This window comes from Acartia tonsa, chromosome 5, assembly GCF_053477335.1.
Source record: "Acartia tonsa isolate MP-2025a chromosome 5, ASM5347733v1, whole genome shotgun sequence".
Lineage (NCBI taxonomy): Eukaryota > Metazoa > Arthropoda > Copepoda > Calanoida > Acartiidae > Acartia > Acartia tonsa.
Window position 1 is genome coordinate 24,900,278 of NC_137264.1, and position 72,089 is coordinate 24,972,366.

Here is a 72,089-nt window from a genome sequence, read left to right on the forward strand (position 1 = left end):
TAAATAAAGAAAAATCAATGTATTGGATGACGATTTGTTTAAAGTCCATTCTACTTTTCTTGAACCAATAGCGTTTTTTTCTTTTTAAACCCCTTTTTATATTTTTTAAGAGTGGTTAAATTAAAGGAATATTGAGGGAGAAAAATAAAGGAGTGAGGGAGATTCATTTAACATTTTCAATTTAGATTTTTAAAAAAAAAAGGGTGGGGTGTTTTTTAGTCCCTTCTTACTACCACTATCCATTTAAAGGGTAACTTCATTTTTATAATTTATTTGTATTTATTAAATTGATGATCATTTTACACTTTACTGATTACGTTAAATCTTAAAATAAAAGATCGTAATTTTTAAAAAATATGCTGATTTCAATTAAAAATAGTTTGTAATTCAAAGTAAAACGTCTCTTGTATACTTAGCTTAAGATCTCAGTAACTGCTAAATTAGCTACAGCTACAGAAATCTGCTTTTCTGTAGTTTCCTTTTATACCCACAGGGATCTTAGGGGATAAGAAAATAGACGATTTGTTGATATAGCTCCCATATAATTAAACACAAAATTTTAGATAAAAATGTTGGCTGCAAAGTTTGAAACCAACCAAAATTCAATAAAAGAACTGAAATTTTTTAAGCTAGCGAATAAAACTTTGGGTACAAGTGTAATTTTGAGTCCAATGTCCCCTCCTTCCCTGTATACCCCCCACTCATTTCTTAACACATATACATTCATATCTTATTTGATACACCTTGTTAAAAACAACTGGAATTTAGGTAGCGCAGCTGCTCTATAACTAGGGTATGTAGGTCCGTCTGTTCATCCTAGAATGACCCTTAGCAAGAAAGACAATAACTAATTGGCTGGTATTTAAAAAAAGTTTGTGTTGCCCTCGGAAAATGTCTTATTTAATATTTATTCATAAAAAGATGTGGATCTTGGAAAGAAAACAAAGTAGAGGGTTTTGTCATATTTTCACAGTAGCTTTTCTCCTGATTCTAGTTACTGCAGGGGGGCTCTAACCATGCAGGGCGATCATTAACATTTACTTACCCTAACCTAAAATAACATATAAAAAGCTACTGTGAAGATGCGACAAAACCCGCTACTTTATTTTCTTCCATGATCCAAGAATGTTGCTAGCTTCATAAAACGTCTTTTTCTTCGCTACCTATGTAATTTATTGAACTTTTTAACCTTTTTAATTTGCTTGTTTTTTAGGTCTTTACAATTTGCGGATTAGGTCAAAATTGCGAGAAAGTTTTCTTCAGTAAATAAAATGACAAATGGCCTAATAATCTATTTATATAATAACAAAAAAGCTATTTTTCTATAGACATGCAGGTTCCTGTATATTAACGGTTCTTGGCTATTTAAGATTATTTTTTAGGCAAACGGGTTGCTGTCAAACATATATTATTGGATTAGCCATTAGCAACTAGGGGCATAGTTTTCGAGGGAGAAAAAGTATTGGTCATAAGAAAAATTAAATTAGTTTTAAAATAAGACAAAAGCATTACTACTTTATAGAATTCAAGTTCCTCTAGAGGCCTCTAGGGGCGTGCGTATCTGCTAGTTGGACACTTTTCATATTTTTGACTTGGTCCAAATTTGCATTTGTATTCTATTATTGACAAGTTTAATTAACACTAAAATCAAACTGAAAAATGGTTTTAATTATTTTCTTAACTGCAGTCATACTAAATTATAGCCTTTTAATTACTGAATTTAGCCTCGAGGGTTGATTTCAGTGGCGTGCATAGAATTTCACAATTTTTTTTGACTTTTTGATTTAACACCATTGTCTAGGGGGGGTACCTTAAAGAGTATTTGTTTGTTAAGATCGCGCTAACTGCTTGAACGATATGGCTGCTAGTAGGTAACGGGAAGTTTAAGGCTTTTTTATTCTTAAATGCAAGTTTTTGGATACTATGGCCTATTTTTCACCCTCCATCGTCTCTATGCTATATAGGGGCGTAATAACGAATATTCTAATTTGGTTTAGAAATGCCCAAATAATATTTCATTTACCTTACTGTTATGCTTTATTTTACTTCTTATTCATTTTGTCATAAATGTTTAAATGTCCATTTTATCATTAAATTCCATAATAGTTCATCCATCCCCTTTACCCCATCCCTCCACTTCTATCGGAAGTTTTCCCTTGAACTTACAGACCAATAAATTAACACTTTAATAGCAACCAAAATTGACAAAAAATCCCCTGTCACAATATGTACGTATTATATATCCATTATTATACCTTTACATGTATTTTTTATCAACAAACATTCATAGGTAAATTAAAGAGTAAATTTACTAACCAAAATAATAAATACAACAATAATTTAATTTTAAATTTTTATTATCAATAGAATTTGACATATTTATAATATATAGTAATGATAATAACACATTAGAGTTTTATTTAAACTAATTAATATATAATGATTAGTGTCTTTATCAACAAAATTAAACTAGAGAAGCATGGACAGTCTTATTTGGAACTGCAGGTGGAATTTTCTTCGGTTTATCCTGTCTTTGGTGTGTGTACTGAGTGTCATATGACCGATGACCGCCAGCCATGACCACATGGGCCTGGTGCGGCGTAACCACCTGCAGAGTGGACGCATGGTGGTCATCGTGGTCACTGCCCGATACGGACACTGAACAGTCTGTGGAGCTTTGACCGCCCGCCGTCAAGGTACTGTTGACCGGGCTAATGCTGGGCGACTCGTTGCCCGCCAGATGGTGCTTCTGTGGGCTGGTCACGGTCACGGGTGATGGGGGCTTGTTGTAGTAGCTGTTGTAGCTGCGCTGTACATGGTTAGCATAATCCTTGTTAGTCTGAATCAAACTGGATGGCTGGATCAAACTGCTGTGGTGAACCAAACTGCTAGGCTGAACAAGGCTGTTGACGTTATGGCCCAAACTGCTGTACTGCTGCTCTGTCAGGCTGCTGCCGTACAATTTTGCATGCTGAGCGGAGTTATTATTGTTATTTTCCTGGGCCCTTGCTTTTTGCGGAGATCTGAGGGTGTATTCCAACATTTCTGGCAGGTCATAGCCGCTCATGTAGCTGATGCTGTTCCTCATGAAGCTCTGTTCATGGCAGAGGTCAGGCAGGCTGGGAGTGTCGCCGCCACCAGAATGACTTTGTCCTTCAGCCGCAAGCACTCCAGGCTCTTTCTTGGTACACACGCCCAGTCTTCTCACAATTACGGTCAGAATTATGACAACAATGATCAAAATAAATGATATGATGCCAGCAATAATGTACATCAAAGATTCACTGTGCAAAAATGACTTCAGGTGCAATGACTTGCTGACATCAGTCATTTCAAGAGAGATTGTGGTAGCATCCTCAGTTGATGTGGTAATAGGCTCCTTCACATAAACAGAAATAATATTGGACACTTTGCCACGGTTTCCAGCCTCGTCATAGGCAACAATGGCATAGTAGAAGATTTCCTCGGGCCAAGGCACGCCAACAGTACATCTCTGCTCTTTGCCTGGATTCTCTGGGGTTGGGACAAGGGACTGGTGCACCAAAATTCCTTGTTCATTGAAATTTGCCTCTTGTAGGGAGGTTCTTGCGGTGAAACATCTGATTTCATATCTGAATGCCTTGCCGTTGGTGTTGAAATCATTTCCAGGTGCACTCCAGGCTAGGGTCACAAACAGAGAGTTGTTAAAATAATTAGCCAGGCGGAAATCAGTTATCCTGTTGGGTGCCAGGGTATCCTTCTTCTGTACCTTACCAGATGATATGTAGAACTGGGCAACGCTGTTCAGGTAGAAGGATGGAGAGGTGGAGAATCTTGTAAACGGCTCCAAAGGGACACTTGGCTCTAGGGGAAGGCTGGAACCGCCAGCGGTTACGGTAGCATTTTCCAACTTTCTTGTGTTAATAACACTAGCACTTGAATTGTTGATAGCCTCAATGGTGACAGAATAAAATCCGGGTTTATCAGAAAAATCCGCAAAGTATGCAGAGTAGACCCCATCTCCCTGGGTGATGTCAGGATAACCAGAGCCATTGTCAACCAGCTCAACTCTGACAGGTTCAACATTATCATTGGCAGTCTGGCCAGGTACACGCACCAGGGCAACAAGTCTGGCATTCAGGACAGGCAGACCATCTTGCTCAAGTCGGGCATAAATATTGGCAGGTTGATTGACTCCAGGCGTCACATGGCTCCAAGAGGTAAGCTGGATAGAGCTGCTCCCAGTGGTGCCTTGGCTGCCCCAGCATTCAAGAATCATCTTGTGTTCAGCCGCTGCACTTGCATAGAATTTAATTCTGTAGGTCCAAACGCCTGTTTCACGGGGGCCGCGCAGGCTAAAGTAAACAAGACCAGCATCATACTTGGGGAAGGAGAATACCTGGCCAGAAGGACTTCTGATCTCAAACACATTGATATCCGAAGTTTCATCCAGTAAAATTTGAATCCATAGATTGGAAGAGAGGCTGGGTTCAACAGAAAAGCTGCCTTCAATATCAACTGTAGCCAAAGTTTCTTGATGAAATTTGTTGCTTGGATAATTGTTGGTAAGACTAGCCAAGGCCTGGTTCATTTCACTTGTAATATTCAATTGATTTTGCTTCTCATTTATTAAATACATATCATCATTGACTAATGAATCAGTATGAACTGAAGCCTGGTGCACTATGCTGTTTTCTTGCTTCTGATCTTTGTAGGTGCCAACAACAATTTGCCTGATGATTATGTTGGCTAGCGGCCCCAATTTCATTAACTCCTCACTCTTTTTATCCAGAGCACTTGATGAAATTAGAACAAGAGTGGTTGTGTTGGTAGCTATATCTATGGCATGCTCTAGAGCACATTCTATGCAGTTGGCGTCGCCTTTAGCCTCAGGGATGGACACCCTGCGGGGGATACGGTAGTGTAGACCCTCCCTGTTGCCTCCAACTACTCTGGTAGGCTCCAGATGGACTGTTGTGTTGGAGGTGTAGCTCAGGATGGCCAGCTCAACGCCTTCAGCAAGAGAATTAATGTATTGAAATGTACTGCTAAGAACTGAATTCCACTGTTTCCACATGGATGGAGACTGCTCTATAACCAGGACAATCCTGGCTGTCTCAGACGGCAGGATGTACTCAAACTCCGGGCTGGTAAAGTGAACAGGGTCCTTGTCAGCAGACAAATCATGGATCACCTTTTTTGCGGGCTTTTCTTCACACAACAGATTTTGTTTGGTACTAGCTGCGCTATTATAATTGTTGATAGGGCAAAAGCCGTTGTTGAGCAGCTGTGTTTCGGCGGTACAGTCCTCGTTAGCGACAGTTTGTAGGCCCAGAGTGGCGTTGGCGGGATACATGGCATCCCCGTTGATTCCGGCCTCAGTAAAAACTCCATACCTCCATCTGAGCACCTCAAGGACAGTTTTATTCAGAGCGGCGGCAGACATTTCAGCGCTGTCGGTCAAAATTGAGAAGGGGACTTGAACGCGCTGCCCGCGGATGCCGCATCCAGCAAATTGTTCGGCAAACGGTTGGGCGCCGAGCAGCGGATTCTGGCTGCCGACTAACAAATCCTCTTGGCGGCTGATCTGGCCCTCGGCAACGTTAAGGTTCATGGTGCACTCGGTGTTGCGCCATCCGGCCGGCAGCTCGATTCTGTAGCGGCTGACAAGGTCTGTGTTGCGGCTCACTTCATACACGCGGCGGCTTGACTCATACAGCATGATCTGAAAAAAAAGAAATTGTTAAAACTTGAAGAAAAAAAATAATTCATTTATAGAGTAGCTGCATCAAAGCTACATATTTAGAATAGCTAAATAGCAACTTAATTTCAAATAATGCATATATACAGTATACACACACACAAACAAACAGAAAAAATGGTAAGTTCAAAGGGAAGTGGGAGAAAAAATAAAGCTTTGGCTAATCTAGTAAGTCAAAATTGCAATGCGTGAGTTATTTGCAATAAGCTTTACCAATGCTATGCAAAAAACAAGGACAATTATGTCCAAAAATAAATTCGCAAAAAAAGATTTTTTTTAGTTAATTCCAATGGCCAATATAGTACTTTTTTTGTTTTTACTCTACTTTATTACAAAAGGACCTACATGTAATTTCTGTTAAAATAAAATATAGATTAGCTACGCTACTAAGATATTGCACAAAAGCAATTCGTTTAAACCATTCTAATTGGTTTAAAAGCTACTGCCACCAAAAAAGTTTTACGCATACAAATACACATACACACAAATAATTTTACGCAGAATAAGTAGTCTGTCAGTTCGTCTGTCCGTCCGTCCGTCCGTCTTTCAAAAGTTGGTACAGGAAATTTTATGGTTTGCTAAAAGGAAATTGAGAAGGAAAGAATTATTTTCTGAGAACATCCCAAAATTTTGCGGTAATTTATTTGAGTAAACAACATTTTTTGCAGGGCTTAAAGACAAACATAAAGATTGATAATAGATAGATAGATAAATGAATGGACAGATAGACATATAGAAAGATATATTAACAAATTCATATCTGAATAGAGAGAGAAAATGTAATATAATTTTATTTAACACCTTATTTGATTACATATTGTCTAAAAACGCCCCTAAACAATACATAAAAAGTAAAAATAATAACTATTGCAAAAAAGAAAAATTTCACTTTCGTTCTTTTAAACTTTTTTTTCAAGCAAAATCGCCGGGGGCACTTTTTTCAACAATGAAATGGATTACTTAGACACACTTAAACACACATACACACACACAATTACACAGAAAAATACACACACACACAAATTGTGCCACCTGCTGACATATGTTTATCTATTTGTCCCCACTGCCCCCCCCCCCTCTGCCCCACACCCCCAGCCCCATGTGCCCCCACACCCCCCATACCTTTTATGTTTGTAGAAACTAAACATACAATATTACAAAGACAAACATTTTAAGTCATGGTTTGCCTTAATCCTTTTATGTTTGTCTTGCCATTTTTGTCCATCCATCCTTCCATCTATCTATCTATCATTATATATCTATCTATATATGTAATACCTATAATAGATAGAGATATCTAATTTTTAAATGCTATTAAACATTTTCAAATGAATTTGTTAATTTTTAATATTTTCTTTTTAATCCAACCACTTATAGAAATGATATTTAATAATCATGCAGTAAGTACTTTTTATAAAGAAGAACATATATTGAAAAACATGCATGTTCATTTTAATGGTCATAAAATGCATGTTTTTGAAACCTGTCATGCATGTGCAATGAGGGTGTTTTGTGTGTGTGTGTGTGTGTGTGTGTGTGTGTAAGTGTGCGCAGTCAAAGTGTTAAATGCAAGATTTATCAAGATGAAATTTTAAATATTGTTGTCCTCTCCCTGTGAGCTTTTTAAAACATAATATTTTTATCAAAAAAGACAATTTAAAAAATTAATTGTTGATAAAAGTTCTTTTATGCCAAAAGGAAGTTTTTATGCCCAACGAGAGTTGTCTACAGCTCCAAAGATAGAAAAAAAATTGCATAAGCCCCCGGAATGGATTTGAATGACCCCGCCCCTTTCACACCTAACTTTTTTTTGCATGGAGGTGGGGGAGGGGGCTGAGGGTTAGAATTGAGATGTGCGAACGTGTGTGTATGTGTGTGTATGTAGCAGGTTTTGATATATGCAATTTTCAAATTATTAACACTGCTTTTCATTGTTATAACCAACCATCAACCCTCCATCTCTCCCTTATATCTCCCTCCTCCCTCATTTTTTTCATCTCCCTCGTTTTTTTTCTTTGCACGAAACAATAAAGATATCACTTTGAAATCAGACGTGTTTGCAACCTTCACTGGGTAGATAGAAAGATAGATAGTTGGTTAGTAAGATAGATACTTAGATAGCAATACTTTATTTGCTCTTTTATATGAATAAGTATTTTTGAGGCATTCATTAAAAAAATGTTCTGTATGTAAAACTTAAATATGGTTAAAACTACCAAATTTCATAGAAGCTTATTTTGTAAAATATTTAGATACCTAATTTTGCGAAATGAGTCGAACTAATTGCTTATAATTAAACCCTTTTAGGGGGCAAAATATGGTTGCTGGCAGACAGTTAAGCATCCCCTTTTTTACCCAACTTCTCTTCATTTTTTTTCTTCCCTCATTTCCATAGACGTTCAGTTAGGATTTGAAAGACTTTTTAAATAAATTATTATATACTGTTTTCTCGTATTCATTCGAATCCGGTGGATAGGAACCGGTTCTCATCCATACGAAAAAACTATGTCTAGCATCGTATTTATATCCAGCTTTCTACGAATATAGAAATTTACAATCATAAGATTAAAACCAGTTTTTTTAGCCCCGAGGTGCTAAAAAAACTGGTTTTAATCTCATAATTGTACATTCTATATCCGCGGAAAGCCGTTTATAATACGATGCGAGAAATAACTATTATCTAATTTTAATAAATTAAATTATTCATTATAACAGCAAAAATATTTTAAGAAAATTAAAATTAAATTTATCAACAAGTCATTTAAACCCCTAACTATGTTATTACTTAAAGCACACCATAATACATAATAGTTAACTAGGTATTTTACTTACATATTTTTTTGTACATTTTTTTAGAAAAAAAATAATTCATGAAATTCAGAAATTGTAATGCCTAAATAATTTTTATTAGAAATCTTAAAGGAAATTAAAATTTTGCATCATTATAATTTTTACACATATGCTTAAAAGAAAAATGACTAAATATTAAGCCAGCCATGCAAAACAAATTTCTCGCAAAAAATTGACATTTTTTTGTGAAATTTAATGTTATGGTTTTGTGAATATTAAAACCACATGATTCATTATTATAATTTGTAAAATTTACACTCTTTTTAATTTTATTATTGTGTTTGTGGCTTTTTGGTGTAATAAACGTTTTATTATTAATGGATAATTCGAAAAAAATCTGAAAAAATTTTACGAATGGCCTTGGTATAAAATATTCAATTGTTTAAAATATTTGTTAATATGCAAAGTAAATAAATATGCTCTGCAAAAAGTTTATCCCAACTTTTTTGCGATAATTTTCTGCGAATATCCTTGAATTATTGAAATCTGTGCTTTTTTGTCCACTGTAATTATAGACAACCCCCCACAAACATAAAAGGGCCTACCGCCACCCTTTTATGCACCATACACACACACCTACACACACACACACACACAAAATGACCATAAGCAAGCACAAATATGTGTAATCGATACAATTTTAGATGTAAAAACGATAATCGCCCAAATTGCCGTTTTCGCGAAACCGATTTTTGGTGGCTGCCGAATTCCGGGAAAAGATTGTGTTTTAAGGCCTATTCTGCAATTGACGTTTTTGTGTTTAAAATGGGTTTGAGAAACATTTATTTAAATAATTTACATGTAATTTTTGGTCAAAATTCTAATAAACATTCGAAATATAAAAAAGTGTAATTTAAATATTCAAAATTAATGCATAAAAGATATAAGGAAAAGTCCAAATAAAGAGATATGACCATTTTCAAATTCAAATATCCTATTTCAAGAAATAAAGAAAGAAAAAAGGTTTTTAGTTAACAGTTTGGAATAATGCACTTTAGTTTAAATTTTATGGGCTTTTGTTTATTCGAATTTTTAGTCAAAAAAAGTATCTAAAATCTATTCTTTTGTATTCAATTTTACTAAAATAAATATTTTCATTAGGTATCTAAAAATACGTTTTTACTTTATATCTATCTATCCTTGTGGGTATCTAGATATCTAATAATAAAATTAATGAATGTCTAGATTGGTCTTAATTTAGGTAGACATAGGATGGCAAAGTGATACTAATTGCCAAACATTTATCTAGCCCACTTCAAACTTGCCAAAACCACGGAAAAAAGGATAATGCAAAAATGGATAAAATTATAAAAATTATGGATAAAAGGCCATAATTGATAAAAAAATTGTATTTAAAAATTAAATAAAGTTAACCAACTAAATTTGTAATATTTTAATCTTAGATACAAATTCTGTTAATGTTCTTTATTTAACACTAAAAATGATTTTCTAGAGATTTAATAAAGAATATTAAAAAAATTACAAGAGATATTATGTTGAAAATAAAAATTTTAATAATATTTTTGTATATCTATTAAACTCTGTTAAAAATGACACTAAAAAGTAGTCTAAGCCGAAATGTTATAAAAATACAACCAAAAATAAAATGTATCAAAATTTCTCTATTAAATAAAAAATGGTAGTTTTAAGGGGGAAAAGTTTGACGAGATTTTTATATTCATCGTTGAAGTCACTTTGAAAATAATCTTTTTTTTCGATATATAAAATTTTGTTAAATTTCAGCGACATGAAACTTACTCCGCATTTATTTTTGTATTAACTCCATAAAAGGAAATCTTAGGACAGGGAGGTGGAGAGGGGGGGGGGATCAAGCCCCCCTTTTTGATGGCGCCTTATCTTTGTTACTAATTAAGCCATTAATTGTGTTCATGTATTGTCCACGGATATGTGGATAATTCATGACAAAAATTAAATATTTAGACAACTGCCCTTTGATTTTAATAAAAGATTTTTTACTTTTTAAAAAGGTGATACCATTGAACAATGGTTTAATTTGATTGCCATGTCCCTGTCTCCATGATGGTCGTATAAGGCAACTTGCAAAAAGGCAAAAACTAGTCCCTTTAAAAAATTATCTACAGCTTAAAACAGAATAATTTCAGACAAGGATGGTTATATTCAAAATCAAAGCATTTAAAAATTGTGAAGTCTTCATCTCTAAAGGGTTATTAAGATCATTGAGCTTTAGATTCGTCTTTAGTTGTGAACTTGTCATTAGGGCATTTGAAAAAAAAAACTTTAAAATACTGAAAACATGCATAAAATTATGGAGTAGCCGCGCTACAAGCCAAGCAATAAAAGTCGTCGTATAAGGTCCGAAAGAGAAATTTTTGCGACATTTTTTTGTTGTTCTCCATTTCGCAAATGTACTTTAAATTTGTGGCATAAAGGAAAACTTTAAAACTAGACTGATAACTTTTATATGCAGCGCAGCAAGTAAAAATCACGCAACCTTGTTAAATGTAATGTAAAGCTGAAACAAATATCAAATTTTATTACTTTTAATCAGAGATAAAGGGTATCAATACGTTCATGTTAAACCTTCAATCTGATATTATAACAACATAATATTATTATCAGAATAGGATATACAGGTTTCTTCCATTGAAAATTAAATTTGACATAGATAACAGTCATATTAATGCCCTAAAGTCGACATTAACCTTTGAAATTATATGTCATTTAATGATTCTAGGTTTAACAAGGGTTGATAGGTGCAAAATATATTTTTAGAACAAGTTTTAATTATTTTTTCTTCTCTCTCTTACTCTCTCTCTCTCTCTCGCATAATTAATCTTTAAATTGCCTTTCAAAACATAGATAATATGCAAATAAAGAGAGAGAGTGAGATTAAACGAGGGAGAGAGAGAGAAAGAGAGAGAGAGAGAGGAGAGAGATAAAACGAGAGAGGGAGAGTCGGTTGATTTTATAGTATAGATGAAAGTGTCAATTTACATTGCATAAAAAATAAATTAATATGCCTAATCTTTTGAAACTCTATACTTCATCAAAATAATCAAATCATTTTTTAAAAAATTATACTACAAATACTGTTAATTTGACTGGTCGATAAGTTTGATTCTTTTCCATATAAAAATGCCTAAAGCATATAGAATTTTTATTCAAAGGAAACGGAAAGTAAAAGAAAAAAAGTAAAATTATTTCTCAACCTTCAAAATTGACTTCCTATATATTTTTCAGGGCTCGGCAGCCGCGCGTTATCCGCGTGTAAGCCTCAGTGTAATAGTCATATCATAACTAAAATATCCAGCTAGATGTCTAAGTCTGTTCCTTAACAGACAATTCATCTTTTTCCGAATTTTTGTTCTAAAATACAAGCTTGTTTAAATTTGAGGCTTATGCACGGCTGAGGCGCGGGTGCTGAGCCCTGAAATTTTTCTTTACAATAATGACCATTTCAAAAATAATAAAAGAATAATAACAAGGGTAAATAAAATTAAAACTAGAGAAGCTCTCTTTCTGTCAAATCTAAAGTTATAGTGTTTATAAAAGTGATCATCACTGCAGGAATCTAAAGGGATAAGACAATGGCCGATAATCTGATGTACATCCCCAATGTTAATACAAAAAATGACCACTTCTGTAGATTATGATTTGCAGTGGAAACGTTTGGACACCCAACTTAATAGACCAACCAAAATCCATTCTAAGTTCCCAAAGTTGTTGAGCCAAGAAAACATGATTTTAAAACTTTGGGTACTAGTGAAATAAACAGCCTCTCTCTCTGTGTCATTACTGGCATATTATCGCCATAATTTTACATTTTCAAAATCGACAATATTGCTTTAAAAAAAAGTGATCATATTAAGTTAATGTGATAACTGAAATTACAATGTGCTTAAGAAAAGCTGAACTCCTAAAATTCATTGAAAGCGTTGGATATATAGTAAATAGAAATTTCTCTAAACCAAATAAAAATAATTGTTCCCTTTTTTACTTGTTTTTTTTCTTAACCAATTTGTCCCCGGGCTAAAGTTGGCACATTTGAATTACTTCAAATGTGGATTTTTCACAACAAAATTTTTTATTTGAAAAATATCTATTTTAAATTTTATAAAATGAAATAATATGTTGCTTAAAAATAATAGGTAAATTTTTTATGGTTTTAGTTTGTAATTCAAAAAATAACCAAAACGGAAATTGTCTTATTAACATTTATCTTAAAAAGAACAATCAACTGCGAATTTGAGTTTTTTTCTACTTTTTAAAATCTACATGGTATAAATGAACATTACTTTATTTGCAGAAATAAAATCGAGGTCACCTATCTGTCCGTCCGTCTGTCCATCTTCAGTAGCTAAAATTAGACCTAAACCACGGATACTTCCGGCCCCAGAGCTAAAAATGACGGAGTCAAAAATTGAGCCATGCAAAACACCGAAAAATATAAATATTTTTATAGTATCAAAACTTTGGACATTATGGACGAATTTTGTAAAGTGTGGCCATTATTTTACTCCAGTGATTTAATTTGTCTGTCTTTAAGATCTTAAAGTAGTAAGGTTTTCTGTTTGAAACTAGATATCTTAGAAATTGTTGGTCTGATTAGGTTATGCTTTTCTTGGAGCCTTCATAAATATCATAGTGTGGTTTTGGGCTATTATTTCTGACCTCTCTAACACTCCCCTAAAAGCTAGGGGATAAGCAACTAGTTTTAATAGTTTGTTAGCGGGAAGATGGGCACATATATTTTTATTTCCACTTTCCAATGTAATTCCAAAATTTTGCCCTCGGCCTGGAAACTTTTCCCATAGACACACAGAATTACACACACACACACACACAATACACAGAATTCAGTGTATTTGTGTTTAAATCATTGTATATTGTTCTAATTTATGGTAAATAAAGTAATAACTAATTTGTTTTAGTTGTTTAATTAATAATTAATGAAAATTTCAAAAAAGCAAAGTTTTATAGTAAAATTTCAAAATATCATTAATATTATATAGCTTAAGCTTAAAATAATTAGTATAAAGCTTACAAAGTTTTATTTACTAAAAAAATATTTTTTTGATATTCGATTAATGGTCCGACTTCTTAAGCTAAAAATCACTTTGATTATAACTTTTCTTGAAATTTACACCTTATATATTGTTGGGAAAAACTAAAGCAATACTTTGACTGACCAACAAGTTAAATGCTCTATATAGATTTTTTACTTATAGGGGCAAATAAAAATTAGGTTTAATAACAATACCTGAGTATTTCTGATGGCTCTGCGACACAAATGTCTTGGTACAGATTGTCTAATTCTCACATGCATAACTTGCTCCGGAGATAACAAGTTCCGTGACTGTTGCGGCTCCGCTGTCGGAATACGTTGGCCGCCTATAATCACTACAATAAAAGAGCATAAAACTGCGCTTTGTAATGCCATATTGCGGCAAAAGCTCGATATAATCATAGTATTTTATATGTGTTTTTTATCTATAATTTTATAACTATAAGTTTTATCTTTGTGTCTGAGTATTTTTAATGATCACTTCATATCAGAGAGATTTTAACGTGCGTGCTCTCTTTGCGAATGCTTTACCGCGACTGACTGACCAATGCTCCTAAATTGGTCTAGTTCGGACGCACACACACACACACACACACCTCCCACTGAGCGCAATCATAAATGGTTAGAAAAAGGGAAATTGGGTAAAGAAAAGGGGTGTATATTTGATTTAAAGAGTAAAGAGGTAAAAGGGATGGGGGAGGAAGTGTGACCAACCGAAGGGTTTGGGGGAGGGGAAGGGGAGTTCGGGAGAATACAGAAGCTAAATTAACCGTGAAATGCACGCCGATCTACGGACAGGATAATTAAGATACAACGCGCTCTCCGCCCACTTCCTCTCACAATTCTCCCCATCCATCCTACTCCTCCCCCTTGTTCATCCAAGTATTAAAGGGGTAATAAATCCGGGAAAAATTTGCGGAAAGCATCGCGATATCTTCCGATAAATAGATAGATAGATACACATGACCGATGGAACGGAAGGAAGAATAATCGCGAGTTTAAAAGGAGAGAGAAAGAGAGGAAGGACGGAAATGCAGATTTGATACGCGGGGAGCATAAAAAGAGAGGCGGGAGTATAAGCATGAAAAAAAGTAGAGCCGAAAAAAATGGAAGCTTTTACAGAGGTGTGATCTGTCGTTTTATCACAATAGAAATGTTTTCTTTTGAGCTTATGTAGGTGTGTGGCCCTTGCGGGGGGATAAATATATTTTCGGGGGGGGGGGGGGGGGGGGGGTTGATTTTACCTCGCCGCTATATGCAAATTTTTCTAAATGCAAGATGGAAGAAAAATGTACATTTTATGGTTGTTTTGATGCATTTTATATTTTTATAAAGTTTTTTGTAAAAACTTAAGTTTATGAATCCATTTAAAATTTTAAAAGAGAATTCTAAAGATCTTATTTAAAAGAAAGCATTTTGATAAAACTTAATAAGCTAACAGCGTTTAAATTAAACGGAAAGGAATTAGAAGATTAAAGAACTAATTGTCATAAATCACTGAATTTCATGTTCACTGCTACCTTTTAAGGAACGGCTGTACGGACAAACCCCATTTGTAGTGTAGCTTTGTTGTAAGAAATATTCATAAATATAGTAATGCTTTGATTTTTAGTATCTTATTTTGTTCAATCGACATTTTTTATCGAGCCCCTAGAGGAAATAGATCAGTTCAAATTAAAAATGAAAAAGCCTAGATAGAACCATTACTGATACTATGTGAAACTTCCAAAATATTGAGAACTCAATCTATTCAGTTTTTAATGACCTATAAATAGAAAAAAACCTTATTACTTTTTATACTAGGCTTCATATGCTTATATTGTTTAATAAGCTAACCGTTAATGACATAAATAAATATTAACATACCAGTTTTTTAAAACTACGGTTTTGATGGAAAAGACCAAAATCCGCAAATGTTCACGAAACCTCTTAACTATAATTCGTCGGATTTAAAATTCAAGATAACTTTTGTGTCTTAAATATTTTTACTTTAGTCCGTTTATTAATTAAAATAGCTTAAAACTAAAGTAGATGACTAGTAGGTATATTTCTTAAAAAGCAAAGTATATAATCTGTGCAGCAGTTAGCGAGATCTTATGCTCCAATCTTACTGCCATGGTTCTACTTTGAGAATTTTTTAAAAAGTAAGCTTCGTATTAGTCCTAGGATTTCTTTTATTAATAATTTTCAGCACTGGGTCTTCATGTGCTAACCAATGAAACAATTTGGTTCTCCTTTACAGTGAAGCGTCTAATTGTTCATGAGAATGTTGCTATATATTTTAAGGGGGGGGGGGATATCTAACTTAATCTTTCAAAGAAAAATAACTTAGATTTTTAGTGTTGCCCTCCCCATTTCCATTTTAAGATGATCCAAAAGACCTCTAGGGGCGCGGTACATTTTTGTTTGTTCATTAAGATCGTGCTAACCACTTTATCGTTTAAGTTATATTTATACCAGCGGCTACGCCACCTAGAAGCCTTTAGGGGCACTTAAGGTAGGAGTGGGAAAAGTTGACCTCATCCCATTTTGAATTTGTGTTCAAAAGTGTAAAAAAAACACATTTTGGGGGGGGAGGGAAGTGATGACACCCTCCCCAAAAATAGTTTAAAACCTTCCCAGGACCTATAAGAAGCTTCACTGTAAAGGAGAATAATATCGGTTCAGCAATTAGCGAGATCCTTCGGGATAGACAAAAAACGCTTACTACTTTATATAATAGGATTTTTTTAAGCCTCACATAGGTGTCAGATTCTATGCTATTCTAATTTTATATTTATTTATGGGCATGGTTTGATGCTATTTTACTGTTCTCCCTCCCCTAGATGCTATGATCACAGCCACTAAGTAAACAATAAAGAAGTATAGCAGGTGCCTAATTGTCTAAACTTTTGATAATATATCCAATTTGATAACAAATTTCTTTTTAAAAAATTATCAATAACATATAAGATATGGAAATGATAAATTTTGTTGTTGATTATCAGGTATCTGAAGGGATAAGAAAACGGTCGAAAATTTAATGTCCGCACTCCCCATTGATGACAGAAAATTTTACCCCGTCTACATATTAAAAGTTTGGACACTTTTAGTTTGAACAAAGTATCCAAAGTTTGTAAGTTTGTAACTTAAATTACTAGTATTAAGTAGTTCCTTCCTGCTTGTTGATTATCTAGCAATGTTTTTACAGTATCGCAGTTACTCTATAACTATGGCCGTATTAATATTAAATAAATGGACTCTAGGGTGGCTATTATAAACTCTGCTATTATTAAGATTTATTCATTTAAGGATCTATTTTAGGCAATTCCACAGAAGGACCTAAAAACAAACCATTTGAATATTATCTGTTCTTCTCAAGTGAAATTTTTGTTACAGTCTTAAGCAATTAACAAAATCTACTATACTGGCTTATTATATTGCTATTGAAAAATGTCCTTTAAAATATCATTATTAATTTCTATTGATGAACATGCAAATTATAAAGTAACCCTGCTATTAAAAATATGTCCTTAGTACGTCCTTATACATTGGCTTCTGTTAAACGGATTGAGGTATAAACGGACGGACTAATTATATCGTAACTCTGCTATAAAAAAGATGTCCTTAGTACGTCCTTATACATTGGCTTCTGTTAAACAGATGGAGGTAAAGACGGACGGACTTATCATATAGTATAGTACTGCTATTAAAAAGATGTCCTTTGTATGTATTTATTTATTGGTATCAGTTAATTTCTATGAATTTACTTACAGTATACAGTGGTATTGCTATTTATAAAGATGGCTGCATAAATTTGCGTCACTTAAACGGATGGACGTACAGACAGACGAACTAATTATATAGTGGTATTGCTATTAAAAAAGATGTCCTTTGAACGTTCTTATGTATTGGTTTTAGTAATTCGTTAAGCTTAGTATAAGTAAATATACAACTTTCTATAACATATGGGCTGGCTAGGGTGATACATATATTTTTAGTAGCGAAGCTACTCTATAATTCACTTTGTCCGTCCGTCCGTCAGTCAGTCAGTCAGTCAGTCAGTCAGTCAGTCAGTCAGTCAGTCAGTCAGTCAGTCAGTCAGTCAGTCAGTCCGTCAGTCCCTAACGCTATGGGGGAAATGGGATTTACTCAGCTCCTATAAAAGATAGAATGCTGAAATTTTTTGACAACATTTCCATTATTAAGGAGCACAATTGACTATAGAACATCATTTGCGGTCGGACCGATTTTTAGCAGGTTTTAGGCTATTTTTATATTTTTCACATTTTTCTCCATATCTTCAGTGTTTATGGTCCGATTTTCAAAATTTTTTCAGTTACAGATATCAAAATTAAATTTCCTGTCGTTTAAAGAAACAATCATGAAGGCCAGACTGCCTTTTTAGCAGGTTTTAGGCTATTTTTATATTTTTTACATTTTTCTCCATATCTTCAGTGTATGGTCCGATTTTCAAAATTTTTTTAGTTATAGATATCAAAATTAAATTTCCCGTCTTTTAAAGAAGACAACCATGACGGCCAGACTGCCTTATCAGCAGGTTTTAGGCTGTTTTTTTTATATTTTTAACACTTTTTTAACATTTTTCTCCATATCTTCAGTGTTTATAGTCCGATTTTCAAAAATTTTTCAGTTGTAGATATTAAAATTAAATTTTCCGTCTTTAAAGGAAATAACTATGACAGCCAGACTGCCTTTTTGGCAGGTTTTAGGCTATTTATAAATATATTTAACACTTTTTTCCATATCTTCAGTGTATATGGTTCGATTTTCCAAATTTTTAAAGTTTTTAAGGATTAAAAAATTAAATTTTTTGTCGTTTTAAGAAAACAACCATGGCGGCCAGACTGCCTTTTATCAGGTTTTTGGCTATTTTTATATGTTTTACATATTTCCCAAGATCTTTGTTTATTTTGATCCAATTTTCAAACTTTTATGGGATATCAGTTTCAAAATAATTTTTCCCATTGTTATGAGCATCTTTAATATAATTTACTTTGACCATCGTCATCATACAAAATAAAACAAGGTTTCATATTTATTTTATCCAATAAATCTATTCTTGATTTTAGTAAAAACCTTTTAAATCTACCTGTACGTATTCCCATCTACGATTTTTTGTGCTTCGCTACTTATGGATGTTGTCATCCTTGTTATATTATTTTTAGATTAAGTAAGGTACATGAGAGGTCACAAGGGTTTACATCTAAATATGTAACTGGACAAAGTGTCTCAAGATTTTTTAAAGTTTATTTTACCACTTATCCTCTCATATACCTTATTTTTATGACGTCACTTGGCTGATTTTTTGTCACACTTTGTCCTGTTACCCATGTATTATGAACAACAAACTTGTGTGATAAGATATTAACTAATATAGTAATTCCAAATTAAAATAAATAGAAATACCCTTTCTGTAGATTAAAATTATTTATTAAAACGTTTGAACACTGCTAGTTTGAACCAAACAATCAAAATGTATTAAAGTACCCAAAGTTAAAACATTATTCTAAAATTCGGCTTATATATTTACACCAAAGTTGGCAATTCATTACTTTATTTGACTATAAATTATTTATAGAATTTATTTTAAAAACTTGTTTATGATATCTATTGCCATCAAACAAATTCTTACTTTTTTATTCTTATATTTTCATCAACGAAAGTAAAAATCATTTATAAACATCCAAGGAAGACATAGTCAACGTCAACGATCTGTAGGTGATGGAAGGACGTACGTAAAGTAGTAAGTTTTTTTTTGGTTAAAGCTAAATATCTCAGAAAAGCCTAATGGTTTATATTTTCAGAGAACTTTTATATACCTTCTATGTTGGTTTCAGTCAACTTCTTTGTTTCTTTTAACAAGAACAATATATGCTAGTGGTGCAGCAACTAGTCAGATTATATAGTAGCTACGAGAATTTTAAGATTAATATCTGAGTCACCCTAAGATAAGAAATATTAGGATATAAAGCTTAATAGGAGGATATAAATATTTATCTATTGAAAAATATATCTTTTGTTTTTAATTTCAATGAAAAATTAAATACAGTTTTTTATGAATGGACTAAAACCAGGAATTCTAAGGAATAAGACAAGTTTTTTAACTATTCAAAAGCATAAATTCATAAATTAATATGATGCAGAATGGCCCGAAATTTAAACCTATCACCTACTTGGATACAAGTAAATGTTAAATAGTTGTAATCCCATGATTTTTATTTATGATTCCATGGACATTTCTTTCAAACCATCAAAACCGGTTTTCTTTAAGCAAAAATTATGTGAATTCCTAGTATATGCGTAAATAGAAAATATATTCCAATATGTCTTTGAAACTGATTATAATCCAGTGTATTAGAACTGGTTCACAACCATACTGAAAAATCATGTATAGCATTTTCCACAAATATTAAAATATGAATCATAACATCTATACCAGTTTTGTTAGTCCAGAGGCCAACAAATCTAAAAAAAAATTTTGATATCCGCGGAAATCTGTCCATATTACGATGCGATAAATAACTATTTAAAACAAAACTGATAAAGATAATTTTAAGAAAAGCTTAGCTCATAAAAAAAACTATTTTATTTCCTTTCAATTGCATGTTATGTTTTAAAACGCAAAGCTTTTCTATAATTATGTATGGTCGGTCCGTCATTAACGGATAGTTTTTTTTGTTAATATATACATTTAAGAATTGTCCTATCGATTTTGAATTCTGCATGATGATTCTGTAACAGTTAGGTACGATTTAGATAGCACAGCAACTCTATAATTGATACCAGAAAGTTCCTACGTTCATTTAAAACATGCTGTTTTTACTTTTTTGGCAAAAATATTTTCATCAAGATTCTTAAGAGATAAGATAATTGTGGATAAATTCATGAGAATAAAAACTACCTTCTATAGATAAAAGTTATCGGTTAAAAAGTTTGAACACGGCTAGTTTAAAATTTTAAATAAATGTTGAACAAAAGTCCCCAGTTTTAATGCCATGCAATAAGATTTTGAATTTGTTTATTTAGCAGGTAGAACTAATTGTAAGGCCTGAAATAATTTTTTTTTACCATTTTATAAAATTTGTTTAAACGTAAGCACACCCCAAATTGCGTCAATTGTTTAATACAATGCGTAATAAAATAAGAAATAATTATGCGTCATAAATTGTGAAATAAGTTTGTATTCTAACACGATTTAAAATTGAGAATTGTCTATTCATTGTAGTCTTAAATCATTTATTCCAGGGAGGGAGGGGACATTGGACTGTAAATTACACTGATACCCATAATTTTATAAAAGCATGTTGGCTCAATGACTTTAATATTTTATTAAAACTTGTTTAATTGGTTCAAGCTAGCAGTGTCCTAACTTTTCCACCAATGATTTTATGTATATAAGGGATAATTTGCTTTATCTTTCTTGGGGATGTACATCAATATATCGTCCGGCGTTAAATAAGGCAGATAATGCCGATGTACTGACTGATAAAAAAAATAAAAACTATAGAGTAGGTTCGCTCTACAAAAATTGTCTGTTTATATTGCTATTAGGCAATATATTACAACTTAATAAATGAATTCTTTTACATTTTGTTTTTTGTCTATAGTTATGAACAACGATTGCATACAAATGTAATACATTTATTTAAGTCTATGCAGTCTAAAGTATCTACGTATTTCTTTGATTCTATTCTATTTTTACAAAAAAATTTGTTAATATGAAAAAAAAACTTGGGGTAAAATTTTTATGTGGTTCAGAGACCTGCAGAATTAAGGTGGTGGATAACCCCCTCTTCACCCTCATGCAAAGACACTCCCCCCCCCAAAAAAAAAAAAAAAACAGCCGAGGTAAAAAAGGTCAAAACCCCTTTAAAAGGGAAAGGACGACTAGGGGTGTGTATTTACCACCCTGACAAAAAAAAATGCCACCCTCTTCTTGTCTTTATGACACCCCCTTAAAGCTCGTATCCAACTTTTGCGCACCTCCCTGGCAAAACCCTGTGCACGTCACGTCTTATGGATATTATTGTCATTGTGTGTGTGAGTGTGTGTGTTAAAGCGTGTTCCTAATAATATACACGGTACATTTGGTGAAATAGATTAGCTGGTGACCGTTATCCAATAGTCCGAGAATATGGATATACGCAAGGTTTTAAATGGTAAATTACCATTAAAATACTTCTCATAGTTGTATTAAAAGTTTGGTTTTGAAATCTCTTTGATTTGTACATTTAAAACTCCACATTTCTACATTTTTGCAAAACTCGAGAAATAAAACCACATGTACAGAATACATACTGTACAATATCGGACCCTGAATTTGCCTGTCATCCGATTAGCTACTTTACTTTTATAGCAGTTAAAGTTCATTCAAAGCAACAAAAGTAATTTACAGAAAGGGTAATTTTGTTTATCAGCATTGGGGTTTTAGATCCAAAATCTTATCCATTTGCTTAGCCCTTAAGAAACTTGAGAAGTGGTAAGTTGTTTTGTTAATGTCTTTATTATAGAACAGTTTTGGTCAGCTTTACATCAATCACAATTTATCAAATGATATGAATTTTAACCCTGAAAATAGCACAAAACCTAACAAATACCAATTATTGCCGATGTAGAATATACTACTATTTTAGTATTTGTTGTAATATTATATAAACACTGTTGTTTAAAGAGACAATCGATATATAATTACTTGGATGTTGCATGGATATTTTCGCCTACCTTAATAAAATGGTTCATCCAGCTAGCTTATAAATATAACAGTACCTCCCCTCCACTGCTTTAACCCTATTCCTTCCCCTCCTACTGGGGAAAAAGTCTTGACCAATTAATGAAGACTGGGATAACAACCTAAATAATAATTTTCCCTGTGATAATATCCACGTATACTATATCCATTAAAGAGACAATATAAACTGAAGATGTTGCAACTTCCTCTCTGTAATGTCCGGTCATTTTCATTCATAGATAGATACATGGCAGATAGATATATAGATAGATAATCATGGAGATAGAGAGATACACAGTGAGGTAGATAGATACATAGACAGGAAGATAGATAGATACACAGGGAGATAGATAGATAGATACACAGGGAGATAGATAGATAGATACACAGGGAGATAGATAGATAGATACACAGGGAGATAGATACACAGGGAGATAGATAGATAGATACACAGGGAGATAGTTAAATAGATACACAGAGAGATAGATAGATAGATACACAGGGAGATAGATATATAGATACACAGGGAGATAGATAGATAGATACACAGGGAAATAGAAAGATAGATACACAGGGATATAGATAGATAAATACACAGGGAGATAAATTAATTGTAATCGTGGAGATAGACAGAAAGATATAAAGCTAGAAAGTCATAAAAAAAAAGATAGATATATGATGATAAGGTTAGATAGATAGATAGATAATCTTGTAGATAGATGATATTACACGTGTCTTACTGTTCGTAAATTACTTCTAAATGTAGAATTTGGACAATTCTAACATTATTTTTGGTTAGGTTAGCAAAGATATGTATTTTGTTTGAAAATTGAAATTTAGGAAAAGGGTTTCAGAGTGTGAAATTGGTTTGAGTAAAAGCACCAAATAATCATTTAATGTTTTATATGCTCACTTGAGGTCCTTACTTTTTCCTCATATGTGAATTTCAACTGTTTCAACTGCAATTTACTGATAATCTCGCACTGAACCGATTGATTTATCAATGGATTTCATTTTTTTTTTACTTTAGATCAGATTAGGTCATATTGCATTGAGTATTGGGTAAGAGTAAGGACAAACATTTAAAGCATTGTAAGGGTCAAACTCCCACGCATAGACATAAGAAAAAAAAACAAATAGGTAAGTATCGCAATCAAACTTACGTACATTTCCTAGCAAAATCTATACAAAAATTTTAGTAGCTTAACTATCCTTCTTTTAGATATGTTATTGAAATATACTTTTTTACAGATGGATTTTGAAAAGTTTTAATTGACTACTAGTTTGTAAATTTTCAAAAAATAGGCATGAAAATTAGCGTAATTGTTACAACATCTAAATGAGAACCTATACTTAGTGCTTATTTATAACAGTGCAGTGTGGGGTGTCTTTTCACTTCAGCATATTGTCATATCTGAAAAGTGTTCAGATACGCTCAAAGGCAAAATTGCAATAAAATTGAAGGATTATGTCATAAGTGCAGTCACTAGTAATCATATAAAAGCAAACGGAAGCTTAAAGGTCCAGAGATGGTTTTAGGCTATTTTATTTAAATATATTCATTGAGATGGTATTAACTTCATACCCATTTCAATACAGCGCCTCTAGCGGCTAAATACTGAACTGAATGAGTTCTTCTTTTTAGGGAAGATTGATAGATGTCCCGGAATGGGTTTTAGGCTATTTTTCAAAAATATATTCAAGCTTTGAGATGGTAATTTATTTTTTTTTGTCCCTTCCTATCCATTTAAATACAGAGCCTTTAGCTGCTAGCAGTACAGTCACTAGAAATAATATTAAAGCAAAGGGAAGCTGAAAGGTAAGTTTTTAGGATTTTTTATTTAAATATATTGATTGAGATGGTTTTAAGCTTTTTTCTGTTCTTTCATAACCATTTAACCCTTTACAGTTGGGCCCCTTGCCGCACCTTAATCGGCCGGGTGGGGGGGGGGAGGGGTGGCATTCAACGCCCCCCCCCCTATTATCTCAGTTCCTATTAGAGCTAATTAGAGGGCTAATTTTTTTTGTGCAAGTCCCCTGTTTGATAATGAATTTCCGACCTTTTATAAGTCTAAGTCATTTTTCGCTTCCTTCACCCTTTTATTTAACAACCTTTGTTTTTAGGTCTTTTTTTACTTAAAAATTTCAAACGGCTGTAATTTTCTTATTTTTGAAGCTAAAAGAACATTTTTTTCCAGAAAATGTTTATCTTTATGTAAATTTTACATTATAAATATCAAAATATAAATTTCAGCGGCCGCAGCGGTACTTGGCAGCTGTCAGCCGCTGCAGTCGGCGGTCGGCGGGAAAACGGCGGCGGATCTTTATAAAATTTTAATACGTTATGTAGACATGTAAGAAAAGTTAAAGTTTAAAATTTGAAGTCTCTACGTCAATTATTGCAGGATCATACCTAGAACCTGAAAGTGACTTAAACACCTGTATTTCATATAAGGATGTACTACTATTGGATATTTTAGTATTTTGGTATGATAAAATGCTTTGTGTGTGGATGGGAAGCTGATATTTAATCTGTTGTATTAATTTTCTATTCTGATCTATTAATATGTTACTTTTTTTTCGATAGTGATTGAACACCCATAACAATACACACAAATTAAGTGTTATATAAATAAACAAGGATGACAACTTCCGTATAAAAAAAAACAAAGGGTGTTTAATCAAGCGACTTGTAAATAAAAATTAATCATATGTATAATAGTAATCATATAATTATAACATAAGTAAATAGCCTTAAACCATCTCTAGATCGATAATAAACCTTCTAGCTGTGGTATCATCAGTCCAGCCGTTTACAATATCTTACTGGTTATACATTTACACTTACAAACATGCTGCTACTTTAGGATAGCATAATTCAATTTATGATCTAATAACACATAATTCTGATCATTTTTAAAAAAATTCGTTACAATTTTTTAGATCAGCTGGATCTTTAAATCATTTTAGTGGTGATCCAGATCGGGATTAGCCGAATTTCAGCCAATCACAGCGCGGCATTTCATAAAATGCCGTGCTCTCATTGGTGGAAAGTTGGCTCACCCCGATCTGGCTCACCACTAAAATGATTTAAAGATCAAGCTTAGTAATATTATCAATATCAATAATATCACCCAAAGATTTTACTTTTGGATAGATAAAAATAAGTTACAAAAAAAATTTTGAAATATAAAAAGAACAAGTAGAGTATATTCTTGATACATATTGGTACTAGGAATCAAGGTCAAAAATTTCAGCTGTCTATCTGGAATAGCAGCTTTGAAATGTAACTTCACAAATCTCATAAATCAAGCACGTGACGTCATAAAAATAAGGGATTATCCATTTTTAAAAAAATTATTTTCTTTCCCACTTCTCATCTCATCGCTCATTTTTTTGACGTCACATGGCTGATTTTTGAGACACTTTGTGAAGTTACCTGAAGAATTAACGTTTCCTCCATTTTGTTACATACTGATGGACGGACGAACGGACGGAAAAAATAAGCAAAGAAAGCAATCCTGAGAGAATAATTGAAAAGCTATTAAACTGAAAAGTTTAACTTCCTCATCGTTTATGAAACAAGGACAAATATGTACAAAACGACCTACGAACAACCAACACATTGATTGAATGATTCTTTCCTAAAAGATGTAACTCGATGCTAATGTTCATCAACTCTTCTTTTCTATGAATATTAAATATCTAAAAAGTGATTAAACTCTATTCAGACAACCAACCCCTTTATTTCATCAATTTGTCTAAAAAATGGGGGGGAGGGTAATGACTTAAAAAGCTTAAACAGTGAGCAAAATGGTCTAAATATTGAGTTAGATTCTTGAAACTTGGTACATAAGCCTAGTTCTATAGGTAATACATATAAATGAGAAAAAACATTCTTGCCCCCCTCCCCCCCCCCTTAGAAGTCTATCAGTCCGTCCGTTTGGATAAACATTAAGACCTCAATAACTGTTAAACTGATTGGGTTCTGCTGTTTGGGGAATATACCTACTAGTCTTATTAAAGTTTTAGCTATTTTCATGGGAATTGCAACAGATGCAAGTGACAAAAACTTAATTTTGGAATAGCACTGTTGCTACCAAAAAAATGTTATAAATTGCCAGATTTAAAAAATATTTGCCATTTTTCTAGAAGGCTTCTGAAATTATCTAGAGTGTGTTATCATTATTTTCTTTTTAAAAATGATGGTGTTCCCACAAATTAAAATTTTATTTCATATTAGTAAGATAAAAGATCCTAGTTAAAAAGTTTTAAACACCACCACTTAAAAAAAGTATAATTAAAGATAAGGGGAGGGGGGGGGGGGTTAGTTTTTGTGATCATTTGTTTATTACTTTAGGTCAGTTTAGTTTTTATTGGCCCAAGAAAAAAAACTACCTCCCCACCCTCAAATTTGTACTTTTTGTTAACAATAGGGGGGGGGGGATGTGTGGTGTGTTCATTGCACTTTGAGGGAAAGCACCCATTATCTTTATATAAAGGTAACACGGAGTCTGTCTGTGTGTCTCTACTTTGTGGCAGGATCTCACTTTCCAACCGATTATCCAATATGGTTCCCCTTTACACTGAAACTTCGTATAGGCACAGGAAAGGGTTTTTAACTATGACACCATGGAAACTGTCCCAATTTTGTATAACTTTTGCGGAACATGTTCCAGTTACGTCATATTTTTCTTTCCCGAAAAAGGGAAGGGGGAAAGAAAAAAAAGGGAAGGGGGAAGAAAAAAGAGATGGGAGAAAAGGGGGTTTTCCCCATCTCTTTTGAAGAGATTTTCTTCCCCCCTTTCCTTTTTCGGGAAAGAAAAATATGACGTAACTGGAACATGTTCCGCAAAAGTTATACAAAATTGGGACAGTTTCCATGGTGTCTTTAATGACATATTTATGAAGGTTACCTCTACCTTCCCCCAAAGAAATCAAATAGAACAAATAAAAAAAGTTTATCGGAAAGGTTCCAACGCCGAAAAAAAAGTGTTTTTAGCCAACGGCAAATATAAAGATTGCAAAAATTTGTTGTGCAAATCAGAGAAAAATAGATAGACAATATACCTCCTGTGGTTACTTCTAATATATAATCTCTGTTTCAGTATGGCCTCGAATCCGATTAATTTCAGCTTGATTAGAACCATTTCTTAACCATACTGATCGTATAGCATTATTGAAAGCAATTTTTCACGTAAAATAAAATAAAAATCTTTTAATCAAACCCTCAGGGTCCAAAGAACAGACATTGATCCTATATTTTTAAAAATTTTCTATCCTTGGAAAACTGTCTATAATACGATGCATTAAATAACTAATATCATATATTACTAAAAAATGTAAGAAAAGCGTTTCTGTAAAAAAATCTTAATTTATTTGTCCTTATTTCCCTTAAAATAAGACAAAAAATAGAAAGCTATTTTCAGTAGAAAATTTGTTACTTATCATTTTTTACAGTTTTTTCTGTCTGGCAGCGAAGCTGCCTTATGAGTTGTTTTGTCTTTACCTTTTTTTTAAAGAAGATCATTTATGTACAGAAAAATTTGGGTAATATAGTGTATTTAGCTTTTCATTCTTAGCTCAACCTAACCTAACATATACACATTTTGTTTTTACCAACTTTTACAACTGCTTTGCTTCTCTTGGACGTTATCGTAACTGTTTATCGTTATTTTTCAATTTTTAAAAGATGGTAATTTTTTATTTGCTATGCTTTTGATTTTTAGATTGCTACTTCACTTTTCTTTAAATATGGTTCTCTTCACTTAAAAAACTGGTGGCTTTGCCCCATGTATTTAGGAGGGACTCTGTATTCGAAGTGGGGATTAGTGGACTAAAGAGATTCCAAAATCAACCCTTTTTCAATATAGACTAAAACCAAACCCGGAAAAATGTAAAACTTCTGTATAATGAAGAACTTAATCGGTTCAGTGGTTAGCGAGATATTACTGTACCGAATAAGTTCTTTATCTTAGGAAAGCTTCTAATTAATCCAAGGATGGTTTTAAGCTATTTTTATGTGCATTCACTGTCATTAAATGCTATGGGAACAGCCTGTAGTTGCTGAATGTACTTGAATTGTTTTTGTTTTCACCCAAAGAACTATAATAGCATTTTTACAAAATCTAAATTTTTATCTAAAAATGAATAAAATTAAGCAAATAATTAAATTCTTTAATGGATTTAATTTGAAAGCATTTAAATTCAAAGAAATAAATCCATCATTTATTTATTTATGAACCTTCATAAAAGATTATTCAGGCGAAATGATTACAATTTTAGGATATTTTTAAATTAAATTATCGGGAGAGAGACATTTTACTGTAGAAAAAAACTGTTACCCAAAGTTTTGGAAACAAGTTATCCTATTCGCGTCGTTGGCTTAGGAAAGCCTTGTATTAGTTATTACAGCATTAGTTTAGTTATTAAGAAGAATAATAGCTTAGATCCCCCACATAATTTTTTTCCTCTTAACCCTTACAGATCGGGGTGGGAGGCTCCAAGAGCCCCCCCCTCTAGTTTTTCCAATCTCATTTTTTTGTAGGTAAGATGGAGAGCTGTAACTTCATGACTTTTTAAGTTTAGTAATTATACGTCGGCAAGAGTTGATTTTTTTTGGATATCTGGTCTGTGTCGGTCGTGGTGTCCGGTCAAAGTCGGTTGGGTAGCAAAAAAATTTGAAAAAAATAAATCCTAATTTCTACATTATGACTTTTGTGTATAAGGTAGAAACCTAAAATTTTTTGGTGAATACTTAGATGTCAATTACCTTCTAAGAAAAGTGGTGTTATGACCGTTTGACCGCTCCCTGACCGACTTTATGACCGATGTCATGAATATCGTGGCTTCTATTACAGCTAGAGACCTTTTTTTTGGTAAATCCTTGAGCAATAATAAACAGATAAAAATATTAATTTGCGCCGCCAACCGCCGTTTTACCGCCGTAACCAACGAAAATGGCGGTTTCTGTTATTTGCCGTTTTTCGGCGATGATCAGAAAAAGTAATTCCTCCCCCCCCCCCTCCGATCTATTAAGGTGGGAATTGGGGCCCGATCTGTAAGGGTTAAAGAAATAGCTTAGTTGAATATAAAGCTAAATACCTGTCTAAGTGTTCTAATACAGCCTTTCTGTAATAATTTTGTAATAAAGATATTTTGCAAGTTTAGAGATTTTAAGTATCACACAACCAGACAGAAAAATATTATATTTACATTAGAATAACAAAGATTAACGTCCGAACGGTCTTTTTTTAAATTTCGGCATCGTGTTAGTAAGCTTAATCCAGGTAAATTTATTTGACTTCTGCCTATCAATAGAAGTTTTACATAAAACAAGGAAAATTATATCCTTAGGTAAACCGGCAACAGTATAATAGTTATTTCTCGCATCGTATAAAAAAAAACAGCTTTCCGCAGTTTTTTAGCCTCGAGATGCCGAAGGCACGCGCTAAAAAAACTGGTTTTAATCTTATGATTGTCCATTTTTTTATTCGTTGAAACTGGATATAGTATGATGCTAGACATATTTTTTTTCATATGGAGGAAACCCGGTTTTAATCCACCAGATATTAATCGGTTTCGAATAAATACGAGAAAAAAATATAATGTATTATACTATATAATCTGCGATCTCCTGCCTGTATTCAAAGAGGGAGGAAGGGGTTGAAAAATAGCTAAAAAATAAAAATATTATTTAGATTTAAACTAAGAAACAAAAATCGCTTAAAACTATCCTCGGACTTTTATAAAAATCGCCTAAACGGAAGAGCTCATTTAAAAGCGTATTTAATAATTTTATCTTTTTAGTGCTTTTTAGTCAAAAATATTATTGTTATTGCTGCGCTACTTATGGACATAATTAACCTAGTTATAGTCTAAATTTGTTAGTGCTTTTTTATAGCGAAGATTTTCTACATTTCCGGTTGGTCAATACGTCAGTTTGAATCGTCTTATCTGCTTCAAACTTGATGATTTTTTTTAACTATAAGGTAAAATTTACAAAGTAATGCAACCCTTCAATTATTACCAAAAAGCTTTGCAGATTCAGTCTAAAAATTAATCTTGTATTAAAACCAGTAATAAGGTTTAGCTAACTAGCGAAATAAATCTAAAATAATATTTGGGGACAGATATCAAATCACGAAAAAAAACAGCTAAAATTACCAAATAGTTTTTTTCGAATTGATTCAGTCATTGGTTACAATTTTGTGTCTGAATTACAAAAATATATTCCTTCTCCAAGTGCTGACACTATATAAGCATCAAAATTCCTTTTACGACTTATTTGATGAGCTTCGCTTTTATGGATGTTGTCATCCTTGTTTATTAGATAAACCGCGTGTGAGAACCCTAAAAGCATTGTCTGTTAATGTCCCTTGAGCCCGGAGGGCTACATTCATCGAAGCTGTGGGTGAAATCCCTCAGTCTACAAGCAGTAACATCAACCCCCCCCCCCCCCCCCTCCATAAAAAAATATATGGATGGTGGATTTTCTAGATATCAGGTTAACTTGAATGCAATAATTTTTTAATAATGGAAAGAAAACGAAAAAGTGAGTTTCGTCGTATTTTTACAGTGTTTTTTATCCTATTTCTAGCCCCTGCGGGGAGCTCCAACCTTGCGCGGCAATCATTTACATGTATATAATCCAACCTAACCTAAAATAACCTATCAAAAGCTATTGAAAATACGACGAGACCCGCTACTACGTTTTCTTTCTATGATCCAATTATTCTTTTACACTTAGCTTTATAACCACGTTATCTCATTGGTAGGCTCAAAATATTTGAGTACTTTTATCAAATCTTAGTTGGTTGGTTTAAATTGGCATACTTTTTCTATACTTTTGAATTTATAACGTTAATCTACAGAAAAGGTAATTTCTAAGTCACCATTACAGATTGAGATATGTATCAATTTATCGTCCAGTGTCTTATCTCTTAAAATCACTAATTATTTGACCAATAAAATAATTAAATATTGCTCAATATAAAACATGTATTACCAGGTAATTATGATTTTAAACAAAACAAAAACTATTTTACTTCCTTTCATTGCATGTTCAGTCGATTTATATCATTTTCTTCGGAAGCTAGAAGTTTTGGACAAAAAGATTAGGATATAGAGAAGCATAGCTAATGATTTCAACAAGGATGACAACATCCATAAAGCTCAAAAATCAACAAAGAGTAAATACACTGAATATTCATTTAGCTAAAATCAGACAAAATGATAGATTAGACAGGCAAATAGATGGATGGATAGATAGATAGATAGTCACACATACATATAGACAGTTTTCAAAGAAGGATCAATATACAGATAGATACACCAACAAGTATCAATACTGACAGATATATATACCTACAGATAAATAGACAAGATAGATATACAGACCGAAAAAAGGCAAACAAACAAAAAGATATACAGAGAGATAGATAGACAGATAGATAGATAGATAGATAGATAGATAGATAGATAGATAGATAGATAGATAGATAGATAGATAGACAGACAGATAGATAGATAGATAGACAGACAGATAGACAGAAAGATAGACTCACATAAAGAGATACTAGGAAAAATAATTTACTCTACAGATTACGATTAAGAAACCGAATTATGTACTAAATATTTTGAAGAAGGTTGAATTATTTTTTATTGACCTATCCGTAAAACCCTGTGTGTCTCTGTATTTTCAAAGTAGGCCCAGGGCATATTATTGAATGTAAAGAGCTATGCCAGAGCACTGTTTATATAAAGTTGCCAATAATTATAATATGTAAGAAACTCTTCAATAAATATACCTCTATATATACCTCTACCTTATTAGGGAAGTTTCAAATTGGTTTAGCCTTTCTTAATTTGCTTTAGAGGTATGAGGGGGAGGGGTATGGGTATTACAGCCTCCCATTAGAGACTACCTCACTCATAATTTTACTTTTTACAGGTGGCTTGAACTCAATTACTTACATATTCTAGTTCAAGAAAGCGTCACTTCTTGCAAAAGTAAGGGGGGTTGATACACCACCTAGATCATCTTAATCATCTTTGATAGGGGTCTTCCTTCATCCTGATACAGCCTACTTTAAGAGTTAAAAAAAAGCCAAATAAAAAAATAACTCTCTAATTAAAGGTTTTTTTAAGAGGGGTGTAAAACCTAAATTGGAGGGGGGGGGGGTGGATTAAAATTTTCGCGTACTCTACGAGCACCCTCTGCGCAAAACCTTGTACAGGTTAACCTAAATAGCAGATTTTAATATGAAATATTTGCTATCCTGCTTGGACATCCTTAAAGCTCCAAAAACTGAAAGAAGTATTGTTGAAATTACATAATGATTTCCGGTCGTCGGTAAGGAATATTCAGTGTAAGGTGACAAAAGTTGTTCATTTTTTTGACAATACCTGCTAAAACTAAACAAATATGTAGTTGTGTTAAATATTAAAATTTATGTATATCAATGTATTTAAACATCCCCCCCCCCCTGCTGATTTATTGTCTCCTGCTAAAAAATCCCTTTCAGTTTACTTTTAACATCCAACTAAACTCAAGGTTTATCATATCATTTTCTTCTTTTTTTAGCAACATTTTCTGCCTTTATAGTTCTACAAATTTCTTTATTTTTACCTATCTTTTTAATAAGTAAATTAAATTAATATGATTTATGTCATTTAGACTGAAGAGGGTGCAATGTCCACCGAAATATATTTCAATAAAAAATAACTAAGAAGTATCAAAGACTTTTTCACTCAGTGAATTTATCACTTTTTATGTCACTTCGCGCTATGGTCAATAGTTTTTTTTTTTTTTTGAAAAATATGTGTGTTCAAATTCCCCTGCCCCTTTACCTCATAAAAGTTGTTGAAATTCAATTGTTCATAATTTTCGTTTCTCTAATTATTCCTATGTGACGGAATAAAATCTTCGTCTGCAAGAGGGTTCTTTTTAAGTTGGACGGATTGACTTCCTAGAGAAATAATCATAGCTATCATTTAAAACCTTTAAGTATGATATTCTTGGCGAATTTAGCCAAAAAAATCTATATACCTAATTTGATTAATATTTTTGAAAACTATTGACACTTTTCTAGGAAAAAATGTGATTTTAAATAACTCTTTTTTTTACCTTTTTTGTGTTTCTCTTTATATTTTTCAACTGTTTTTTTGTCTTTCGTTTATATCTCCTTTTTTAATTTTAACTTATTAAACCATCTTTATTTTTCTCCCTCTTTACAAAAGAGAAGTATTTCAACGTTTAAGGAACGGTTCGGACAGTCTGATCGTTAATTTAGGCATGTTAGAATCACCCTTCCCATTTAAAACTTTATTCTTAAAAGAATTAAGTACACTTATAAAAGCGTAGCAACTATATAATCTATACCGAACAATCAATTACTAAATCTTAACCATAGTTTTCAATCCGTGTATGACCTTCTAACCGACCATACAAGTTATATAAGAAATTGAAAACTTAATTAGATTATTAGCCTTTTATTTATCAGAATGAAATAATTATGTAGATATTGATTTGCAAGTAATAGAACAATAACTTTGATAATTGAACTAATTTAAGTACTAAACGAAATTTGTTTTTAAAAACCTACAGCATACTTCATTCCTATTTAACATAACTATTCCAAATTCCTGAAAAAATTACTGCTTTTTTCACAATCAAAAAGTCTACCGTTGTTTTAGTTCATTGTTTACATATAAAATTAAATTTAAATTACATATTATGCATATATGTCTATCTATCTATCTATCTGTATATCTATCTATCTATCTATCTATCTATCTATCTATCTATCTATCTATCTATCTATCTATCTATCTATCTATCTATCTATCTATCTATCTATCTATCTATCTATGTATCTATCTATGTATCTATCTATCTATCTATCTATCTATCTATATATCTATCTATCTATCTATCTATCTATCTATCTATCTATCTATCTATCTATCTATCTATCTATCTATCTATCTATCTATCTATCTATCTATCTATCTATCTATCTATCTATCTATCTATCTATCTATCTATCTATCTATCTATCTATCTATCTATCTATCTATCTATCTATCTATCTATCTATCTATCTATCTATCTATCTATCTATCTATCTATCTATTTATCTATTTATCTATCTATCTATCTATCTATCTATCTATCTATCTATCTATCTATCTATCTATCTATCTATCTATAATCAGAGACATTATCTTTTCTAATTAAATTTAAATTGACCCTCCCATTTTTCTTCCCCTTTGGCTTGTTCTATTGCAGGGATCTTAAGGATAAGACAATTGATGATAAGTAGATGTAAACCCTCATATATGATAAAAAATGCCCTTAATTTAGATTTAAATTATTGGTTGAAAAGTTTATACTGTAAATAAAAATGACTATTCAAGATTTAACAAAAGTTGTAAGCCATGAAATGAGATAATGTTGTTTTTAAAACTTTGGGAACCAGCACAATTTACAGTTCACTTTCCCCTCCCTTCCTGGGTTATTGCTTCCAATATTTTGTATGCTTCCAAACTGTAATTTTTAAGCAGTTAAAGTTTGCGATGAGCATGTTTGTTATTTTTTTTATAATTTCACTTGCTATTTTATTATGTCTATCTTCTATGATTTCCTGGGATCTTAAGGGATAAGACTCAGTTATCCGCGACTATGAAAATTCATCATATTAATTCCTGTTTTGTTGGCCCAGTGTGTGGATAATTGAACGCTAGTTACACTTGACTTAAATTTTAAGTAATCACATATTACACCTGACTAAAAGCAAGTAATTTAAATGTTTGAATGTGTATCGGGGTTGAGGTGTTTGCAAAAAAATTTAAATAAAAGAACCCTAGACAAAAATGGATATTAATCTAAGAATATTTATTTCTCGCATCGTTTTATAAACAGCTTTCCGCGGATATAAAATGTACAATTTAAAGTTTAAAATAGTTTTGTAAGTCCCAAGGTCGGCCAAAGGCTCGGGCTTACAAAACTGTAGTTGATCTCATGATTTTTATTTTAATATTCGTGGAAATTTGTCTATAATACGAATCTATACATTATTTTACAGTCTGGCTGAGAAGCGGTTCCAAACCGGTTTCAAAGCCATTCTGGGGGGAAAATTAGATAATTTTAGTTTGTAGTACTTTTATAAACAATTTAAAGATATATCCTGAAAGAAAACAATTGTAAAATAGAATATCTTTATGTTTAGAAATAAAAATAAAAAGGTAAAAACAACAAAAATATGATCAATTTATAGATATTAAGATTATATTTTGTCAGGAAATGTGTCTAAACTACTTGAAATGAATGTTTAATATTACAATGGAATAACAGAAAACCTATGTGAAGTTCCCCTAATTAAAGAACATAATCATAATTCAGACAAACAAATAAACTTTCCTTAGTGTATGAGTGTATAAGTAGATAAAAAAAGTGTTTTTATTTGATTTTATAGCAGCTCTGTTGTTTTTAAAAAAATAGATTTTGCAGTTTTGTATTACAATCTTACGGCAATGGGTTGTGATTTTAATTGATTTTATTAGGCCAGGTCTACACACAAATTTTATTAGGTCTCTGCATAGTAATGGCAGGGTCGCGCAGACAGAGTTGTCAAATTTTCATTTTTGGATTATAATAATAAATCTTGATTGTATTGTTAAAACTTTTAAATCAATATTTTTCATCTAAACAAAGTGAAATATTGGGGTGTGTGCATTTTCCTATCCCATGAAAGCAAAATATTTGAGATTATGTATATTACTATGGTATTTTGTTCATTTTCTATTTTGATCTTATATCATAGCTCAGTTTAAAAGAATTTTGGCATCCCTGAATACATGCCAGGGTCTCTAGATGTCGCACACAACAAAAATTCTGGCTCCCTTAATGCATGTCAGGGTCTCCAGATGTCACACACGCATACACAACTATAATTCTGGCATCCCTGACTACATGTCAGGGTCTCCAGATGTCACACACGCACACACAACTATAGTTCTGGCATCCCTGATTACATGTCAGTGTCTCCAGATGTTGAACATGTACACTACAATAATTCTGACATCCCTAAATGCATGTCAGGGTCTCCAGATGTTGAACATGTACACTACAATAATTCTGGCATCCCTGGATACATGTCAGTGTCTCCAGATGTTTAACATGTACACTAAAATAATTCTGACATCCCTGAATACATGTCAAGGTCTCCAGATGTTGAACATGTACACTACAATAATTCTGACATTCCTGAATACATGTCAGGGTCTCCAGATGTTAAACATGTACACTAAATAATTCTGGCATCCCTGAATACATATCAGTGTCTCCAGATGTTGAACATGTACACTACAATAATTCTGGCATCCCTGGATACATGTCATTGTCTCCAGATGTTGAACATGTTCACTACAATAATTCTGACATCCCTGAATACATGTCAGGGTCTCCAGATGTCACACACGCACACACAACTATAATTCTGGCATCCCTGAATACATGTCAGTGTCTCCAGATGTTGAACATGTACACTACAATAATTCTGACATCCCTAAATGCATGTCAGGGTCTCCAGATGTTGAACATGTACACTACAATAATTCTGGCATCCCTGAATACATGTCAGGGTCTCCAGATGTTGAACATGTACTCTACAATAATTCTGGCATCCCTGAATACATGTCAGTGTCTCCAGATGTTGAACATGTACACTACAAAAATTCTGACATCCCTAAATACATGTCAGGGTCTCCAGATGTTGAACATGTACACAACAATAATTCTGACATCCCTAAATACATGTCAGGGTCTCCAGATGTTGAACATGTACACTACAATAATTCTGACATCCCTGAATACATGTCAGGGTTTCCAGATGTCACACACGCATACAAAACTATAATTCTGGCATCCCTGACTACATGTCAGTGTCTCCAGATGTCACACACGCACACACAACTATAATTCTGGCATCCCTAAATACATGTCAGGGTCTCTTGATGTCACACACGCACACACAACTATAAATCTGGCATCCCTGACTACATGTCAGTGTCTCTAGATGTCGCACAAACACGCTACAATAATTCTGGCATCCCTAAATACATGTAAGGGCCTCCAGATGTCGCACAAACATGCTACAATAATTCTGGCATCCCTGACTACATGTCAGTGTCTCCAGATGTCGCACAATCACGCTACAATAATTGTGGCATCCCTGACTACATGTCAGGGTCTCCAGATGTCGCACACGCCCAACAATAATTTTAATTTTATTCCCCATACATGTTCATATGTCTTACACTTTTAAAAGGAGGAGAGGGGGTGATACAAATATAATAATTAAATAGAGTCAACAAAGATTTTAGCTTAGATTATAAAAAATAAATCCAATTGGATTTGTAACTACCTAAATCATTAAAAATTAGACCCTTTAGCCCGTCGGGCCTTTCACCTAAACTTATTTATTGATCATTGCAACTCACCTCCTTACTTTTTTGTTTTAAAAAAATATTTTTAGTTACTGTGGGGGCTATAACCATGCAAAATCAATTTTACTAAGGTGTACTGCATTCCCACTGGGTCTATACTTAACTTAACCTAATCTAAAAGCAGCTTCAAAAGTATTTTTTCCTATAAAGATGCAAAAAGAAGAAGAAAACTAAAAAAAAATAATAATTTTTTGTAGGCCATCTAATAAAGATTTCAAAGGGAGGAAAATGTAGTTTTTTAAGCACATACCAATAATTATACCTTTCCTCATAATCTAAGCAAGATAATTTCTTAGGTCTCCATCTCTGCAAAAGCAATAGTAAGTCAGCTGTCTTTCTGTGTGTTTGTCTATCTGTAACGAAATATCTTGCTAACCGCTGAACCGAATGGTTCTTTTTTACAGTGAAGATTTTTATAGATTTAGAAAAGAGGAAGATAATCAACACCCTCCAAAGAAAAATCTCCGTAGAAAAAATAACCACCCTTAAAAGCCTCGAGGGGCGTAGCTGATAGTTTAGAAGCAAGGATTGTGTTGACAAAGGTTATATCGACTATGTGATATTTAATAAAAGCATTCATTATTGACATAATATTGACATGCTTTTTTCTAATTAATGGCCATAGATGACATAGTATCGAAATAATGTGAATGATATAATTAAATTTTTAATGGATTAAAATGATTTTGGGCTAAGGCATTCCCTCTACCATTAACTTATCGCAGTAGGATCCTTTCTAAACGTCATTAGATATTACGCGGTATAGATTCGAACCTATAACCTCCCAGACAACAAGAGAATGTGCTACGGATTAATCAGTAGTAACAAACAAACAGACAGACAAACAGACAAACATTGTATCTCGTTTATATTAGTAGTAAAAAAAGGACATCTACTATAGCCTATGAAAGTTTATTATGTCACGAATTTTGTTCTAGGCCAAAAAAGATGGGGATAAGTATTTTGGAAAATAATTAAAGATAACTATGGATAATTATTAAATCAAGCAGCTTTAACATCGATTTTTGAGGCATAAGACATTGAACGATAAATTGATGAGCATCCCAATGATGATAAACAAAATTACACCTCTTTTAATATTAAAATTATTAGTTGAATGATTTTTATACAAATAATTGTTAATCAAGCTTTTATAAAAAGTACTCAAAGTTTTAGAACAAACATTGAGATAGCGACTAATATAACTTTGGCTACCATAATGATTTACAGTCCAATTTCTCCACCTTCCCTGAGTTTGAAGCTTATATCGTGCGATCTTTTTTTGCTTTTGCATATCTGTGTTTCATAAGCTAGTGTCCAAATTTCATTCTAATTTAGATCTTCATTGTCTAATTTTAGATTATTGTTTTGTTTAAGTACTTTTATTATTATGAAATTGCTCCGTACTTTTCTGTACAAATTTTCTTTTAATTAATGAAAACTAGGGCTCGACATTTGTGAATTCAATACTTGATAACTTTTTTATAACAAATGCCAAACCCTACTTAAAAGTATTTTTTCAATGCATTGAATTTTTGTCAGCAGAAAAACGGCAGAAATCTTGTAGCTTCGCTCTTAACATCTAGGAGCTACGTAATCTAATTAAGCCTGAAAATTCCCCCGAGACTATGTAATGCTTCCCTATGTAGGAGAACTCAATATATTCTGTAGTAAGCGAGATCAGAATGAGAAAATTCAGTAAATATCACCTTAAATTTTAGATTTAAAAACAAACAAAAATTTAAGGGACAGGGTAATTTTTCCTAAAGCGATCTCTTAGGAGGTTGGTATATGTTCTATGTAGCTACTAACTACCTGCTATCTATTCTGTATATATATTCTTTGAAACTTATTCTATATATATATATTCTATGTGTATTAAGAGATATAAGTTTTCCGGAATTGTAATGTAGGGAGTAGATTTGAAATCTGCATCAAATTTTAAGGATTTTTTATAAAATTCGTTTTTTGTATAATTCTTTATCTAAAAGCGGAAATACAAATTAAGTTAATTAATTTTAGCATCTGTGATTGGTGGATTTAAAAAATCTGCGCTCTGATTGGATGTCGTACATCATTCAACCAATTAGAGCGCATGTAGTTTAAAATCCACCTATCCTATTGGTCAAATTAATTAACTTAAAATGTATTTTCGCTTTTAGATAAAGAATTTTACAAAAAACGAATTTTATAAAAAAAAATCCTTAAAATTTGATGCAGATTTCAAATCTACTCCCTACATTAAAATTCCGGAAAACTTATATCTCTTAATGTGTATGCTAGGGTGCCAAGACTATTTGTAGAGCCTCTTATCTACTTTATATATATCAATTACATATATTCTTTGTAACTACCTACTATATACTCTATATATATGTATACATATATTCTATGTAACTACCTACTATATATTCTATATATCAATATTCTATGTGTATACTAGGGTGCCAAGACTATTTGTAGAGCCTCTTATCTTCTTGACACAGAACATTTAGATTTTAGCCTGATTATTATATGTCAATGGTGTTCAGTTTTTACAGCAAAATTAGTTTATTTAATTTTTTGGTGTAATTGGTTGGTTAGTCTGTGTTTAATGGACAGACTGAAATTGAAATTTACAAAAAAAAATGCTTTGAATCAGATGTCTGTAGGACGGGAGGGGGGGGGGGTGTTGTTTTCACCCACCTGGTAAGATACTTCCCCCTACAGGTCCACCAATATGCACGTAAATTTACAAATTCCTTTGACTTTTACATGTGTATGTCTTATGTCTGAATAAATAGTCTCGAACATGCCAATAACAAGGAGTTCCTTTGTTTTATGAAGTTACACATGGGGGGGGGGGGGAAGGGGTTGTAAAAAAACTTAAGAGGGGCTGTTAAGAGAAGTAGAGAGAAACTGCTCAGAAACTGTTGTTGCTGCTTTAAAATATTTACTCCTTTTTGTAAAAACTCTTGAGTAAATTGTATTTATGTATATTATATATTAGGGTGGGTCGATTTTGGACATTTTTTTTCTGAGGCCAAAGCGGGGATCTGCACTCAATTTATATAGATATAATACACCTCTGGATGATTTAAAATTTATCCTAAGTCTTAAAACCGCTGACGACCAGACATTCAATTGTATAGCTATTTGTAAATGGGAGTCAAAAATTTATTGAATCAGAACTATGGCTTCATGGTGCTCCCTGGAAAGGCCTTGAGGAGCTGAGTCAGGAACTTTTGTCCGTTTCAAAAAATCTCGTTCCTAGCCTGAGAAAATCTAAAAAACCTCTACAAATTGGACAATTCTCAATAAACCTTAAATTTTTTTGGTTTTTTAGTGATTTCTAAGGCTAGGAACGAGATATTTTAAAACGGACAAAAGTTCCTGATTCAGCTCCTCAAGGCCTTTCCAGGGAGCACCATGAAGCCATAGTTCTGATTCAAAAAAAATTTTGTATGTCGTCTTTGCATACTAATAAGTAATGAATTATATTTTTAAGTGGTCGTGTTCTAAAACTCAATTTTTTAAAATTCTTTTTCGGTCAGAAATGTTTTTAAGGTTAATTTTATCTGTTGCATATCCCCGCTTTGTCTAATTCCGATATGAACCCACCCTATTATATATATTTGTATTTTATATATAGGTTTGTAAATGTGCATCTTATAAGTGTTTTCAAGGCCATTGGAATAGGCCTTCTTCGCGTGTAATACATCAAAATTATCTATCTATTATATTTCTCTATTTTCTTTTTTTCTATAAATAGGCCTTTTCTCGTGTAAAACATCAAAATTATCTATCTTTTAGCTTTTTACGTGTAATGTTTAGCTCTTTTGGTTACTTTAGACATATTAGAATTGTCCTATTGATTTCAAACTTTGCGTTATGATTCCTATAACAATTAGGTACGATTAATGAAGCGTAGCAAATCTATAACCGTTACGAAAAAGTCTTTACGTCCATTTAAAACAATCATTTTTTTAGAATAATGATTCCTATTACCTCAAAGTATAATGTTATAAGCGTAACATCTCTATAACCAAGTTCTAAAAATGTAAGTATGTCCTTAAACAATATCCTGTATTTAATAATATTGTATTTCTCTATTTTCTTTAACTCCACATTAGAATAATCCTTTTTCCAAATAATACTTCTAATCCTCAATATTGTTCCCTTTGTTATGCATAAGCAGTTGCGCCACTAGCATCCAGTTTTTGCTAAATCTTTATAAGGAATTATATACATACAGTCAAAAACTAATTACCGACTTTTAAAGCATCCAGGGGGGACGGGTATTTTTTCTACGCAATTTTTTTTTGGTTTGGTGTTGATTTTTTTTCCTCTAATAGTAATAAACCTTTTCTGGGCCTATAAGAATCTTTACTGTCAAGGAGATCCATGTCTGTTAAGCGGTCAGCGAGATCCTTTGTTACACATAGTTGACACACAGACAGAAACATAATATACTATTTAAAATATGATTGTTCTAATATCAAATTATGGACAACAACTTATTGTGAGAGGCACGAATAAGTAATATGTTTTTAGAGGCCACTGTCATTTTAATTTTGATTGTATCTTCAAATAACTTTAATGCAAGATACATTTTGACAAAAAGAAAGAGAGAAAAGAAGAGAGGAAAGAGAGAGGCTAGAGAGAGAGAAGGTAAAATAGGAAGGGGGAAAATAAAGAAAAATATATAAAAAGACAAAAGGGGTAAAGAAAAATTTAAGATTTAAAAAATTAAAAGAGACATATGAAAAATGAATATTAACACAAAATATGCGATTGAGAGATAAAATAAAGAAGGTAGAAAAAATTAACACTAATATCCCCCCCCCCCCCCATTATTTTGAAATAAAAAGAAATAAGGGGAGGGGGGGCTCAAACACTGTTAACCTTAAATCTAAAATGGTCAAAGGGGTACTTTGTGTGATGCATGTCAGCCGCGTGTAAGACTTCAAAAATATTTTATTAAAACTTTAAAATTCAGCTGGATGTTTGAACCTGTTCCTAAAAAAATCCACCTTTTTGGAACTAATGTAGGTTTAAATTTAAGGTTTGTGTGCGGCTAAGAGGCGGTTGAGGTGCAACTGCCGAGCCCTGGAAAAAAGTAAGAGTGAAATATTTTAGCTAAAGACAAAGACATAGCTAGAAAAAGTAGGGTTAATAGTTTTAAAGGATAAAACAAGAAAGTCAACACCCACAAAAAAAAGTTCTGCCTTCAATAAAATAAAGTAAAAAGATATCTTTTTATAAGTAACGAAACTGCACTATGTAACTCACTTTTTCTGTGCGTCCGTCCGTCCGTCGTAGTGGGTAAATGTGATAAGCTTATATTATAGATAGACGACTGATTTTTTCAAAAATTAATAAACGTTTTTAAGATAATGAGTTTTAGAGCGTATGTAGAAAAATTAACCTTGTGTATCAATATAATTTTATGTACACAATGTCTCCATACCCGAATATTAACAGACAAATCGGAACCCATACAGTTATAGAGTAGCTACGCACAACCTCCAAAAAGAAAAGTAGCAGTCTGGGGTCAATGGGGTCTCGTAGCCCGGGTTATATACCCTTCCAAATTGCTCAATTATTGAATTGTATAAAAGTGTTACAAAAACACGGCACACTTTAGATAATAGAGTGTTTCATTTCAGAGATAGAGGGGACAATGGGCTGTTTATTACAATAGTCCCCAAAGTTTTATAATTACGTTTTCTGATTTGTTGGCTTAAAAACTTTGGGGATTTTTTTATATTGATATTTTTTATATTGGTTTATAAAGTTGGGTGTGCAAACGTTTCAAACACCTAATTTGCGGTACAGAAGAAGTAATTTTGTTTATCATTATTGTGGATGTATAAAATTTATCAGCCATTATCTTATCCCTTTAGATTCCTGGTTTCCCACATACTGCATCTGGACCACAAATTATTTTTTGTTGTCAAAACTAATTTTTGATGCTTATTTTAGATTAAGTTAGGTTAAGTAAGGATTAGAAGACCCCCGCATACAAAGACATCCGTAGGGTTAGAACATTCATAGAACATTAGAAACATTTTTTAAAGTCTAACTAGGTGTCTATTATATACATCTATTGTCTGCACTCTATAATTAATTTTTAACAAAACAAATAGTTAATATATATGAAACAAAGAGATATAGAGCTAAAGAGTGAGAGATAATGATAATGAGAAGATATATCCTTATATAAAAGTAACCATTTTCAAAAATGGCTCCTAGTAAAAAATGACCCCCCTTCAAAAAAAAATGCTTTTTCTTTCTAGTAAAGATTAAGGTATTTAGAAATAATTTAATTTTATCCTATCATTATTAGTTGGGTTTTTTTTTGGTTGGTTGTTATTTAACCATTTTCATTGAGTTCTCAATTTTCGGCAAGATTTACAAGCTCATTATGAATTGATATGTTGGAATGGTTTTTGGCTATTTTTCTTACACCCCCCCCCCCCTAGCCCATTCCCTCCCCCCTCATTTCGATTAAAGCGCACATAATCTCTAATTTTTAAAAAATAGAATGAAAAAGAAAGAAAATTTTTCTTACACTAAGTGCTAAAAAGTGTTCCCTAAAAATTATAAATAGATCATTTAATCTATTTATGAGATCTTACTAGACATACAAAAACAATGATGACAACATGCAAAATATCTTTTAAAAATGAAATCAAATCAACACAATATCTTCATAGTACAAATAAAGGAATGTTTGTGAGTGTATTTGTTTGTTTGTATTAAGGATCTCGGTAACCGCTGCACCTATATGGTTTTCTTACCAGTATGTGCAGCTTTTTATAGGTGCCTGAAATGATCAACCCTCCTAAAAGAAATTGTCTTTAAAAAATCCAATCCACTCAAAATCATTTTTATAAATTTTCTTACAATAATTTTTTGGGGGTGGGATAACTTCACCCTCCCTCCCTGAATTCGCATTTGATATTGATATATAAAATAAAGAAATATGAAACCAATGTAACATAGATGTTATTTTTATAAAAGATTGTAGGGGGGCTTTATATCCATAATTAAGCTATACCCTTGTTGACCCATGCAGAGCAACAGCAAGAATGAAAATATTCATAAAAGCGAATTTAAAGTAATAATTGTATCTATTATAGAGTAGCTACACTCCAATTAATATGTTATGATATAAAGATATAATTTTTTGTCTGTCCGTTGGGATCTCAAACCTCTGTGCCATTTTTAAGAAAGCTTTATATGGGCCTTGAAAAGGATAGTTTTAGTCCAATTTTTCTACTCCCTCTCTCTCCCAAGGAATACAAAAACCGTAGATTCAAGGGGCACAGCCGCTGGAATTAAAAAAAAACATTCACAAATTTAAATAATAGTAGATTTATCTGCAATTCATTGAAAAGTGAGAATTGTATTTTTACAGATTGATGGACGGACGAACAAGCCTAAACGTAAAAAGTTTCGTCAAATACAAAAGTGAATGTAAAAGGGGAGGGGGAGAAAAATTAAAGGGATAAGGCAGAATTTTAGAAGGGTATAGGGGAATTGGTAGAAGAGGGAGATGGGGATAGTGAATAGTTAGGAGAGGTGGGAAAGGTGAATGGAGAGGGAGGAGGTGAATGGTCGGTCAGCACGCAGCTGCTAGGTAAATAAGAATAGAAGGCACGCGCGTGCACCTTGCGGTTACATAATAATTATTAGGTATTATTTATATCATGTTTATTCAAACCCACTTAATTATCTTTAATTGACCATTAATTGACAATTAAATTCTGCTTATAAACTTCTTTACTTTATTTATTTAACAAAGCAATAGTACTAATGAATAAAGACATTTTTGCTTAAAATTATTTTTTTTTTGTATTTTTACTGGAACATAATTACGGTATATGTTTGTATGTTGTATGTTTATTTTTACCTTAATCACCTTTTTGTATATGTATTTTGTTTGATTATTGATTTTAATTTTGATAAAGTTATTTTCTCGTATTCATTCGAATCCGGTGGATAGGAACCGTTTCTCATCCATACGAAAAAACTATGTCTAGCATCGTATTATATCCAGCTTTCTACGAATATAGAAATGTACAATCATAAGATTAAAACCAGTTTTTTTAGCCGGTGCCTTCGGCACCACGGGGCTAAAAAAACTAGTATTAATCTTATATTTGTACTTTCTATATCCGCGGAAAGCCGTTTATAATACGATGCGAGAAATAACTATTATTTTATTTTTGAAACCAAATCTTAACTATGATTATAAACATTAACACAAAGTCCATATAAAATATTTAGATTTTAACTTTTTTATCCTACATTTAGGATGATGATTCAGTATGGCTTAGTACCAGTTGTAATACAGCCGATATTAATCCGTCATGAAGTCATACTAAAAATAAGTTAAACTTACACCCTAACATAATATAATTTAACATATTTGAAGTTCCAAAACTTAAAATATTGATAGTAAACTAATTTCTTATCATTAATGTGTATCTCTAATAGTGTCCTTACATACTTATTTACACAGTAGCGCAGCTACTCTATTATTAGGATATGAAATGTTAGTTCGTCCGTCAAACATTAATTGGCAATTAAAAAATTTTAATAACAGTTCATGCAAATAATCAAACAAAAAAATTAATGTTAATTGTTTTTAAGCTTCAATTATGCTGAATATATTTCTTTTTGCCTTAAAATCTTGATTTTCATTTTAGCTTGTTATTGCTTTGCTACTAATGAACATAATTATTATTGCTTATTTTTAAATAAATCATATTATATACAGTAGTGATATTTATATTTGTGTTCGTTAAGATCTCACAAACAACTGAACCATTGTTTTTGTTTTAGAGAATCTTAATTTAAATCTGAATTAAGGTCTAAGTATGGTTTTAGACTATTTTTCTGTACCCCTCCCCTTACAAATACAGAGCCCCTAGCTGCCAAGAGCTACTATTAGAAACTAAACTTGCTAAAATAAATAATTGCTTGATCGTATGTACAGGTACTTGAAGTAACTAATTAAGAATTGTAACAATCAATAACATATTGTAATAACTTTAATTCTTAAACTATATAGCCAACATTTTTAATAGTTTATCCTTATACTAGGGGCTATGTGTTCTAAGAGGTAAGGCAGTGCAGAATAATAGCCTAGAACCATACAGGTATCTAAGTGAAGGTTTCCAAAAATGATGAACTCAATTGGTTCAGTAGTTACTGAATTTTAACCTACAGACAAAAAAAAACGTTCTTCTTTATATAAAAGGAAAAAAGTAACAAGATGTTTGTCGGTACCGAAGGATCTTTCTAACCATTGAACCGATATGGTTCACCTTTACATTGTGGCTTCGCATAGTTCCTGGGAAGGTTAAAAATGATTTTTGATGAGGGTACCACTACCCTCCAGGATAAATCTCCACTAAAAAAAGACCAAACCCTCACAAAAAAAAACTTTTTAACGGGGAGAAAAAATAATTAGTCAAATTCTGTCATAAAACTATTAATTTTGTGCTTTTTTTCAAACAGAGAAATGACCGGCACAGTTTAAAGTAAAAATGTTAAGAATTTCTAAATTAAAAAATCTGGTTTAAATTTTAATGCTTAGAGTATTTACTTCGGTTCATCGCCTTTACCAAATTTTGCCGCTAATTTTCAGTGACCATTTGCCAATTATCTATCTATTTATTTTTAAAGCCAATTATTTTGTGCCTTTAGTGTCGGTTCGTCCGTCCGCAACGGTTAGCTCTTTTCTTTAACTTTAGCATCTTAGAATTTTTCTATGATTTTTGAAAAAAGTACAATTTGGAAAGCAAAGCAACTCTAAAATCTTTACCACAACGTCCATTTTTATAGATATTTTAACATCATATGATAAGCAAATCTATTCTATACTCAAAACTAAAACGTTAGTAAGTCAATGTAATATATGTAAGCTTATTCATGACATGTATACCTTAAATATTTGATCGGATATAAAAATATTTTTAAAAATAATATTTCTTTGATGATGTCATCTATATTGCTTAAATATCTAGCAAAACGTTGCAACTAAAAAAATTTAGCTCTAGTTAGTTTAGTTATTCTAATTGTAATTGTTAGTCGAATGATATTATGGCGTAGCAACCCTAGATAATTAGGCTTAGTAATTAATATTTAAAACATGTTGAGCATTGCTTTTAATGGATGTTGTAATACTTGATTTATCTAGGAATTATATTTTAAAAGTGGAAGAAAATAAGAAAATCTATCTATTTCTGCCCATTAATATCTAATAAACTGCCTGACCTATTGAAAAGATAGATTTGCATAGGTCTTGGGCATGTTTTCATCTATTTTTTTGGAAGGTCGAATGAAAAATGTTTAATAATATAACCTGCCTAATCATTTGTAGAAATTCATGTGTTATTGTCCATCCTCTGATCGATCATTTGTAAAATTAAAATTTTACTTATCTTTTCATTTTTAATTATTGTTGCTTATATTATTTCAAGTGGCAGTGCCCATTGCATCTAGAGACTGAATATAGCTTTATTAATAACGAGCTTTAAACTTCAATCTACAAAAAAAACCTTAAGTCAGAGCCTATCTAGGACCAATTTTGCGCCTATATTGGGCCAAATTTTAAATATCACCAGTAGTTTCAATCCTTATACTAAAGTAACAGGATGTTTGTCTGTCTGTGTGTCTGTCTGTCTGTGTTTACCGAAGGATCTCGCTAACCGCTAAACCGATCGGGTTCTCCTTAACAGGGTAGATTCTCCTATGTCCTGTGAAGGTTTTTAACTATTTTGGGGGAGGGTACTACCACCCTCCCAAAAGAAATGACAAAAAAAATGAAAATTTTCTTAAAATCTGGGAGACTTCAGCGTCAAATAAGGTGGTATCGTACATAAAAAATTAACTTTAACAAACAAAAACATTTAAAGTGCCACTAGAGGCCTCTAGGGGCGTAGCCGCTAGTTTATTATAACGCATTAGTTTTTTAACGCTACAGAGAGGGAGACAGATAATTTTTTAGATAAGCTAGGATACTAATGAAAAGTAACAGCGTTACGATGAACAATTTTATATCTGTAATTACCGATTAGGTATAATGTTTAAGTTTTTATGATGAGAAGATTATTAAACGGTGTCTAATTACAAAGAATATAACTATATTTACAGGGATAAAAGAATGCACAAGTAGGATAACAAGAAATTTAAATCTTCAAAGAAATACGTATATGAAAGTACTAGGATGTCTGTCCGTCTTATTGTCTGAGAGTGTCAAAGGATCTCGCTAACCGCTAATACTCCTGTAAGTGTAGCTTGTCAAAGGTCCTAGTTTGTTACCATTTTGGGGGTAGCATCTACTCCCCCCCCCCCCCCCCGTAGAGGTATCTAGATTAAATTTAGTGGTTAAAAACTTTGGATAATTCTAGTTTTTAACCAACCTATCAATTTATTAAAAGGGCCCCAAGTTTTATAGCCAATGCAAAGAACACTTACCTATCCTCTTACCATCGACAAAATCTTACTACGTTACTACACCTTGATGTAATTTGACAGCTAAAACAAGGATCTTTAAATTCAAGAACAAATTACCAATTAATATTTTTGTAGCTTAATTAACCTTAAAGGATTGTAAGGTAAGTCCATTTTTTGTAACATTATTCTAACTGTACATTTAAGCTACACAAGATTTTACACTATATCAAAGAACAAGATATTTTAATAATCACCATTTGACGAACCAAACAACTGTCAGAATAAGTCATTAAAGAGAAGCTTTGCTCTATACTACTAAAACATGATATTTATGATTGTTTTTATCACCATTGAGATAATTTTATTACTTCCCAAATGACCAGACCTAAGAAAAAGTCTTTTTAATTTGATGAATTTTCATACCAGGGTCTTATAAAGTCAGCCTTTGATTTTCACTGAAAAAAAAACAAACATTTTACAGAAATATAAGAAAAAATTTCAAAAATTACTAAATAAACATTTAAAGTTTTACATTTTAGGGAAGCTCTGCATAGATCCCGTGATGTCTTTACGCTATTTAGATTTAAGTCTTGGGATGGATTAGGGTTGTTTTCCATTTTCCTTCCCTTTCATAAAGATGTCAACTTATTTATTATAGACCATTGCCGTACGTACGTCCGTCTATGAATAAGTTATATAGCAGCTGCGATTCTAGAATTCAAAAGAAAGAATGTATAAAGTTAGAAAAATATTACTAACAGGTACCAAAATATTATTTTTATAAAAATTATTTAAAAGTAGCAGGGATAAGACAATGAACGATTAATAGTTGTGCATTCACAATGATAAAAAACAAATTAAAATTATTGGTTGAAAAGTTTAGATGCTAGTTTTAATCAACTCTTTAAAGTATCCAAGATTACGTGGTTAAAAAACTTTGGGTACCAGTGTAATTTACTATTCCATAAACCCTACTTCCCTGATAATATTATTATTTTACAAAAATAATTTGAATAGTAGCAATTCCTTACAGATAGAAATCTTTGTAAAAATAAACGTTAATTACAGGAGGGGAAGGACAGTGGAATTAACTGTTACCAAAGTTTTGAAACATGTTCTCTCACCCTTTGGCATAAAAGATTTAGTTGCTTTTATTTTATTGATAGGTTGATTGCAATTCAATCCAATAATTTACAAAAGGGTTAATTTAGTTTATCATCAATTCGTCGTCCAAAGTCTTATCCATGAAAAATTCTTAGTCAATTGTCAATTTATAAGGGCATAGAAGATTCAAAAATTCAAGTTGGAAAAAAAATATTTTTTTTAATCTTTAGAAATAAGATTTATAATTTTCTTTATTTGTCAAATGTATAAAATTTTAATAGTTACGTTTTTATTTAAATAATAGCTGCACCCAGCTTGGTTTTTGATACGGCGGCTATAGAACAAAAAATTAGTATTACTTATCCCTAAGTCTGATTAATGCTATAATTAAAAGATGCTTTAAGCACATTCCTATAAAATATTATCATAATATGACGTAATAACATTTATAAGATTAATTAATTGATTATTACATTTTACTTTTATTGTACAGAATTTAAGTATTGAAGTTAATCCATTAGTAGCGCAGTAGATAAAAGCTAAAAAAAACCTTAAAAAGAAAAGAATAAGAAGATACAATTACATAGAAAAAGAAAACTTTTTTGGTAGAAAGATAGATTATTTGATACATAGTTTTATAATTAGAGAGATAAAGAAATCGAGAAAGAAAGAGAAAGAGAGAAAGACAAAATGAGAAAATAAGAGAAATATGAGGGAGTAGAGATATTTTGTTGATAGTTTAAAAGATGAAAATAAGAGTAAGGGAGATATAAAGAGTCAAAGTTAAAGAAAGAGAAAGAAAGCGAGAAAGAAAGAGAAAGAATCAGAGATAGAGAATGACAAAAATGAGAAAATAAGATAAAGATGAGAGAGAGATATTTTGTAGATAGTTTAAGAGACTTTGGCGTAAATGTTAAAATCTCAAAATAGTGTTCCAGCATTTAAACGTAATATTTGAATATAGCAAACATTACTTATTAAAATACAGGGTGAGGTCAATCGCAGAAAATTAATCCTTCCTCTGACGCTAGTACCATTCAACCAATTATTGCTAAAAGTTATAAAAATCAAAATTTTTTAAACGAAATTTACGGATATAATCTAGGGTTTCTAATTTGTACCTAACTGTTACAGGAATCATCATACCAAATTTGAAATCGATAGGTCAATACTAACATGCCTAAATTAACGAATAGAAACATACATTACAGTGGTGCGTACGGACAACCAAATTTAAATCAAAATTGGCTATCGTAAATATGAAGTTATTTTGGTAGTTTGACAAGGACGTAAAATATCTTGATAGCGGCTCAGCTCCATTTTCCCAGGAACTGATCAATTTAGGATTAGAGATGACGGCGGGCACAACATCAAAATTCATCTCGTCATTCTGTGTTCACAATATTTATATATTGATTTATTTTTAACATATTTTATTCATTTCTACTGTAGGTTCTTTATCAAAGCAAAGCTATTCTATAATTAGGGTCGGTCCGTCCGGCCGTAAAAGATAGCTTTTATGATTAATTTAGGCATGTAAAATATTCCTATATTTCACACACAGACACTCTCCCTCTCTCTCTCTGCCTCTCTATAAATCTATTCCAAAAATCTGATATCACCTTGTTTTGAAGTTGAAAAAAATTGTATCAGCTTTAATTTTATCTTTTTATTTCTTTGATTTTCTGCAATAAAATTGATTAGAATTGATAGGACTAATATTTTTCTCATTAAATAATAAATATAGAAATTCTAGATCCCCAATTTTTCAGTTAGACCAATAGGAACACAATCCAACTACTTTTTTAGTTAAAAATTGTACACATTTTTCTATGCAATAGGAGAGTTTTTAATTAAATTCGTCTATACAATAAGGCAGCCAAAAAAGTTGAATTTTTTAATATTTTTTTCAACATAGGCATACAAAAATAAATGATATTATTACACATATTTACATAATTTTATGCATAGTTTGTTACTAACATAACCTGGGTTGACAGTTGCAAAAGCTGTCTTAAGTTAGAGCTCTACTTTATAACGTCCAAAAATTTCGCCGCTCTTATTATTGTATTATTATCTTCGTCTGCTAGAATCCCTTTTCAAGTTGCATGGATTTTTTGTCTGATTGGCCATCTAGAGCAGTAATTCTATGTATCTATGAAATTTTAGTCTTTGATTTAAATTTTTATCATTGCTACATTTATTGGAACTAAAATGTTTGATTTAAAACTTTTTGCCGACTGATCCATATATTTTTCTAAGAAACGCAGCTACCCGATATATTTATTGGTATTTAGTTAAATAAACAAGGTATCATTGCATTGTTTTGGGCGATTTTCCTAATATTGCTTATGGACAAACAGAAATTTATGGGTTTTTTAGGTTAGGGTAGGTTTGATAAGGTTTAGAAGAGCCGTGCAATGTCATACAGTGGCTGTAAATATTTTTTTTTTTTTGGAGACTCGGAGGGAGATCCTTAGTCCATAAGGTATTAATAAAGGTACCATCTCTTTTTTTTAAATTCAATAATAATCATTTAGTAGGGAAAGTGGAAAGTGTCATATGTGATGTCATAACAATACATCTATTATATATCTCTTTTTTAGGGGTTTCCTTTCACACTTCTCCTCTCATCTCTCCTCTTTAGTTGTATATTTATGACGTCACACATGACACTTTTTGCTGTCTTATTTAACCCTTACAGATCGGGGGGGGGGGGGTCATATTGACCCCCCCTTTCTGTTTTTTCAATGTCATTTTTTTTGTAGGTAAGATAGAGAGTTGTGACTTCATGACTTTTTAAGTTTAGTAATTATACGTCGGCAAGAGTTGATCTTATAAGGATATCTGGTCTGTGTCGGTCGTGGCGTCCGGTCAAAGTCGGTTAGGTGGAACCAAATTTAGAAAAAATTCTAAATAAATCTTAATTTCTACATTATGACTTTTGTTTATAAGGTAGAAACCTAAAATTCTTTTGGTGAATACTTAGATATCAATGACCTTCTGAGAAAAGTGGTGTTATGACCGTTTGACCGCTCCCTGACCGACTTTATGACCGATTTTTGTCCGGCTTTTACTACAGACATATATCATGAATATCGTGGATTCTATTACAGCTAGAGGCCTAAATTTTTTTTGGTAAATCCTTGAGCAACAGTAAACAGATAAAAATATTAATTGGCGCCGCCAACCACCGTAACCGTCGAAAATGGCGGTTTCCGTTATTTGGCGTTTTTCGGCGATGATCTGAAAAAGTAATTTTTTTGTTATGAAAAATAAAAGTTCGTCCTAAAATTTGGTCATCCTAGCTGCAAAATTGGCCGCTCTACAGCTGTTTTAATATTTAGCGGCTGGCCGCTAAAAAGCGGCTAAGGAGCGGTCTGATCTCTATGACTAGAAAAAGTAATTTTCTCTAAAAATACACATGAACCACCAGAAAAAATTTTTATGTCTCTAACTGTAACAGGCGCCGAGATAGAGGGGGGGGGTCAATATGACCCCCCCCCCCCCCGATCTATTAAGGTGGGAATAGGGGCCCGATCTGTAAGGGTTAATATGCTATAAAACACAGCGTTTTGTTGGACATGAAAACGAAACGGGATATTAATACTAGATATTGGCGGTGGTAGTAAAATATAGAGAAGCTTTTCTGTATAAAAGAGTTGAAAAAATATAGTTGTAAATATACAAAAATGGACTGAATTAAGTTATGAGATCAATCAATTCTAAATCAAACAAATATATCATATATGGTAATATGAGTTGATAATAGATAGCTTAGAATAGAGGACTATCTGTATACCATAGGAGTATAAAGTGTAATATACTATTAAAAACCAATGGGGATAAGACAAAAGACTATAATTTGATATACCTCCCTAATTACAATATGAAAAATACACTTTCTTCAGAGTTAAATTTTTGAAGAAAAAAGTTGGGACACTGTTAACCTGTACTACCCAATAACAGTCTAAAGCCGATGAATGAGGGATTGTGTTTTTAAATTTTGGGGACCAGCCAAATTTAAAGTCCTATGTCTCCTACCCCGCTTGGAATTCTGAAAAACAAGACATTAAATGAAAAGAACAACTGTTTAAATCATTAAATATCTATACTTTTAATCAATTGATGTATGTTTTTTTTTAAAATAAATAACCTTCAACCTTTTCTATGGTTTTTAGGTGTTGTTCTCACCCGTTTACACCCACCAATAGTCTACAATGGAATATTCGCGCAATTTTTAGTAAATAGTCAGGGAGGCAGGGACATTGGACTGTGAATTGTACTAGTACACAAAATTTTATGAGAATGTTCTTTTATTTGTTGACTTAATAACTTAAATCTTGATTAGTTGGTTTAAACTAGCAGTGTCAAAAATCTTCAACAAATAATTTGTAGCTGTTTATTATCATTATGAATGTACATGAATTAAATTTGAGTCGTGACAACGCCTTTTCAGGGGCGTTTTGTCGTTTTCATAATCTTATCCTTTAAGAACCCTGATAGCCATTGTGTTACGTTGATATTTTGATTGTATTTTGCCAATTATCAAATTTTACTTTAAAAACTGGACACCCCAGTATCATAACAGATATATTGATGGAGGAAATGTCTTACCCCATAAACAGTTCCAATAGGATAGCTTTACTGTCGTATTTAAAAAGTCGATTTTGCTTTATGAAAACAAAATTTCAGGGATCGAGAGCCTCAGTGGATCGTTAAATTATAACTTTAACATTCAGTTTGATGCCTAAACCTAATCCTAAACAGATATTTCATCTTTTCTGAATATTTTTGCATCCAAGCAGGTTTAAATTTGAGACTCATGCGCGGATGCTGAGTCCTGTAAAATTTACCAGAAAAAAAAGTGGAAAAGAGTCCCCAAGGATGTTAAGCCGACGAATTAGAAAACTTTTTTATAAAACATTGGGGACTAGTGTTTTCCACAGTGACCCCCCCCCCCCTCTCAACTACCCCTCCCCCCTCTGAAACCAACCGCTGTTGTTGTGTTGATATTGATGACCACAACATTTAAACCACAGCTTTTACAACCAAAGTAGGAAACTTAGTTGTTGCGTTGTATGCAGGGATCTTAAGGGATAAGACAATGGACAATCAATTTATATACAGTCCTAATGATGATAAACAAAATTACCCCCTTTGCACTTTAAAATTATTGTTTAAAAAGTAATGACACTATTGGTATGGACCCAACTTATCAAAATTCTATAAGATAATCCAAAGTTTTGAGCAAACGATCAAGATACATTGGCTATAAAACTTTGGTTACCAGTGTAATTATCAGTCCAATGTCCCCTCCCTCTCTTTGAATCTGACTCTAATAAAACTACATTGACGCTGTACCATGAACTAATATGATTTTACCCCAAATCTGAAATAGAATCTAGAACGAAGGAAACCCACAATATTTAGGGAAAGGCAAGTCTTGCGAACGATCCCCTTTTTTTATACATAGATCCTATCATATAAAGTAGTAAGCTATTTTGTCTGGAGCTAAGGATATCAATAACTGCACAACTGATATGGGTCTCCTTTGAAATGAACCTACTTATGGGTCCAAGGAAGGTTTTTAACCATTTTTTGGGATGGTATCTCCACTCTCCAAAGATATATTGCCCCTAGAAAAGAATTATCCCACAAAAAAAAACTTTTCCCCCCTCACATTAGGGGCGTAACCGCTAGTTTATCTATGATAAATAACTCAATGAATTAAAGATTTAGCGGCTGAGTGTGGCTGCGGCTACTTCTTCTGAAAGCCGCACGGCTGATTACAAGGTTGCTGAGGGAGGCTGTGGCTGAGGATTCGAGTGGTTTTCTGTAAGTTGCGTGGCTGCGAGTAAGGCTGAGGCTTATTGGGTTGCTGAAAAAGCTGGGTAGCTGCGGCTGCCGAACCCTGCTTTTTACTGTTATTTTACCAACATAAAGTCGATACAATTATCAGATGATACACAACATTGTTTGTTAATAAACCACTTCCAAGTTTAACAGAAGCAGCTTATGGTGCATATAGAACATAGTAAAAGTGTCGAACTATGACGTCAGAAAAAATTAACAATTAACCAATGAGAAGCCAGTATTCATAATGGTAAAATATATAGCGGCCTCTCATTGGTTAATTGTTAATTTTTCTGACGTCATAGTTCGACACTTTTACTATGTTCGTGCATATAAAAAATGACGTTATACAATACAAGTTACCAATGATAGGCCAGTATACATTTCACCATTGGTCAATATGAATGTATGCTGGCCTATCATTGGTCATTCAACCGTTCCTCCTTAGATTTAGATTATTTACTAGATTGAAATCAATCGCATGGTACACTTGATAAAATTTGACTAAAATTCACCCACCTATAACTTATTAGTTATTACACATATACCATCATAATATATCATACAACATATAAAATCTATCCATCCATCTATCAGTGTGTCTATCTGTCAATATACTTATGTGTCTATCTATCCATCCATCTATCAGTGTGTCTATCTGTCAATATACTTATTTGTCTATCTATCCATAAATATGTCATTACTAACTATTACAATTAAAATAAATTTAGTTTTCAGTTTTAACCTACTTATTTTTTTTGGTGGTAATTTTTTGGGGGGGTCGATTTCTCTTCGGAGGGTAGTAGTATCCTTACACAAAGTAGTTATAAACCTTCCTAGGACCTATTAGCATCTACATTGTAAAGGAAAACCCTATCAGTAAAGTTGTTAGCGAGTTCCTTTGTTACAGACACACAGACGACAGTCGTTCTGTAATTTTTATGTAAGAAAAACCAGGAATCTTACGGGATAAGACTTTATAAGAATAATTTATTTTCAAATGATGATAAACAGAATTACCCTTTCTTAAACAAAATTTTGCTAGTTAGGAACACCATAAGATTTAATTGAAGTATCAAAAGTGTGTAAGCCAACGATTTTTTTCTGTACGATTTTTTTCTGTACAGTTTTGCAGTATTTCTACCGAATTAAAACCTAATTTGTTAGCTCCGGATTTCTGTGCCTCCAGGCCAACAAAATAGGAATTAACCCCCTAAATTTTCCTTTTTCTATCTATAGTCAACTCTCTATAATATTCTATGATAAATATACATTTCTAAAATGATCATTTTTAAAAATATCAATGTACCGTTTAAAATATCTTAAGCAACTCACATATTAGTAGATAAACATAGATACACTCCGTGGCGAATCTCTGTGCACTCATCAGAAGCATATGTGTTTAATTATCATAATAAAAGAAAGATTATTTGTCCTATTAAATAATTCTTATTTCCTATATCTTATATTCTTTAATTTATTGATTTACAATTTTGAAATTTGATTTTATTATGGGTTTATCCCCTATTCACATGTTTTGCTTAAAAATAAGGATGGCAACATCCATAAAAGCGAGGCTTAACATTAGAGGCGGTTAGAAAAACAAAACACTTAAATATTTTTCTCATAGTATCTAAAAATTTCCCAATGTTTAAGGAGGATACACGGACGTTCTGCTAAGTTCTCTAAATTGTAATTTAACAGAAATCAAAATGCAAAGTTCGAAATATATAGACGATTCTAACATTCTTAAATAATTATCACAACTAACCGTTACGAAAAGACGTATAGACCTAACCCTAACGTAGAAAAATTATAAAAAAAACAAATAATTGGTATACTGTAAAAAAAAAATAGAAATTTAAATGGACTATATAGAATTTTAATTCCGTCCCTTCAAGCTTCATTTTAACAGTTTGATATTTTCAAATTTTATAGCTTCGTCGTACGGAAGAACGGATGAACATTGGAGATATAGAGTAGCTGCGCTAATAATTATTTATCTCATTATTTATAACTTATTTCCTATACAGAAAATTAAAACTTTTATTGATTTACAATCTTGAGATTTATTCTGCTAAACGATTTATAACTTTTATTAGGGAGTGTGTCACGCCCTTTTTTTTCCTTGGGTGTTCCACCCCCTTTTAGTAGGGAAGCTAAGCTGTAGTTTACATCGGTCTTTCCGCAAGAAACGATATGGGGGAAAAGTGATTTTCTCTGCTGCTATTCTAGACAGGTGACTGTTGTGAAGATTCTCTATACGAATGGGCAATTCATACGTTATCTAGTCCGTCAGCATATCATCAATGCTGTTAAATGTTATTTATACAACTGCTATTTTAGATTCACGGCTGAATTTTGTGGTGTTTGACCAATCTACTCTATTATTAACTTAGTCCGTCGGTATGGTTGAAAAACTCTAGGGAGCATCAAATCTATCAAAGGAGAAATGTGTACTTCTTAATAATTTCATATTCGTCATTTTTGGATTTTGTCCTTGTTTTAATTCGGGTTTTCTATATTCAGATTACTTTAAGCACTCCTCCTTTAGTTTAAGCCTTACTTCTTAACTTTGACTTCCTAAGACTGACTATTTAATTTTAGTATCGCAGCTACCATATAACTAAGGTTTCTTTGTTATTTGGCGGCTTTTTTTTAGATATTTTTATGCTACTCTCAAACTTATTGATTACTAACTGACTTTTTTATCCTTTTTTATCGCTATGTTAATGTATAATAATTGCTAACATTACCTTACTTATTCATAAATTGTATAAATCATATAAGATAAAAATAAACCATATAAAATTCAAACCTTTACGCGCACAAATTCTTGTATGATATTTATATAATACATGAAATCAATACCTAAATAATTATATTATGGGGCATACCATGAATTAGATCAACATTTGTTAATCTATTTATAATAAAAAAAATAAATGATTTTTCATGCATTTTAAAATTCTTTGTAAGGCTTTTATCAAATATTTTTATAATACCATGCAAAGATGTTCATTTAATCGCGCTAAAAATCTGATTTAGCCAAAAAAAATCAAACAACATTAGAAATGTGTAAAAAAATCGAAAAAAAGCTTAAAACCACCTAAAAGCTTAAATGTTAGCCATTCCACGGTCAACAAAATTTTTTTTAATTGATAACTTAATAGGTTCAGTGGTTAGTGAGATCTTAAAGGACACACAACAGAAAAATATCACTTCTATAATTATAGTTTAAATGGTTGGATTAAATATATAATTGAGATTCTTTTAGCTAGACTATATAAACACTTTAATTTTCGTCCAAATGCGAGGTGATATACATATATTCTGCAATTTTATTTTTTAATAGTTGAATTATGGTTTTATTGGGTTTTAATTGATAATTACAAGGGAAGTTTTACTCTTGTACGTACTGAGTATAATTTAATGACTCTATAATAGCGCTATACAATTTTTCTTTAGGAATGAGGGAGTCAATCAGCCAGTGAGGGAAGTGAATACTTATAGAGATGCTTCACATATCTACATTCATTTAAATCTTTGAATATCTGACCGTGTTCCTGTAAACCACCCACATTCAAAACCATTAGCACCTCCATCGCTCCTCTCATAGTTTTACCTCATTCTTTTGTTATGAATTTTAATCATTAATTTTTAATAGCGAAGCTACTCTATAAGTGTTTGTGTGTCTTGTCCTTACCCCCGTTTCCTTCTTTAACCGTTTATTTGGCTTGTATCAGATTCGCAACAAACGGACGTAATCATCGGTTTTATTTAGATATATTTATACGTCATTTTTACTATCAAATATCTATCCTTTTGCTTTTGATTTCTTTCTTTCTTTCGTTAAAATCTCTAAAAATTATTTTCTATTAAGATTTTTTTCCTCCACTATTTTATTTTCGGTTAATCCTTACATTTACATTTTTTCATTCCTTCTATAAAAATTTAGTCCTTTATTTTCCTTTTTTAATACACTGTTCTGTCTGTTTGTTCATAAGTAATTTAGTCCATGACATTTTTTTGGTGCTTCGCTTTTTATGGATGTGGTCATCCATAACCTAAACCTATCCAAGAACTATATAAAGCTTCCCCTTAAACAGAGAACTCAATCAGTTCCGTGGTTATTATTAAACAAATTTTGTTTTTAACATTTAAAGCATATACAACCAAAAGTAAGTAGTGTCCTTTCTAAAGCACTTCCAGAGCATCATTTCCTTTTTGTGTGTGCGTGTGTGTGTGTAGTCACTCTGACCGGAAACATAAACCAGAAGCCTATACACACACACACACACACACACACAAAACGTCACACCCTTTTCCCGCCCTTTTTTTCGCGGAATTTTTTTCAAGAATCAAAGTCTAATAGTTAAAATAGCTATCTCTGATGTGTGTATGAGTTCTTATGATTTTATTAAATATTTTTATGGTTTAAAGTAGCGCAGAAAGAAATTGTTGGTCTCTACATGAATCATAGTCATAATATTGTTATACTAGTGACTGCGTACCTTGCATCTAGGGGCTGCGTATTCGAAGGGATAGGTATAGGTAGAAATTGGCAAAAACCATAACAATACCTAATATAAAAGTAAAATAGCAAAAACCACCAAAAGACCTCAGTTTTTATCAACATCTTAAGCTACAGAAAAATATCTTACTTCTTTATTTAGTAGGATAGAAATTTTCAACAGAAATGTAAAATTTTAAGGTTTTATTATTTTATTTTATCCTCTGGAAACTGTTAATAAAAAAAAGAAAAATTGCAAAAATGTTGACATTCTTTTTATTCAAGAAAAGGTAGCTACAAAGTGTATGCAGAGATATTGGAAAAAATTCCATTTACACCTCCTACATCTCTATAAGTGTTATTTCCTGAAATCTGGATTTAGAGAAAAAAAGAACTGTTTTATTTAATTTGACACTTCCCTGCTATTTTCAACATAATTAGAGCAATCTATATAACAATAATGTTCCAGAATTCTAACAAAATTTGGCGTTCCCCTCTTTTTCAATTTTGTACCCCCCCCCCCCCCCCCCCCCGACTACCGACGAACAACTATTTTAGGTTAGGTTAGGTTTTAGGCTAGGGAGCCGAGCGCTGCGGCTAGGCAGGCAAGGGGGCCGAGCGCTGCGGCTAGGCAGGCAAGGGGGCCGAGCGCTGCGGCTAGGCAGGCTAGGGAGCCGAGCGCTGCGGCCAGAGTTCATAGTTCGCTGTCGGGGGGGGTACTCAAATTTTCAATATTGAAAAAAAAATTTCTAAGAGGATAATACCCAAAATTTTATTGAAATAGTGGAGAGTGCAAAAAAATAGCCTAAAACTATCAAAGACTATAAAATAAGGAAATCAAAAGATTTAGAGCCTTAACCCGATCTTAATAAACAAACAAACAAAAAACTTACTACTTTTTATATGAGGATTAAGAAAGGAAAAATTAGCCAACAACAAATTGCAATGTATTTTTTCGCAGGAATGCTGTATAGATCATTACACTTTCTCTTTAATTATCTTATTTAACTGTATTTTTTTAATTAAATTTAAATGACGTCAGTAAAACGCTTGTACGTTTGTTAAAGAATAACAGCAATTAAGAAGTTTCATATCCTTAGTTTTCAATAGCTATAAAACTTCACTGATTCCTGTTGTTCTAATTGAACACTAAAACATTAATGAACTGATATTTTTAACACAAATGGGTTAAAACAAACGGTAAATGTTTTCGTTTCCTTTGAAAGTTATAATTATCATACCTAGATATTATAAAGCTTTAAACAAGGATGATAACTTCCTATAATGAACTTTTGTAGTAGCGAAGCAGTAAACTACGTCCGTTCGTCCATACTTGGCTATGAGAATTTAAAAAGATTATCAAATTTTATTACTTATCGATATAATTGTCATAAAATGTTTATTATTCCTGCTCTTCATAAAGACATGATCAAATAGCCTAAAACCAGACTAGACCCAAATTTAAGGTTTTGAATAAATTAAAAACCATTTATGAGATCATATTTATATACATTTTCGTGTCCACATATAACTTACTACTTGATAGTATACTAGTTGGCTACGCCCATAAAAGCCTCAAGGGGCAACTAAGATGGTAGGGGGAATTCCACCCCCTCCAACAAGTTTCAATTTAATTCTAAAAAGAAAAGTAAAAAAATAGGAAGGTTGGGGCTTCTATTGGAAGGGAGTAGATACCTTCCCTCAAAATAGTTATAAACCTTCCCCAGACATATTAGAAGGTTAACCATATCGATTTAGCAGATAAAAAAAATTGTAATACTTTATATAATAGGACTACTTATAACTTGCTGCTCTCCTAGCTTCTAGGTGAGGGCGTGAGATGTCAGTAAATTTAATAATATGTGGCCTAGACGAGGTGAATTAAATGGTAACTTCGTTTTGAGAAACAATAATAATTTAACTATCCCCTTTTCTCGAATTAACTTAGTAGAGAGGCTTCCTATTTGTTCATTTCCAAAGATATGGAACAGTTTTGACGACCGTGATAATATAAAAAATGCCTTAAACCTAAATCAATTTAAGAGTAAGCTAAAAAAATGCCTTCTAGCAAAAATAGACATAACATGTTATAGACTTCTTTGCCGTTCTTGCCACCTAAGAATGTAAAACATTTATTCTGTCTGTTCTACAAGTCTTCACTGATTTACCCCTCATATTAATTATAAATGTTTTTAGTCAATATTACAAACACACATCATGTTACTTTCCCCTCCAATTCCCTTCCTTACAATTCCACATTATAATCCCCATCATATATAATGCGTAAGTTCTTATTTTAAATAATTAAGCTTCATGTTATCTAATATATTTTTTTATCATTTTTTTCTTATCTGCAAAGGCTACTTAATATTACCTCGAGAGAGATTAATTAGTCCTTTGACACGAATTTTGAATGTGAATACTATTATCTTTATTATTAAACTATAAGTAATCATGATCAATTTTATTGTTTGTTTGTGATTATACCATGTAATGTATATATATTTTTTTGTATGTGTCATAAAATAAATATTTCATTTCATTTCATTTCATTTCATTTCAATAGCCTAAAACCACCGTAATTATAAAGCTTCTCTGGAAATCATGATAAATAAGAACCTTCAATTTTAAAGATCTTAAGCTTTATACAAAAAAAAAACTCAATACTCTTTAATATAGGATATTATAAGATTGATTTTTTTATAAAAAAAAATTTTAATTAAGTAGGTTTATTTTAATAAAAGGTTAGTTTAAATTACAAAGAACAATTAAAAATAAAATAAACTTTGTTTAATTTGTAATTAATTGAAACCCAATAAATGATTTTAACATTTAAATCTGTGGTCTTTTTTATTTCTTTTTAAATCCTATAAAAATGGATTGAACCCTCCCCCCCCCCCCCCCCCTCCACATAAAAGTTCTAGATATTGGGAAGTACTGCCATCTACTTTCTTTACCACCTAAAGAATTTAAAATCAATTCCCCTGGAAAATCGCTGTGCACGTCTTTGCTTGCATTTTTAAGTGAACTTTACCCCTACAGGGATCTGATTACCATTCTTTATTTTAAGGGAGGTTTATTTTACCAACCTTTCTTTTTTCCTGGATATTGTTTTACCCAATATAATATTATTTTGATTGGCTTTTTATAATTAAAAATTAAATGTCATAATCTAACTGTAAAAAATACAATTTAATCTCTTTTTTATTACTCTTTCTAGATTTGATTGCTTTTTTTAGTCATGACAAAAATAAATTATCAATTTATTTGTTTAAAACTTATCAAAGAATTATTATTAAAATATTGATTAAAAGAAGGTAAAAATATACATTCATTTTTTAGATATTATGGCAAAATGTTAATATATGTTAGGATAGCATCTCTATAATTACATATTATACGGCAAGTAGGTCCACTATCTAGAGATTATAAAGATGAAAAGCTAATATTTCAATTTGTTTTATATTTGGATTTGAGTTTAATTATGATTTTACTAGGTAACTTCTAGGATAAGACAATGGGCGATATAAATTAATTATGTATATGAAAACGATTGGTTAAAATTTTTTGACACTATTATTTTTCAGTATAAATATATAAGTTATTTTAAATCTTTGGGTACCAGTATAATTTACAGTCTAATGTCACCTCCCTGCCTTGTTTTACTACAAAGATAATGCCTAAGACGAACAAATAAACTCTAATGAAGAAAATCTTCAGAAACGTCGTCAAAAAAACTTTTTATATGATCTATAATATCAATTTCAAAGGCTGTAAATTTTGTAAATTAATATCTTTTTACAGTTACGATCAATATTGACTATTAATAACTAATAAAAATATTTTAATTACAGAAGATAATAAAGTAGCTACTCTTTGAGTTCAACCCAGTGAAGAATGGTCATTTGATGGTAAATTATACTGGTACCCAAAGTTTTATTACCAATTTGTCTTATTAGTTGGGTAAAAATTTTTATTGAATTTTGATTTGTTGGGAACCCAGTAAAAATGTCGGACTGATTATGACGTATAAAAATTAATTAGCCAATGAGAGGCCACTATAAATTTTACCATTGGTCAATAATGGCCTCTCATTGGCTATTTTTTTTACGTCATAATCAGTCCGACACTATTACTGGTTTCATTTGTTGGTTCCAATTTCTCAACCAACAATTTTAATCTATAGACGGGGTAATTTTGTTAATCAGCATTAAGGATTATAAAACATTTCCGTCTATTATTATCCCGTATTATTCCGTATGAAAGAGGCCTAAAATACTTCTCGACACATCTCGTTTTCTTTAATTTTATATTTACTGCTCTACTCCTCTATATACATACTTTTTAAGATAATGAATTCCGTTGACCATTCCCTCCCTTTCTTTCCATTAATAAACAAAAACTTTTTGATAGTAAAGTTATTTGTAAGCTTTTATTTTTATCTTTTATCATTTCTTTAAATCTAAATAGTTGATAATAAACAAGGATCACAACATCCATAGAAGCAAAGCTCTAAAACGGTGGAATAAACGAACATTAACACAGGTAAAGTTTCAGAACTGAATAAGCAAGATGTCAATGTATAAGTCTAAACAAAATTGTAAGTAAATTTGTTGCATAACTTCTTAAATACAGATTACTGTTTAAGGACATACTAACATTTTTAGGACAGAATTATAGAGATGCTTCCCGTAAAAATTGCGCCTTGTCCTAGGAATCAGTATTCCAAAAATTATAAAAATAGGATACATACATCTATTTAAATGATTGACAATGTTCATGTTGATTATATAGCATAATATAAAAGTGGTTGTAACTGGCATAAAATCTACATAATGATATACTAATGTCGCTACGACATTTTATATTAATCATTCTTATAACTATAACGTAAAGACCATATTTGTAGAAAGCATCGCTATTTAAATATTGTATTGTTTATTCATGCAATAATTGATTAAAATATCATTAAGTAATAGGTCACTATGGTTTAAAATATTTTTTTACACTTATAATATATCTAGAATTGATTGGTAAAAGGGAGGGAGGCAAAAATATATAAAAAAAAAGATTTAGTTTGGGGGAGGTAATATCTCCTATGAGAGTGTCATCTCGCCTATATATAGCCTATAACCTTCCCTTCTCTACAAATTGTGTAAGTATCATTCCTCTGTTTACGAGATCTTAGGATACATTCTTACAGACAGACGAACGGCCATTATAAAGGATAGATATTGTTTCTAGCTTCTTAGAAGTGTGGAATCAACAACAATATTGATTTGTTAGTATTTGAGCTGTCGCCTTTTTGTATGTTGCAAATTGTTACCCTAGTCAAAAGCGTTCATCAGTTTGTCCGTTTCGGAAGCTGTTGACGTTAATTTAGGCATGTTAGAATTGTCTTATCAAACTTTCCTACTTTGCATGATGGTTGTTTTATTAAAATGACCGAGAATGGATCACAGTATGTAAGCTGAACACCCACAAATCGACCAAAGTTATCCTACAATTCAACATTTTTTTCCAAAATAGAACGTACTTAGAGATTTTAACGGATAAGAAAACAGGAACTTAAAATTGACGCAATCCCCTTGAATGATAAACAAGATTACCCTTGTAGTATACATAGTTATTGGTGGAAAAGTTTAGATACTGGTTATTGTACAACCTAATGAAGATTTATGAAAAGTTTCCAAAGTTTGAAGTGAACGAATAAGAGAACATGGTTATATAAAAGATTGGAAACAAGTATAATTTACAGTTTAATGTTACCTTCCTTCCTGCTGAAGCTAAAAAATTCATACAGGGAGAGAGGAGACATTGGTACACAAAGTTTCATAAAAATGATATCTTATTCGTTGGTTCATAAACATTGGGTACTTTTATTTAATATTGATTTGTTAGTCAGTTTATCTTCCATTGTCTTATCCCTTAAGATCTATAATTTACAAATAAATTGTCAAAAAATTTTAGATAATATAAATTTCATTGTATTGTAATCTAACTTTTAATATCTGTATTCTGTATTTATCTCATGAACAAAAATGATTATTATTTCAACAATTTGATAAACTTTTATTTATCAACTAAAATAATTTTCAATTTACATTTATAGGATATGATCATTAATGGGAAATAATTATTTGTTCCCATTTGCAAATCAATAAACTAGCATAAAACCACTCTAAGACATTCATAAAGATTTTAGAAAAATACAAACCATTCGAACTTGTAATTTCTGAGATCTTTAGCTTCAGATAAAAACCATTAATACTTTTTTTATAGAATAGAATAACATAATGTCAATGATATGTCAACCATTAACATCTTTATGACTTCTGTGTTTCAAAACCGGTTTGTATTCGGCTGAAATAAATCTAGTTTTGGACGTTATCCAACTAAACAAAACAAGGGGAGATTATTGATGAATAAACTGTTAGTCCTTAGTATTGGTCATTTAAATTTATAGGGACAATTTGTAAGTCAACCAAGATGTTGCATTTATACTGCTGAAAAGTGAATAGGTATATTTTTCTGTTTTTTTTAAGTAGCGATTCTACTCTATAAATCACTGATTTTATCATTTTTCATAGTAGATGTTTTTTAGTTTTAGTAGTATTTGTGAAGTGCCTGTAAAATAATGACATCATTCAATGCAAATGACCAATGATAGGCCAATGCATAGACTAAATTACAAATGGCAGTCCAGTATACATTTTAATTGATCAATGGTAAGCGAGTATGACGTCATTTTTTTATGGAATTTCATTTTTAGGAACTATAAAAAGCTTTATAACAAAATAAAAGAGTTGCTTAATGTAATTAATAACGTAATGCAATCACGTTATAACGGACGTACAAAAATGTCATATTTATAGAGCAGCTGCGCTACTTTTATTGGTCATTTAATGGAACACCCTGCGAGAACGTGTGGGAATGGGTTAAAAGAATGTCATTATTAAATACTAATGTTTAATATTTAAAGTAAAAGGAACACTCTTAAACACTCATTTAGGTTTAGAAAGTTATTTATCGCTTCGTATTATAGACAGCTTTCCAAAGATATTGAAATGGTAAATTAAAAGATTAATACCAGTTTTGTTAGAAAATCAAAGCACTTTTCCAATTATTAAAAGAAAACGTTAATACCATATGCAGGTATCAACAAATAATATGTAACAAAAATTCAATACAGACTAACCTCTCAAATACTAATGGTACTATTATCTAAATGTAAATGCATGAAATCTGATTGTAAGAGTGTCCTATCAAACCAACTAAAAATTAATAAAGAAGGTGTTTGTCTATCTGTAGGTAGGTAAGTTTTTATGTTATGCTTCTAGCAGGAACACAGTAATAGTGTCTGACTGATTATGACGTAACAAAAAAAATTAGCCAATGAGAGGCCACTATAAATTTTACCATTGGTCAATAACGGCCTCTCATTGGCTAATTTTTTTTGTTACGTCATAATCAGTCAGACACTATTACTGTGTTCTTCTAGCAGTATAGTGCCAAAATCTGTAGAAATAACTTAAATTATTTACCAATATACATACATACATATGTAGACAGACAGCAGACAAACAGAAAGTAATTTAGACAGTTAAACAGACAGACATACAGACAAACAATCAGGCAAACATGTAAACGAACAGAAATATACATAGACAAAAGAAAAGAAAGACAAACGTCTAGAAAAATCTAAAAACTGCAGAATACAGAATTTGTAACATTATGAGGACATATGACTTGAAAGGTATACGTGGTCATGGGAAATCCACGATTCGTATATTTGTTATTCGGAGCGTAGCTTCTCTGCTATAGTCATATTATATCTGTATGTACACACAGCTATCCTCAACAGTTTAGCGGATTTATAACCAACACGCTCCAAGCGGTCAATGGATCCTAAAAATAGACATACTTGCTGAATCATACCTGGTTTTACCAAAATTATACCTGCTCCTTCTTCGGGACTATATGCTTTTAAAGATTTTCACTTAAATTACCCTATTATTTGACTTAAAAATAGCGTTCGACAAGACATCCTGTCGAGCTGTTTCTACGTTTTATTACAAAAAAGGAGTCATTTGCATTTAATATATTGATAAAATTGTTAACAGCGTTTGCTAAAACCATTATTTACAGTGTTTGTTTTTATACAAAATTACCATTCAAATATTAGAATGTTAATTCATACATTCACAAAACTTACTACTTAACATTATAAGATTACTAATTGGTCAACCTGATCCTCTAGGGAAGGTGGGGGAGGAGGAAAATAGCCTAAAATAACTAAAAAAAAATTTATTGTGCTTTCTTGAAAAGTACAACCTAACAACTTTTCAGATCTTAAGCTTTATAAAACAAACTGGCTAATGTGAAGGAAACAAAGTTGCGGTTTTCGTTATATTTTCACATTAGCTTTTATCCTATTTCTAGCTCCTGCTGGTGCTCTAACCCGGCGGGGCCAATTTCCTAACCTTGCGGGGCAATCACCTAACCTAACCTAATATAACCTTTCAAAAGCTACTGTTAAAATACGACGAAACCCGCAACTTCGTTTCCTTTACATGACCCAAAAAAACTTACTACTTTATAAAGTAGGATTGGTGACATTATGACTACAGTTTTAAGCTGAAATAGATATCAAAACAAAATATGAAATGTAATTAGTAAATTACAGGGCAGTAAGAAAATAATATCATCAGAAAATGATCTAGTGTACGTTTAATTCTCCAGCTAGTCAAGAATAGCGGTTCCTAAAAAATAATTATATTGCCTAAGATTACAGTATAATATACTAACATGAATTTAGGATCAAATTTTTTTATTGGCACAAATGTAAAATGTATTTTATACTTATTCTATTTTTTAAAGTTTTAATGTTTTTTTTTGTTTGTAGCTAGCTTAAGATTTCAATAACTAATGATTTGATTGAATTCTCGAAATAATGGAAAATTTAAATCGGTCTCAGAATGGTTTTAGGCTATTTTTCTGCCTTTTCCTTCCATTTTGAATACAAATCCCCTGGATGTTAAAGGGCAACCATATGTTTATTTATAGTAATAGAAGACATGTAACAATTTATGGAAAACAAAAGTAGCAGCATGTTTATCACAGGGTGATTTTTATTTTTTTGAGGAATAAAAGTAGTGCTTAGTTTAACCCACTAACCTCTGTTCGCGCGTTTTTTTGTGCTGTGAACTACAATCTAATACATATTTAATATTATTTCATAAATCTAAAGACTGTTGACCTGCTGTTTGTATACTTACTGATAACTGCATCAAATATTTTTGGTATATAACGCCCAACACCAATGATAAGAATAGAAAATTAAATTATGCATTACTTTTTATCATATCAAGAGATAAAAATGATAATTGTGAAACTTGACAAGAAATTTATCTTTTGCATACCGATTTTCAATAGTATGCTATAATTAATAGCAAAGAAATTTACAATCATCTAAAAGATTAACTGTATTTTTATCTTGAGGAAAAGTTATAGGCTAGAGTACTAACCTATATATTATAATTGGAGTTTTACTCCAGGCATAATATAAGAAAGTGGATGGTAGAATTATGATCAGCTTATTTGACTTCAAATTAAGTTAGCAGAGTATACTTAACATAAATACATCAATGTGTTTTAAGTTTTTAATAGCGAAAATATTACATAATTGGGGTTGGTTTATCTTTTAATTTCAAAATCCGCGCGCTTGTCATGGGAGCTCTACTGCCCACTGTTAGATATTCATTTAAGTAACATTCAACAGACAACCAACACTTTGTCTGAGAAGGGAAAGGGGACATTGGGCTGTAGCAAAAGTTTTATAATAGTGTTTTCTTATTTGTTGGCTTACAACTTTGGAGACTTTTATTAAGTTTTGATTGATTGGTATTTAAGTTGAGTTTCCAAGCTTTTCAACCACTAAGTGTTAGCTAAATAAGGGGTAAATTTGTGTATCATCATTGGGGATTTACATCACTTTATAAGTCATTGTCTTATCCCTTTAGATTCCTGTCTCCCTACTCTAACTATTTATGCCGCGCACCTAATATAGTAACAGTAGGAACAATTTTTAACTTCTTTAATTGTACCGCGAACCTATCACATCCCCAACGAAGAGCGGATGCGCTACATGACGAGCCATAGTTGCGGGTTAGTAGCAGAACTACTTTATAATTCATCTTGTCTGTCAGTCCATAACAATATGGTAAAATTTAATTTTAACCAATACTATTTCAGATAGATAAGTCAATTTTTGTGAAGATATCCCTTAACAAAAAGTAACAGCATACAACGAACTTACTTTGTCTGTCAGTCTGTTGGTCATGCTACATTTTTTATATTTATATTTAAGGGTTTCTCGGTTTTCTTATATATTCTCCTATCATTCTTTTCTTTTATTTCTATTCCTCTACTTCCTATTTATTATGACAACTTAACTGATCATTTACTTTATAATTTACTTTGTCCCACCATTATATTTACGTTTTTCTTGAGGTTAACCTTGTTAAACCTTATATTAGATAAAATTACTTTAGTCTTAATACTATAACTCTATCATTAACTTAGTTTTTACTTATCCTCTCAACACTTTTCTTATTTTCTCGTCAACTCTTTCATATGGTTTTAATTTCATGAAATATGGATAGAATCGGCAGAGGGAACCAATAACAATTATACTGGTTAAATTTAAATCTAATAAAAGACATTTGGATGGCCTTAAAAGAAAATAATAACATCTTTTTTGTATTAAAACTTATAAACAGCGACAGGATGTCTTGTCGAACGCTATTTTTAAGTCAAATAATAGGGTAATTTAAGTGAAAATCTTTAAAAGCCTATAGTCCCGAAGAAGGAGCAGGTATAATTTAGGTAAAACCAGGTATGATTCAGCAAGTTTGTCTATTTTTAGGATCCATTGACCGCTTGGAGCGTGTTGGTTATAAATCCGCTAAACTGTTGAGGATAGCTGTGTACATAAAGCATGTGTCACTCCTGTAACATTTATCAAAGTCTAAACCAATATATTAGAATAATCCTCATATATAAGTAACAGGATGACTTTGAATCTGTCTGTCTGTAGCGAAGTTTTACGCTATCCGCTGATCCAATATTGTTCTTATTTACAGTAAAGCTTCCAGGGAAGGTTGATGATTATTTATTATCCTAAAAATCGACTCTAGAAAAAATGTACCCTCCACCCACTATAATAATTTATAAATCTAATAAAATTCTCATTGCTTTGCAACATTGGGACTTTATTTTTCTTGTT

General features: G+C 31.9%; 1 protein-coding gene across 1 annotated transcript; it reads right to left on the minus strand.

The window, feature by feature from the left end:
* Positions 1–2,339: 2,339 nt before the first annotated feature.
* LOC145319119 (calcium-activated chloride channel regulator 1-like) lies at positions 2,340–14,175 on the minus strand. The gene is made up of 2 exons (XM_080160980.1): positions 13,833–14,175; positions 2,340–5,704 (listed from the first exon to the last, which is right to left on the minus strand). The coding sequence occupies exons 1-2, from the start codon at positions 14,037–14,039 to the stop codon at positions 2,465–2,467; spliced, it is 3,447 nt and encodes a 1,148-aa protein (XP_080017106.1). The 5' UTR covers positions 14,040–14,175; the 3' UTR covers positions 2,340–2,464.
* Positions 14,176–72,089: the final 57,914 nt, after the last annotated feature.

Coding starts and splice junctions, on each gene's coding strand:
- LOC145319119 (XM_080160980.1), bottom strand. CDS start 14,039: ATGATTATATCGAGCTTTTGCCGCAATATGGCATTACAAAGCGCAGTT. Junction 5,705..13,832: donor GAGCCATCAGAAATACTCAG/GTATTGTTATTA, acceptor CTTTTTTTTCAG/ATCATGCTGTATGAGTCAAG.